The sequence below is a fragment of the Haliotis asinina genome, chromosome 9, assembly GCF_037392515.1.
Source record: "Haliotis asinina isolate JCU_RB_2024 chromosome 9, JCU_Hal_asi_v2, whole genome shotgun sequence".
NCBI lineage: Eukaryota > Metazoa > Mollusca > Gastropoda > Lepetellida > Haliotidae > Haliotis > Haliotis asinina.
In genome coordinates, this window is record NC_090288.1 from 35,296,527 (window position 1) to 35,368,615 (window position 72,089).

General features: G+C 40.2%; 1 protein-coding gene across 1 annotated transcript; it reads left to right on the top strand.

Moving 5' to 3' along the window:
• The first annotated feature begins 14,778 nt into the window (after positions 1-14,778).
• On the top strand, positions 14,779-37,182 carry LOC137295967 (amidase-like). The gene is made up of 11 exons (XM_067827579.1): positions 14,779-14,820; positions 21,001-21,111; positions 22,459-22,585; positions 23,258-23,430; positions 24,353-24,492; positions 25,191-25,391; positions 26,307-26,381; positions 27,264-27,423; positions 30,595-30,657; positions 33,010-33,297; positions 34,016-37,182. The coding sequence occupies exons 1-11, from the start codon at positions 14,805-14,807 to the stop codon at positions 34,207-34,209; spliced, it is 1,548 nt and encodes a 515-aa protein (XP_067683680.1). The 5' UTR covers positions 14,779-14,804; the 3' UTR covers positions 34,210-37,182.
• The last annotated feature ends 34,907 nt before the right edge of the window (positions 37,183-72,089 follow it).

A 72,089-nucleotide genomic window follows, 5' to 3' on the forward strand; every position in this document is an offset into this window, starting at 1 on the left:
CCCTCAGTAGGGATACTCTGTCAAGATTTATGCATGAAAGCAGTCAGGGCTGAGATATTCTCACCTGCAGCCTTAAACAAGGATACAAAATTTCACATATAACTTTCACACATTAGTTATGCCTTATCCTATGACTGAGGGCGAATATGCTATTTTGTGATATTCCTGGCAGTTGTATGCATCAGTTCAATGAAATTGTGATGAAATATTTAATTCATTGTGTAACTTTTTATCATTGTTGATGATTGAGTTGACTGATATTGTCTTGGCATATACATAGTTTTGTTAAGTTTTAACTCTCTCTTATCAACTAACACACTTTTTAAGTTATAAAGAAACATTATATATCCAAAATAAACCTAAACTTATTTGTGATTTTGAAAGACATGGCTCAGTATCACTCTGCTTTTATGATTTTTGTCACCTGCTGCCTGTAGAAACAGAAAACTGCATTACAATGTTATAGACACCTAATATTTACCATTTTTGTAAATTTTGTGTGATGTTTTTCTAATCTTTTTTATTGTTCTGCTCAAAGCTCGCTACTGCTGGATGTTGTAATTCAGAATTCTTTCTTGGATTTCTGTTACTGGGGTCAATTAACTGTTCAGAATTGTCCCCCTTACCTATACCAGGATGTGATGGTCATGTGTTTGATGCTGATGAACCTGGTTTGTGATCCCAGTTTGAAATATCTCAGTCAGTTATCAGTTTACTACAACCACCTGTAACATGCATCACATTTTTGAAGTGAGGTATCTCCTTTGTTAAGTATATTCTTCTTAGGCTGGACCAATTTTATACCTTGCTTTATGGATTTTGTCCTCAGGAAACCTAAAGGCAAGAGGGAAAAAAATGATAAAATCAATCAAAGCAATATTTTTCCTAGATACTTAAAGTATTTTACATTTGGCAATTTCTGAAGTATGGGGCAATAAACAATCTAAAATATTTTCTTGTAAGTTTGCATTTTTGGAAGTAAGAACAAGGATATTATTTTTGGATCAGGGAAAGTTATTATTTTTGTTTCTTATTCTTGAGAAAATATTACAAGCGGATCCATAAAAGAAGAAACAAATTGGTCAGGCCTTGCCTAAATTTTCTTGTTGGACTTTTCTCAGTGTAACATTTAGTTATACTCAAGCCTAATACTTATAAAATTATTGTTATCTATTTTTTCTTCAACCATGTTCTGTAAATATTTCATGTCCATATGATTTTCATTTCAATTGTTTTCAGTCTGAGTAAACTTAGGCTCAGTATTAAGCTGTGTAATGAATATTACTGAGCCTAAGTTCACTTAGACTGATGTTTTTTTTCTGGCTGCCGCTGTGATATCAGTGATATCCAAGACTTATATTTTTTCCAGAACATGGGCAGTTAAAGCAAAAATCTAAAATTAGGCTTTTAGAGGCATTGTTTTTCAAGTTCACTCTCACTGAATTGCTCAAAGCACTGATTTCTAACACATTGTTAGAAAATTCAGTTTAAAGTCTCAGAGGTTAGGTACTGGTGTTTTTGTGTCCAAGAAACTACCTTATATATTCACAGTTTCATTCCTGTGTATCATTACATTAGGATTATATTTTTCGAGTGGGAAATTGTATTTTACTTTTTTTTCTTATTCTCGAAAGAATATGGTCGGCAGATCGGTAAAACACGAAATAAAATTCGTCTGGCCTGACCTTAGTTTGAAACTTGACTGAAAGACTTTTTTTGCCAGTATTTAATTGTACCTTAAGAATTGAGGACAGGTGCAGTAAATGTTTTTGTTCGTACAGATAACAGACATATTTTCTTGAGTTATCCCAAGTTATATATTCTCATAACAAACTGTTTGTGCGGCAGCGCATGGACTATCCTCCTAAGACAGGGAATAACTATAGGTCCCATTTCCACCTTTACTGAAAGAGGCATAATTTTGTAGTTATAAGTTGGCTGGACTCACGAGTACATGTTGAAGCAGTGGGGTAGCAGAGTGGTCTAAGTGTTTTGCTCACGCTGAAGACCCAGGTTTGATTCCCCACATGGGTACAATGTGTGAAGCCCATATCTGGTGTCCACAGCTGGAATATTGCAAAAGGCGATGTAAAACCATACTCACTGTACATGCTACAATCAATCAACATCTGGTTCATGATCTGCAGTGCAAATGTTGGTTCATTGTAGGATTTGCAAAGGATCTGTACTGCCAGCTGAGAAATGGCAACCATTTTTCCCAGTATTTTTATGCTTTTGATAAAGATGCTAAAGTAATGTGCTGCTGTTCACAAAGTAAAATGCCTGTTACTATAATTTACACATAGATTATCAATCAGTTTTTCTTAATTGAGCACCATTATTTTGTTTTAAGCAAATACAAATAATATGATGGCTGAAATCTGACTGGCCAATAGGAAGGGAGATAACTCATATCTGACACCTGGTGCCATTATTATTAAGCTGCAAATTTCAGCCTCGTTTGGCATGGGTAGAAACAGGTGTTTGTAGTCAGTTACCTCCCTTGCCCAGTGAGCCCATGCACGAAAGGATCTCTATTTATATAAAGAGTATTTTTAATCATAGCCCATATTTTTGCTGTCGTTGTGTATGGATCAGTGTCTTGAACTGTATTGTACATAGTACTGTTTATCAAATATTGCTAATCAACAAAGCTGCCTTATACTTTGCTGGATGCCTTAAGGCTCTTTGCCTCGAGTCCAATTCATTTCATGAAAATTGTTTGTAAATCTTCTTAAGCCTACAATAGCTTGATAAAAAAATAATTTAAATGTTAAGAAAACATTATGTGGATCCTCAAGACCAAAATAATAATAATAATAATCTTCTAAGTGATATACGTGTATAGCAAAATTCATTGTGTTGTTCAATTGGATCAACTCAGATTGAAAACATTTAAGAAAAAGAATGTTGTATGTTCCCTGAAAAACTAAGCCGATTAGATAATGTGAAACAAAAGTAGATATTCAGTTAAAATATACTACCCAACAAAAGTTAAGCATCACTTTGCTCATTCGTGCCACAGTAGTCAATCTGTCATAACTAGTTACGAGAGAAAGTTAAGTGCTTTGTAATCTGTTGTATGACAGATGAATTATAATATACTGCTCAAAGTAGTTGTGGATCTCCTAATGCTCACATATTTATGTTTATGTTTATCACCCATGCTATAACATAGTACACATTAATAAGAAGTTAGTTATATATGCTTGCATACCATTCATTCACCTGATGCAGCAGTAAGGATATACTCCAAAATGCTGTGTTCCTCATAATAAAGTAGAAATAAAGACTCTCTTCCCTATCAAATCAGTTGTATCCCTCACTTCTTTTGAGTAGTGTATAAGGCCATTATTTAGTGGTTCAAACATTTAAGGCGAATGAATTCTGAATATTTTGTGAATAACTTTGACGTTTAAGAATATGCGCACTGTGCTGTGAACAGGCGTGTGAAATACTGTAGTGTACGTTGTTGGTTGTCATCAGCCTTTGGTGCATGTCTAAAGCTATACAGTGTACAAGTGTGTGTCTACAACTGATTGAAATTTTCCTTGTGTAACAGATGTAACAATAATTTTGAAACGAACCCATTGTTCAAGTTTCAGAATACCTGCATGTTTCTGCATGTAAAACAGTGAAACAGATGTAAGAATCATTATGAAACAAACCTTTGTTCTGGTTTCAAAATACCTGACTGTTTCTGTATATAGAGTAATGTTATTTGTGCTGTAACTGTGTGTAACTAGTAGAAGCAGATAGCTACAAGTACACTTGTATCTGCAATACCCACATACAAGAATACCTCTCAGTGTCCATTTCATTCATCGCTGTCCGTGTTCGTGTTTGTCGCACATCCGGATCAGAGCACACAGCACTGTGTCGTGCATCACTGCTTCAGGATGTGAATCTGTGGTGTAACCTTGTACCAAATGTACAGAGCTTATCATGAGCTTTGACTAGGCACTGTTCTTATGTACTCCATGAACTTCAACCAGTACTTAAATGTGGTCATCGATAATCCGTTCTGTGGTCATACACTCTGTCATTGTGAATGGGGTAGCCTTGTGGTTAAAGTGTTCACTCATCACGCCTAGACCTGGGTTCGATTCCCTACATGGGTACAATGTGTGAAGCCCATTTCTGGTGTCTCCCCCACAGTGATATTGTTTGAAGATTGCTAAAAGCAGCGTAAAACTAAACTCATTGTGTCTCGGTTGATGCATGTCTTTGTATTGTTATGGTGTAGATCTGTGCTCATGATGGCAGTTAGTGGATTGTCTGGTCCTTCATCAGTTAATTAGAGACCACAGTCATATATCTGGATTTTAATTAAGTTCAGTGTTAAATGACAAATGTATGAAAACAATTTCCACCTTGCTGAGGAGATCTGGTGTACCTATCCTATTTCTCAGCAGTTTGGCATTCCCACATGGGTACAATGTGTGAAGCCCTTTTTCTGGTGTGCCCAGCTATGATATTGCTGGAGTATTGCTCTGAGTGGCCTGAAACTCACTCACTCAAAGTTGGACAGTCTCATAATGGAGCAGAGATCAAAGATCATAAATCATTCTGGAGAAATTGTATGGATCTCCATCGATGAATGTTGAGAAGCTAGATACATCAGACAAAGTTTGATGTATACCTGTCTCAAAAGTGGAACCTACACGAACAAATTCAAATTTGGTAGTGTAAGTTTATATGATGAAGTCTGTAAGGAGTACCGTGACCATTGCTGAACTGAAATTATGAGAAACCTTTTACAAAGTTTTCACTAGTGGAACCTATGGGAACAAATGCAAACTTAGTAGAAGCTTATGTAAGTCTCATGAATGATTGTCGTAAGTTTGATGCCAAAGGTTGTGGGTTGTCCATTTGTTTGGGGTAGATAATTCATAATTAGTGGTTGCTCATTGGTTGATCTCAAGAGGGATATGTTTGCTTGTAACATCAAAAGTTGATATGGTATATGTTTATATTAATGGTTTTAGAAACCATTTTAGCTTTCTTTTCGCCTATAGTGATGAGTGATTTTATAGCTTCTGGTATGTTGATATATTTACCATTTTTACAGGAATTATTTTGCATTTATGATTTAGAATATAGATGACATCAGTGATCTTGCTGCTATGATTTGCTTTCTTCTAAATACGCTAGAATATTTTGCAGAAAGACATGTTTTCCAGTATCCATTTGATTTTGTTTATTCACTGTTTAGCATTTTGGGCTAAATGGAATCTGGTTTGGCTGGCACTTGATGCTGGCTAATCTCAGTTATTAACATTTATGTTAAATTGAAATGCAAAGAAAATTTAATTAGGAGATAAACATTATGTGTTGGCCAATTTCCTGGTGTTATTGAGTATTTGAAGCACAGGAATGCATTTGGAACCGACAGTGTCTGCACGCGTGATGCTGATTAGTCACATTAATGTTTTATGTGTATTAGAATATGCATAGAAAATCAGTTATTTAGTTTAGTTTATGAATGTTTCTATTGTGAATTAATATGTGAATTGCATTTTTTGAAGCTGACAGATTTAGGGGTTGTCAATGATTCTGCCACAATCAAACAATTGGTTCATTGTGTGAAACGCTTCAAATGGCATTTTATTTATTGTAAACTGATTTGCATTGAACAAACAAACATGAATGTTGTAGAGTGAGATCAAGACAACCACAGGTAATCTTACATTGTCATTGTGTACTTCTCAAACACCTGGTGTCATCACCTTACCTGCTGTTGTGCTTTTTATGCCCATTGGAATTTGTTTGAGGTGTAGTACATTCTGAATATTCTCTGCGTTTGATGTATAATGTAGCATAAAGCAGCACTTTTAACTGGTTACCTTGATCAAAAATGAGACATGTTCCAATCTTTAATTAGGATTAAGACTGTCTCTGTGTTTCCACAGAAGAAAGTTTCTCAGAATCCAGTGTATATGTCCAAATTTGAAATTAGTGGTGAATTGTTGGTTGCAATGACCAGAGACCATGTAATAGAGTAACCTAGAATGCAAGACCGTAAACTTTGTGTTTTGCAGACCTTATTTCAAATGCTTGTCTCTTTTTTCATGCCTCACCTCTTGTTTAAATCCTAGAATCCCAGACTTGGCAGCATCAAGATATATTTGTAAAAACCTGATACAAGATTCTGCTGCAGTTTGTGGAATTAGGTAAACTCATTGAACTCATAATTTTTGCATGAATACACATTAAATGTTTTGACTAAAATATAACATTAAATAATTTCTGCACCCTCCTACCCTGTCAGTGATATTTGTCAGGTATTTATGTCACTCTCCCAGTATTCAAGGTTTGTTCTTAGCCTTCTCAATGCATCACCTGCAAATTTATATTCAAAACATATTCACAGATTTTTATCTAGTGTGCAGGTGTTGAGTAAGAAGTACATATTGATGATACAGGTGAAGCCTTGGGCAGTGATGTATTGTGTCAACATGTCCTGTCACTATGTTAATGTATGTTGTTACCTGTGTAACCATGGCAACTGCTGATTGATATGTGAAGGCGAGATCACTGTCACAACCATTATGTTTGCAATAAACCAAGTACTTCTTTCAACTTCTTATCTTGCTTGTTCTGTGAATGTGAACCAAACAGGCGACTCTGAATTTTGGTCGTTCATTTTGCATAAAAGAGATCTGTTTTATGAAGTTACATGTTGCTCATCACTGACATGCTAATTGTTACTGCAGTCAAAGAAAGTCTGCAGTTGGGTGGCTGAGTGGTCAAGGCTTTTCCCTGTCTTGCTCTTGTCTGGGTGTATTTCCCTCAGGGAGCCACATGGTTCCACTCAATGGTGGCAAAATACCAGTTTACACTTGGTCAAGTTCAAGCAAATACTAGTGACAACCTAATCTTTGTTACGAAGTAAACCAGATATTCATTTAAGGTTTCTAGGAGGCTTCCAAAATCTGCCCCCTTCTGGTGTCACCTGATGTGATATTTGGTGAATACTGAGAAAAATGGCAAGTCTCACTTTCACTCCAGGGCTCTAGTAGATCATATCGACTGCAAGTTGTGTTTACTGATAGTGCTAACATGCAAGATTGAACTCCTTCGCTGCCTTAATGGCTAAATGTGTTTCTTTTTTGGGTTTTACTTTTGTTAAATTATTATTGATTTTGACTGTTGGTTTAAGTACTTGCTTGTTTCATTGTTTACAATCTGAAATAATCATGTAACATATCTATATTGTGTGATATTCTGTTCTTTTTAAGCACCCTAATACAATCACCGCTCGAGAAGGACATGGTGACTGTTTTCTTTGGTCGTTTTGATGTAATATTTGTTTTCTATAATTTCTTCCAACAATATAATCCAGCTGTTGCCTTGTTGGTATTTCATGCTTGCTTGTCAGATTAACAAATTATGTCATGCTCGAAATACCCAATGAGCATATTTGCATGTTAGTTGCACGGTACTTTGTTTAAAGTTGTGCACACAAATTTGGAGATGCAGTCTGAATTAAGTGTACACACTCCCACTGCTTATGTGGAGGGTGAAGATCCAGGGCCTGGATTTTCATGGCTCTCATAGCACCAAGAAAGTCCAGTGTTCATGTTATTGTATGACATTTATGACTATCTTAGTGCTAAGAGAGCTTTGAAAATCTAGGTCCAGGTCATCAGTAACCTATGCTTGTCATAAGAGGTGACTAATGGGAGTTCTTCAGTAACTTATGCTTGTCATAAGAGGCGACTAATGGGAGGTATTCAGTAGCCGATGCTTGTCATAAGAGGCGACTAATGGGAGGTTTTCAGTAGCCTATGCTTGTCATAAGAGGCAACTAATGGGAGGTCTTCAGTAACCTATGCTTGTCTTAAGAGGTGACTAACGGGAGGTATTCAGTAACCTATGCTTGTCATAAAAGGCAACTAACGGGAGGTCTACAGTAGCCTATGCTTTTCATAAGAGGCTACTAATGGGAGGTCTTCAGTAACCTATGCTTGTCATAAGAGGCGACTAATGGGAGGCATTCAGTAACCTATGCTTGTCATAAGAGGCGACTAACGGGAGGTCTACAGTAGCCTATGTTTTTCATAAGAGGCGACTAATGGGAGGTCTTCAGTAGCCTATGCTTGTGATAAGAGGCGACTAATGGGAGGTATTCAGTAGCCTATGCTTGTCATAAGAGGCGACTAACGGGAGGTCTACAGTAGCCTATGCTTTTCATAAGAGGCGACTAATGGGAGGTCTTCAGTAACCTATGCTTGTCATAAGAGGTGACTAATGGGAGGTCTTCAGTAACCTATGCTTGTCATAAGAGGTGACTAATGGGAGGTATTCAGTAACCTATGCTTGTCATAAGAGGCGACTAACGGGAGGTCTACAGTAGGCTATGCTTTTCATAAGAGGCAACTAATGGGAGGTCTTCAGTAGCCGATGCTTGTCATAAGAGGCAGCTAATGGGAGGTCTTCAGTAGCCTATGCTTATGATAAGAGGCGACTAACGGGAGGTCTACAGTAGCCTATGCTTTTCATAAGAGGCAACTAATGGGAGATCTTCAGTAACCTCTGCTTGTCATAAGAGGCAACTAATGGGAGGTCTTCAGTAGCCTATGCTTGTCATAAGAGGCGACTAACGGGAGGTCTTCAGTAGCCTATGCTTGTCTTAAGAGGTGACTAATGGGAGGTATTCAGTAACCTCTGCTTGTCATAAAATGCAACTAATGGGAGGTCTTCAGTAACCTCTGCTTGTCATAAGAGGCGACTAATGGGAGGTCTTCAGTAGCCTATGCTTGTCATAAGAGGCAACTAACGGGAGGTCTTCAGTAACCTATGCTTGTCTTAAGAGGCAACTAATGGGAGGTCTTCAGTAGCCAATGCTTGTCATATGAGGCAACTAACGGGAGGTCTTCAGTAACCTATGCTTGTCATAAGAGGCGACTAACGGGAGGTATTCAGTAACCTATGCTTGTCATAAGAGGCGACTAACGGGAGGTCTACAGTAGCCTATGCTTTTCATAAGAGGCTACTAATGGGAGTTCTTCAGTAACTTATGCTTGTCATAAGAGGCGACTAATGGGAGGTATTCAGTAACCTATGCTTGTCATAAGAGGCGACTAACGGGAGGTTTTCAGTAGCCTATGCTTGTCATAAGAGGCAACTAATGGGAGGTCTTCAGTAGCCTATGCTTGTCTTAAGAGGTGACTAATGGGAGGTATTCAGTAACCTATGCTTGTCATAAGAGGCAACTAACGGGAGGTCTTCAGTAACCTATGCTTGTCTTAAGAGGCAACTAATGGGAGGTCTTCAGTAGCCAATGCTTGTCATATGAGGCAACTAACGGGAGGTCTTCAGTAACCTATGCTTGTCATAAGAGGCGACTAACGGGAGGTATTCAGTAACCTATGCTTGTCATAAGAGGCGACTAACGGGAGGTCTACAGTAGCCTATGCTTTTCATAAGAGGCTACTAATGGGAGTTCTTCAGTAACTTATGCTTGTCATAAGAGGCGACTAATGGGAGGTATTCAGTAACCTATGCTTGTCATAAGAGGCGACTAACGGGAGGTTTTCAGTAGCCTATGCTTGTCATAAGAGGCAACTAATGGGAGGTCTTCAGTAGCCTATGCTTGTCTTAAGAGGTGACTAATGGGAGGTATTCAGTAACCTATGCTTGTCATAAGAGGCAACTCATAAAGGCCTTCAGTAGCCTATGCTTTTCATAAGGAGCAACTAACGGGAGGTCTACAGTAGTCTATGCTTGTCATAAGAGGCAACTAATGGGAGGTCTTCAGTAGCCAATGCTTGTCATAAGAGGCAACTAACGGGAGGTCTTCAGTAACCTATGCTTATGATAAGAGGCGACTAACGGGAGGTCTACAGTAGCCTATGCTTGTCATAAGAGGTGACTAATGGGAGGTATTCAGTAGCCTATGCTTGTCATAAGAGGCTACTAATGGGAGGTTTTCAGTAACATATGCTTGTCATAAGAGGCGACCAACGGGAGGTCTTCAGTAACCTATGCTTGTGATAAGAGGCGACTAACGGGAGGTCTTCGGTTACTTATTATTGTCACAAGAGCCGACTAACGGGAGGTTATCAGTAACCTCTTCTTGTCATAAGAGGCGACTAACGGGAGGTCTTCGGTAACCTGTGCTTGTCTTAAAAGGCGACTAACGGGATCGGGTGGTCAGACTCGCTCACTGTGATGTTATAGTATCCAAATTACTCAGAACGAGACTCATGATGTTAATTGATCACTGAATTGTCTGGCGCAGACATGTTTACAGCTAGCCTCCTAGCTGGAATATTGTTGAGTGGCAACTTAAACAACAACAGCAGCAGCAGCAAAACTCCAAACAAATAACTAATATGCAAACTGAAATTTTATGAAAATTATTTTTGACCAACCATGTTAGATTTTAATAATAATCCTCAGTACTGCGTTAAACAAACAAGCAAACAAACATGGAAGTAGAATACATGTGTAGTAGTGCCTGGGGGGGGGGGGGGGCATTTTCTGGAGCATGATATATCATTGAGCAAGTTCACATACAAACAAGAGTTAAGTATTGTGCAAAAATGAACCCTTTGTCAGCAAACTAAGTCCAGGGAAAGCAAAACAACCACTATAAATTCATATTGATTGTTCAGTGAATTGTGGTCCCGCCCTTTATGAGTCAGATATCACTGGCATAATGAAATGCCACCATCGAGACCCATTCTGTCAAGAATTTCAAATGTTAAAGCTCCGATATATGTACCATCCCAGTAGTTTCAGAAAACGCCATAGCAAGGACAGATGTTCTGTAGCGCTATTCCCGCTATATGGTGGCGGTCTGTAAGTCATTGAGTCTGGACCAGACAATCCAGTGATCAACAGCGTAAGCATCTCTCTGCGCAAATGGGAACTGATGACGTGTCAACCAAGTCAGCGAGTCTGACCACCCGATCCCGTTAGTCGCCTCTTACGGCAAGCACTGTTGCCTTTTATGGCATGCATGGGTTACTGAACATCTATTCTACCCTGGACCTTCACAGGTCGATGTTCAATAGAATGTGTTGACTACAATTCTAGCTCGGTACTCCTCAGTGGGGATTGTCTTAATACTTATAGTAATAAGGCAGTCTAAGTAAACTTATCCTCAGTACTTTTCGTTACACTCCACCACTGGTGGGGTGTAACGAGAAGTACTGAGGATAAGTTTATTTAGACTTAGTAATAAAGCCTTAGTAATATTTTACCCGGGGGAAAAAAGGCCTATAATCAAGGTGACAGCGATGGACTGCTCACTTTGTGGTCGGGATATTCCTCTCTGCAATGCTACAGCCTTAAATGGAGCAAGTCTAGATTTCCTCAGGTTCAGAATCTCTAGTCTCCCTGGGTCTCTTTTCATTTTAAATGGGTTAGTTTGCTACTATCAAAATTAGTCTATGGTAGGGACTGTCGCTCCCGAATTGGCCTTTCCAGCCACTCCAAGGGATGTTCAAAAACCGCTATTCAGAACGCCACATCATTGTCTTGCGAGATTGAAGAATATTCTGTCAGTGTGATGGACACGAGAAATGGGTCTCGCACCTATTACCCATTGGGGGAATAGAACCCGGGTCTTTGGAGTGACGAGCGATCGTACCGAGCTGAATACGAATGTACCGGCGGTCGTTAATGTGTGAACGTGGAAATCGAAGTCGAACGCTGGTCGCCGAATGGTTTAAACGTTCGCATGTAACGACGAAGACCCACGTTCGGTTCTCTACATAGGTACAATGTCGGTTATCAGTTGCGCAGATCAATGCTTACGCTGTTGATCACTGGACTGTCTGGTCCAGGCTTGATTATTTACAGACCGCCGTCATATAGCTGGAATATTGGTGAGTGCGGTGTAAAACTAAACTCAATCACTCACTACAATGTGTGATGCCCCTTTCTGGCGTTCCCCGGCCATGATATTCCTGGATTGTTCCTAAAAGTAGCGTAAAACCATAATCACACATTTTTAGACACTTTTTGTGTGATAATACATCCTGCTTCCCGATACACTTAGCTTACCATGCAGGGAGAAAACATCAGTAATGCAGACTGAGGGACATTATCAAAAGCAAAAAAGTGGAGAATCTTTCTGCACCTGTTCGTTAACCATTCTGTGTTATCTAATCCCATTTACTTGTATTTGAAACCAAAATTGGATGCATCAGTGTCATAAATGATGCCCAGTGCTAGTCCCTTTTTCAACTTATTTTTCTGTTTTGACCTATTCTGACTTGGCATATGTTGACAGGTTCCGTCGGTGGGGCAATACACCCTCGACGTTCCCAGAACACCTGGCATAGTCACCTTGTGATACTGATCCATGAGCACATGCTCAGAGTGTGTCATCATATCATATATCAAGACTCGATCGTGTGGTACAATCGACTCTGCACTTAGCAGACATTTCTCATGAATGTGGAAAGGGTTGGGTTTTTTTCAATTGTAGTTTCTTTCAATACACTTTTAATGGAGGTCATATTAAGGCTTTATATCATAACTTCCATAAATGGAACTGTTATGAAGGTACAACGGTCAACAGATAACGCCCGTAGAATAACCAGGGTTTATATCTTACAGGGGAAGTGTACACGAAAAAATCATTGTTTTCTTTTGTGAACCGACATGGAATTTTTTAATTACTTAATATCAATGTTTGAAAATATACTCATTTTTCTTACAATGAATGGATAACCCGCTCTATAAGTGCGAAAATGTTACGCCATTATGAGGCCTGTTAGCTGAGCTAAACAGGGCACAGTTACCGCCCTTCGATTATGACGTAATTGGTGCCAGCTGATTTAGACATGAGAGCAATCCGGGTCATATTGCGTACATGGAATAGTTTCACCCTGGTCGAAACCTCGCACGTATTAATATGTTTCTTCAGGGAGACTATACACAGTTGTAGATTATCCCTGGTTTGTTCCATCCCCTGAATGGACGAAGATCAGCTGTAAAAAAGAAGTTCATATTGACCTCAAGATATCCACAATAACACACCCACACACGCACGCACGCACACATATGTGCTTGGATGAGATGTCATAGAGTCAGTGAATTATGTGTATAAGTACTACTAAGTCACACTACTATTTTGTTTTATGAACGAGTAGTATGTACTATCGGTATATTATTACCCCAGATCCAATCAACCCGTCTGCAGGTTTCTGTCATGGTTAAATGCTAGAATCGTTTATCTGTACTTACTTTCACTACCCACATGCTTGTACCTTTGTAAAGCACAAACTTTAGCAATTTTAGTGCGTGAAATTTCTGCCGACAACAATCTGAAATACGAGTGACCAATTTGCAACGTTCTGATTTTTCCGGGGGCGGTGGGGTAGCCTATGGTTAAAGCGTTCGCTCGTCACGCCGAAGACCCGGGTTCGATTCCCCATATGGGCACAATGTGTGAGGCCCATTTTCTGGTGTCCCCCGCCGTGATATCGCTGAAATATTGCGAAAAGCGGCGTAAAACCAAACTCACTCACTCACTCTGATTTTTCCGACATCTCCAAACCAAGGAGAAAATGACGATGACTGTGATGATGATGATGATGATGATGACAGCATCAATCAAATTTATTAAAGCGAGAGAACTCCTTATAAGTCAGCTTCAGTAAATTATTGTTATTATATGATATTTGAATAGCACACATATCCACGCGACTAGCTATAGTGCTTGCTCAAGGCGCTGGTATTTCTTTTTTCTTTTAAAAATATGGTGAATATGGCATTAGGGAATATTTGCCTATACGGTGCCTTTCAGTCAAAGAAATAAGGGAATTTGTTTAGGTATTTAGAAGTGAACATGAGTCAAACATTTGAACTTTATCCTTCACCCTTCTTCTCCTGAAGTAAGAAAAACATTCTTAATTTGACTCCAACAGAGTGATGATCAGCGAAAAAAAAGTATCTGAATAAATTAGTGAGTGAATATTGTTTAACAGCGCTTTTAGCAATATTCCAGCAATATCACGACGGGGGACACCAGAAATGGGCTTCACACATTGTCCCCAGGTAAACTCACCCCAGGTAATAAAAGTGACAGGTGAAACAATCCAATTGTAAGACGCATGAAGACATGGTACGAGTGAGAACGAAACTATCAACTTAATTTATAGAGACTACTACACGAGGTTTCATTACATACGAATCGAAACGAATGTCCGTCCTATGGTATCTGACCGAGCGAAAGTAATCTAAAGTCGACATGTGATATCAAAAGACCCTGTTTAATGTGAATGATAAGTACAACAGTAACACAACACGGGAGGCATAACATAGAAAACATATTAACACGTGCGAGATTCGACTCATATATAATATCTACAGAATTCAGTTTACCAAAACGTACATGGGGAAAGTGTAAACCTGAAAAAAAACATTCCCGATACGCTCTAACTGGACTGTTCTGTAAGAAATATCCTTTACCGGTAAAAGGTATCATTTAGGTTTTAATATGCCAAGGTGCCATGAGGACTACATTGGACAGACTGGACAGACTAACAATTTCTGAAACGAACATATTTTTTTACAGAAAATAGGGTTCCTATGACTAATATACATAAACTGTTATATATATATATAAACTGGGAGGGAGAGAGAGAGAGAGAGTGTGTGTGTGTGTGTGTGTTAAGTATTAGCAATAAGCCCTTTATCAGGATGGGAATGGGGTGAGGGAGCGGACTATCAGTTTTCAGGGCGTTTTGTACACGATAATATTCGTATACAGACTGACCAGCAGTCTATTGCTACGGCAGGCTATCTAGCGGCCTTGACACTAGGCATAACAATTTGCAGCCATGGCTGACGCGAAAGGTAGGTGTTTCGCTGTTGCTGATGAATAGGTTTTGAAACGTCAGTAAGTGACAGTGCGCGTTCGAGATTGCTAAGAATGGACAGATTTTGTATGCACTGTGCTGTAAAAGAAAGCTTCCACTCAGTGAGTTTATTAACTGGACCCCAACGAGGAATGGAATCTATTTCCACATCGATGTTACATTACATTTACAAAAAGAAAACCCCCACTCGTTGATGCCTCAGGCACTGTCTGTTGGTCAGTTAAAGGCCCAGTGAAATAAGCCCATTACTTTATTCATTCAATGCCTTTGTGATGAAAAAAAACATTATAAGTTACTCAGACAGTAGGCAATGGTTTCGTTTACAGCGACACATTCGAATGTCGCTGTCTCCCTATACTGCTGTTGCTGTCTCTTTATACCGTTCCTGGTGAAACAGAGGTCAGTCTAGACTTGCTTTCCAATACTGACAGTTCGGGGAGGATGGGAAAATCATAGAGATTTTGACTTTGAGTCAGACTGTGCCCCAGCTTGGATTCTCGATGTGCTCATCTCAGTAGTAGAGTCTGTACTCTAGAAATGTAGATCCAAATATAACATAGGAAACATTTCGCCATTTTTCATATGTCACTGTGCATTTCACCTTTCTATTGTAGGGGTGGGCATGGCTTAAATATCAACCATATCTGTTTACGGCACAGCTATAATATGGCATACAGGGTTTCAATCCTTTTCGGTTGGTTCGGTTAATTCCATTTAACATGTCACCGTTATGCATTGTGCATTCAGCTGGCTGCTTGACTGGGAGGGCATGAGGTATTATACGAGGATGAATAATTCTTTTGGGGGGCTTTATTCCACAAAACGGTAACAAAGTAATAGGGAGCCTTCCTCATAGAAATGGGCTTCACACATCGTACCCATGTAGGGAATCGAACCCGGGTCTCGGTGTGATGAGTGAACACTTTAACCACTAGGTTACCCCATTCACAATGACAGAGTGTATGACCACAGAACGGATTATCGATGACCACATTTAAGTACTGGTTGAAGTTCATGGAGTACATAAGAACAGTGCCTAGTCAAAGCTCATGATAAGCTCTGTACATTTGGTACAAGGTTACACCACAGATTCACATCCTGAAACAGTGATGCACAACACAGCGCTGTGTGCTCTGATCCGGATGTGCAACAGATATTTAGGCACGAGTGTCGTAAACATAGTATGGTATTGGCACAAATATAATATTCTGTTTATTACTGAAGTCATCAAATTGAGGAAAATAAACCCAAATCTACTCTCAAACATGGGCTGCCTACCCACTGTAGTTGCATATAGAACGGAAAGTCACAGAAGAACCGTGACGTCATGAACAATGTCACCATGACAAAGTGATATTTTGCCCAAGGGCATAGCATGAAAAATGTGACCCCTAATACGTTTTCCTCATAGGTAATAATATAATAGGTCGTGAATGTAAGGATTCTGTTGGTATATCATGTACATTATATACTCAGGTCCAAAAGAAATACCCTTCATGTAAAACTGTAACACAGTGGTGAACGAAGAGATCAATGTTGTTCACAAACATCCAGTGAAAACAACAGGAGTCTTGAAAGTGCACATCAGTTATATAATCCTGCCTGCAAGGGATGTTCAGAAATTTGTATGTATTCAACAGTTCATGTTACGTGAAATGAGATATCTTTGATGCCAGTTTGGAATTTTTTCCCAAAATTTGGTGCAGAATATTTGGTCCCTGGACTTCAGTATGCCAGCCTTTTCTTTAGTTCTAAAAAATATTATGCCTTTTTTAAAGTCCTTTACCAGCTAAACCAGGTGATTATGGTATTTAAGAACTGACTTTTATTTTGTGAGAGCTAACTGGAATATGAAATGTGAGGTCCACACTATATGAACATCAGATCTTGCATGCATGAAATGTTTGGCCATTCTTTCAGCACTTTCTACTATGCTTCAGGCGCTAATGAAGCAAGTCTAGATATCCTCAGGTTCTCAGTCTCCCACCTCCTTGGGTCTCCTTGTCAATTTAAAGGAATTATTTGTTTCCATGAAAATTATATATATTCAGAGACTAAGCGTCATTCTTCTCAGTTGGTGTCTTGAGAATCTGACCCGTGAAGGTCCGGAGTAGAACAGGCCTTCAGCAACCCATGCTTGCCATAAAATTAGACTGCTTGTCGTAAGAGGCGACCAAAGGGATCGGATGGTCAGTCTCGCTGACTTGGTTGACACATGTTATCGGTTCCCAATTGCGCAGATCAATGCTTATGCTGTTGATCACTGGATTGTCTGGTCCCAACTCGATTATTTACAGACCGTTGCCATAAAGCGGGAATATTGCTCACTCCCTCCCTCACTCACTCTTGAGAATCTTGTCTTGATTTTTGCCATTTTGAAAACCAAAATTGACCATTTACATTCACAAGTGGGTCAAATTTATGCTGGTGTGTTTTGACTGGAATCTGACCTATTTTTCACACAAGTTTCTTAAGCATGATCAACTGGTCTCTAAGCACACATGAGGTAGGCCAATATGATGTTGCACTCTGATCAGGTATTCTTTCAGGGAACATAAGTGTGTTCAGTCTAGGGCACATCACTGGAATTCACCTGACTTAACAGTGGTAGTAAATGCCATGACAGCCATAATGGGTACTGTTAACTGATTAAGTGCTAGAGCACAATAGGTCAAAGATGAAAGGTCAAGTCTTCAGTGATATTGGTGTGTACAATTATGGTTATATTTAACCCTGTGAATCAACTCTGTGCTATCACAATACTGACCTTCTAATATCCTAGTCCCCATGAAGATCTGGGTTAGAATTGATCTTCAGTAACCCATGCTTGTTGTTAGAGGATCGGGTGGTCAGACTCACTGACTTTGTTGACATATGTCATCGCTTCTCCAGTTGCATAGATTGATGTTCATGCTCCTGATCAGTGGATTGTCTGGTCCAGATTCGATTATTTACATACTGTTACCATATTGCTGGAATATTGCTGAGTGCAGCGCAGCGTAAAACTAAACTGACCTGATAAAGGGATCTGAAATGACCCCGAAATGTTGTGTTGTAAAGAATTAAGAAAAAGAAGATTAGTCAATGGTCATGATGTTGATCACTGGATTGTCTGGTCCAGACTCAATTCTTTCCAGACAGTTGCCATATAGCTGGAATATTGCTGAGTGCAGCAGAAAACTAAACTCACTCATTCACTCACTCATATCCCAGTTCTGTAACCCAGGACAATGCTCATAATGTTGATCACTGGATAGTCTGGTCCAGGCGCAGTTATTTTCAGACTGTCGTCACATAGCTGGAATATTGCTGTGTGCAGCAAAAACTAAACTCACTCAGTCACTACATTGATGTTTTGACTCAGTGGGGGTTCTCTTGGGCATCTCCTGATGGGAATTTTGAACTTTTGTCTTTTTAAATGTTTGACTCACTCACTCACTCACTCATTTTGAAGCTGTAAGGATTCATAACCGCTTCTTTCATTTTGTAACAATGTTTTTCCCTCTTGTAACGCACACTGAAAGTCACTTCTAGTGACTTTGTAAAACTGTATTCTACACCCTGAGGAACGCCTAGCACATTTTCAAGTAGTACGTGTGACTTGTGTTTACATGTTCATCCAAGCAACAACCAGCTATAATGCACGATAACACAGTTATTCAAGATTAAATGAGGGCGTGTATGCTGAACTTACTCCACAGGAACGTTTGCCGTTGACTTAAAGAACTGAAGTAAAGTATCAGATACAGTGAGTGAATGTTAATTAAAGGCGCATCTGCAATTTTGCAGGTGTTTGAGGCTAGAGTCAAATACATATAATACCACGGACAGATTAAATAGTATCTTACACAGTCCCCCACTGTAAGTTTGTACTGTCACATGCATTTCATTTTCAAACGATGTGTAGTGCATAGTTTTTCTCCAAAGCCATATAATGGGTATTAAAAGTATATAATGATTCTATTGTTAATGTTCCTATGGTTTTAGTACACAGATTTTCATTCACATTGAAATTTCCCATTATGATTAAGTGGCAAAATAACATATGTTACTTACAATAAGTTTATTAAACAAAGATATACCTCAAAATCAAATGTAATTTGAGATTTCTGTGAGCACTACCATGACTTTATTGTTTTTGGGCTATAGTATTTTCAATGCCAGCTGTTCACCTTGTTTGAATTTCCAATTTTAGGCAGGTTGAAAGGCACAATAAGTCTTTTATTGCAACAATACGAAGCTGAAGTGAGTGCATATGCCACAAATATATAAAATACAGGCAAAACTATTGTTGAAAAATGTGTGATGTTGTGCCTTTATATACACTGATCAAGTGGAGAATGTGGATATGCATTTCCTCAGATCTTGACAACAATGGCCAAACGATGAAACATCAAAATTTAATTTTAATTTAATTGAATTTAAACGTTAGTTCAAGATTAAAGTGAGTGAGTGAGTTACGATTTATTGTCACATCGGCAATATTTCAGCCATATCGTGATTCAAGATTAAAGGGTCTAAATGTTCAGATTTCATATGTGCTTGTTCTTGCTTGGGAACTTGAAGGGGTTTCCCCATGAAAGGAATCCGTTATGTTATATCTTGTGAAAACGTGTTAATGTCGAAATGTGTTTGTTTATACACTTCTGAACATGAGACTCATGGTCATGTGACTGGCCTCTGGTCCAATGGAAAAGCCATTTATGGTGTAAATTTAATTTGTCATGTTAAAATTATATTTGGGTGAGTGATTGAAAATTTAGCATTGCATCAGCAATATTTTAGCCACATGTTTATATATTAAAGATGAAAACATTTCAAACATCAAAATGTTTCTATGATGGACAGGAAAACTAATTTGGTCTGTCAAATTTTACAAAGATCCACCCTAAACTCACTTCATGGAAATAATTATGCTACACTGAAATAACATGTAAGTCTATGGAAATTACGTCAAGTGTCCGAATACTTTTTGCATGGGGCTGTACATCTGAAAATTAAGAATGGATCTGAATAGTTTGAAGAGTAAAGTCAAGACCTGCCACTTCTGAATTTAACGAGTTCCATTGGCAGCTCGACAATTTTGATAATTTCGATTCAGACATCCATGAGTGCTATATGGTATCCCCATTGGCTTATAGTAAGTTATACTATGCAAAAAGTATGATTCCATACAAGCGGCCACACCCATGTGTGTGCATGATGTTCATGCATGAATTTTGGATGACATGTTATTATGTTTAAATAAATGAGTGAGTGAGTCAGTGTGGTTTTACTCCTCTTCTAGCAATATTCCAGCAATATCATGGTGGGGGACACCCAAAATGGACTTCACACATTGTGCCTTGTGTGTGAAATAGTTTCCTTTGCTAGCCAGTGGGGCGAACAATGCCTGAAAGTTTAAATGTAGAAACTAAACCAAAGATTAGAAAAATAGATGAGAATATGACATGGCTGTTCATATGATGAATACTTTTATTTTAAAAGTTTATTGTAACTTTGCAAGTTGTAGTGAGTGATGTATTTAGAAAATGACCCTATGAAAATTCACTACCCAGTCGGGCCACTGACTGTAGAGACTTACTGGCCACACTGGATTTTTATTTTATCGGCCGCGGGCCAGCAGGCCAGTGGGTTCTGCAGTATGACAGCAGCTCAACCACTAGACAACCCCACAACCCCATTTGATACTCAGTTGAACCTCAGCAATCTCTCATCACCCGAGCAGCTGTTGCGATCCAGCAACATTCTCTCCCATCAAGGTGTTGTTGTGGCCTGAAAGTGACAGCTGTAAATGTGACAAGGCCCTGTCCAGCAGAGGACACCCTAAGGAGGTCAGGCAAACAGTGTAAAGAGCTAAGGTAGTCACTTAGATATTATATGCTGTATACCTATTCTATATATAGACAACAGGTACTTTTTATTTAAGAAACTGTGTGTGTGTGTCTCTCTCTCTCTCGATATATAACCTCCCTGGGTTTGATTCCCCACATGAATACAATGTGTAAAGTTGTTATTTGGTGTCTCCTAGTTGTGTTATTGTAGGATTATTGCTAAAAGAGCTGTAAAACCATACTCACTCGCTCACTCAATGACCCCACATACCTGTAAACACTCAATGTTTTTTTTCATAATTATAATTTCTTCTTTTGATCAGATCAACTCTACGATGCTCCAGTGATTTCATGTCCGTCTGTGGAGGAGCTGACCAAGATATCTGCGGAACTGAGACTAAATTGCTCAGCAGAGGAACTTGAAATCATCCATGGTAAGTCATATCACTGTCAGGGAAAGGCTTGTTTTTACAGGAATATTATTCTCGGCAGTTTTGAACATGTTGTATTCAAATACTATATAAGGCCAGGCCAATTTTATTTCTTGTTTTACAGATCTGCCTGCTGAAGTTGTTTCAAGGAAAGAAAAAGAAATAAAAGGGAATTTTTTCCGCTGAAAGAATAAAATCCTATTGTTGTTATTGGCCAAAAATTTAAACTAAAAAGGAAATCATTTTGGGGATTGTTTTTTGCCCCATATACACTTCATAAATTGCCAGAAGTCAAATACTTTGAGTAATTTTAAATAGAATATTACTTTGATTGTTGATTTTAGTTGTATTTTATTTCCCACCTGCCTTTGGGTTTTCTCAGGACAAGTGAAACAAGAAATAAATGACAATATGTACCCAGTGTTCGAAATACCTGCCTGCCTGATGCTGGGGTCGGGTTAGTTTCAACACAGACTTCCAGACTCTCAAATTCACCTGCCTGACTGTCGGGTGAACATTAATACGGAGATATGTTATTGGTAGAAAAGCTTTTTGGAAGTTTTATACCCAACCAACCCTATGGTCAGGCTGAAAGTTTTGGGAGTTTTATACCTAACCAACCCTATGGTCTGGCTAAAAGTTTTGGGAGTTATATACCCAACCAACCCTATGGTCAGGCTGAAAGTTTTGGGAGTTTTATACCTAACCAACCCTACGGTCTGGCTGAAAGTTTTGGGAGTTTTATACCTAACCAACCCTATGGTCTGGCTGAAAGTTTTTCTAATGTACTTAGTAGGCAGAAGCCTCCCCAGGTGTATTCTTTGCCTGGTCTATATTCTGTTATTTATTAGATTTTGAAGTTACACCTCTGGAGCAGCATTAAAGAATATAGATACATAATATCTAGAGTGTTTATGTGGTGGATAGACTCCTCTTCTAGTTTATTAGGGTAGTGTAGTGGTTTAACTGTTCACTCATCATGGGTACAATGGGTTCTATTCCCCACATGGGTACAATGTGTCTGTTTCTGGAATGTTGCTGAAAGTGACATAAAAAAATAAACTCACTTCAGGAATGTTTATTGTCATGTGTGTATCTGTTTATCAGCATTGAGTGGTCAGGCTCAGGAATAGTAGTCTTTTATGTCATCGTATCCCAAATGGTGCATATGCTTTTGATCACTGGATTGTCTGGTCCAGACATGATTGTTTACAAACTACCACAATATAGCTGGAATATTGCTGAATATAATCTTAAACAACAAACTAAATAAACTAGTTAATTGTTCAATTAAATGTTTCAATTCTCTTAAAAGCTCCCTTGTTTGAGTCTTGCATCTGCATTTTCCAGGAGAGTTCCAGTCCACAGCAGCTGCCTTCCAGCGTATGTCCCATCTTCAGCAGCCATCACTTCCTGTCAAGTACCCTCGCACCCCAGGGTATAGACCTGCGAAGGATGACAACCCTTTCAATGCCTGGTAAAACCATTGTATCTGTTTGCGTTCTGTTCCTCTCAAATTGATATGACACTGGTAGGGTACGTTATGTATAAGGATAATTTATTTCTCATGTACAGTAGCCATGATACTTAAGTACTCATGTACACGCAGGATTGTATGTTCATTTCTTCTATTGTTGTAGCTCACCTATCTAAAAGTCAAGTTTATGCTATGGTGTGTTCTCAGTCTGTCCATCATTAGCTTTTGCATTTTTTATATCTGTGACATCTACAAGCTACTGGCAAACAAGGATAAGCTGAGCACCCACCGGACAATTGACCTGTATTAGCATGTATGAGTGCTGCCCACTATCACTTACAATGAGAACAAAGAGGACTCAGATTGTCTGCAATCAAGAGAAGTGTATCACTAACTTGCTACTCCGACCACCTGGAAGTCTTATGAGCAAGGAGTGTGCAGCTGCACGCGGAGTCAGTTTCATCATCATACACTGCATGTGCACTAGCCAGCCTCTGCACTTCCTTTCACAAACCGAATGGGTTTGCTCATTGCCTTGCACTGCGTACGTCTCATAAATGAGTTCTCTGCTTTCTCAACTTATCCTTGTTTGCCAGTAAAACTGCACAAATAGCAATGATCCCAATGATAAGTAGTGATGTTGGTTGACTCGATGTACTTATATGACACCAGGTATTATAAATGTGACATCAAGGGCGCCAAGAATGGTAAACTGGCCGGGAAAAAGGTTGGAATCAAGGATAACATTGCTGTGGCTGGTGTTCCCATGATGAATGGAAGCAGGATTCTGGAAGGATACACACCTGAATTTGATGCCACTGTCATCACCAGGATACTGGATGCAGGTAACGAAAAATGACAAAAGCCATATTTAAAGTCCAAAGGAATTTTTCCCTAAAACCAGAGTGCACTGAACAATTTTGACTTCAAAAGAGGAAACTAATATGCTTGAGTAGTCAAGATTGCTTGACACATCGTATCCCAATTACGTAGTTAGATGCTTTTGCTGTTGATCACTAGATTGTCTGGTCCAGACTCAATTATATACAGACTGCTGTCATATCACTTGATTATTACTTGGTGCAATGATAAACGACAACAAGCCAGAAATTCAGTGCTTGACATCATGAGCAGTTTTTTGCACAACTTGGACATGAGTGAATGAGTTTAGTTTAATGCTGCTCGCAGCAATATTCCAGCTATGTGGTGACCAGCAACCAGTGATCGACGTTATGGGCATCACATTCATAAACACAGGCCTACAAGGGAAGGGGAGTTTTACTGATTCTTTGCCATTTCTGCCAACCTTGGGTAAATGATGCTGGTTGGTTGTTGTTTAATGCTCTATTCAGCAAAATTCTATCTGTATGGTGGCAGTCTGTAAATAATTGAGTCTGGAGCAGACAGTCCAGTGACCAGCAGCATGAGCATCGACTCTATGCATTTGGGACACGTGCGAACCATGTCAGCAAGCGTGACTGTCCGATCTCAGTCGTCGCCTCTTTATACGACGAGCATGAGTTGATGAAGAGGGATTCTTACCTGGATCTTCACATGTGCAATGGACAAACATAACCTTTTGAATTTAAGTCTTTGATGTTTGTGTGTTGCCTTTTAACATCAATTGATAGGCTATAAACCCACAATGGTGTTCTAGTTCATGTGAGGATTGTCAATTCAGAATTGAGAATAATACATGAAATTTCTGATAGTTATGGATATTTTCACATCACTGTAGTTCATCCCTTTTCGCATGACTGTTTGCAGGTGGGCATATTCTGGGAAAGACAAACTGCGAGCACCTGTGTTTGAGTGGAGGAAGTTTTACCTGTGATAATGGTCCTGTGACAAACCCCCATGATGAGACAAGGAATACTGGTGGATCCAGCTCTGGCAGTGGAGCCCTGGTGAGTATAGTGGATCTTAGCATAGTGGAACAATTCAGTGGATCCAGATGAGCACAGGTGAGTGGTTCCAGGGGAGAATAATTGAGAACAGGTGAATACAGTGGATCCAGGTGAGAATAGTTAAGAACAGTTGAGTGCAATTGAGAACAGGTGAGGACAGTGGATTGAGGTGCGTGCAATGAAGACTGGGTGAGTACAATAGATCCTTCATGTTTGGTGTGTACATTTGAGCATACTTTTCTATAAAACTTTCAAGGAGTGTTAAAAGACTGCTGCTTAAAGCTTACACTATCAAGGTTACTACATTAAAGGCCTCAGTAAAGCTATCAAAATATTTTATGTTAGACATGTGTAGGAAATTTCCAGCTATCAATGCATCAGTGACCAGTAGGAAGTCTGATGCAGTTCCTTGTTTCTTTTTGTACCGTATGTTCATGCTTTTGAGATTAATAATTGACTTGGTTTGCTTTTCTGTAGGGTGTAACAAATGGGAGAAGAGAGTTTTACATTTCCATGAACACCTGGCATCGTTCGAGTTGCATTATGATCCATAAACACATGTTCATGATATTATTTTGAATCATACTTTGGACTCTGTTTCTCTGATTTCTTCATAAGTATGCCATGTATTTGAATTGGATTTGCTATGACTTTTGATTTAACTTCTCACTGACTTTGACTGATGTATGTATTTCCAGGTTGCTTCAGGTGACCTTGACATGGCTCTTGGGGGTGACCAGGGAGGGTCCATTCGGATTCCCGCTTGCTGGTGTGGCATTGTGGGATTGAAGCCGACACATGGACTGGTTCCTTACACTGGAGCAATGCCCATCGAAATCACTCTGGACCATCTTGGCCCCATGACGAAAACTGTGTTTGACTGTGCCCTGATGCTAGAGGTGAGTTTTTATCTCAAACTCAAACACCATCTGAGCGTGCTGTGGTGCCAGTGTAAGTAAACTTAGTCTCAGTTTTATTCATTACACTCCACCACTGAGTCTAACAAACCCTAGTAGAAGTCCGCACCAGGTAACCTTTGAGTGACCTATGATTGTCCAATCAAACATGAGATGGCTAAATAGCTTTAACAATCAGGCAACGGCTACTACTTTGGGATCGTAAGGACTCACAAAATATGCAGGTCACAGACACAGATCTCTCGACAGTTATAACACCTGCAGTATATATGCTTGGGGGTTTCTGTTGTCATGGTTACCATTAGCTAATGTTTCTGTAAGATGATATTATAGATAAAAACACTATTTTCAGTGACTGTTTAGTCACCGTTGTCATGGTTGTAACATGCACCTAGTGTATCATCTGGAAGGGATACTACGCTAAATAGCTTTCGGAATCGTTTGGGTAAGAACCTTTTCGAAATAAAAAGTACAAAAGGTATGTGCGAATGTACACTTTCATGGTAAGCTGTTTTCTGATTGGCCAATCTCAAAAGTTACCTGACGCGACCTCCCATAAGGTTTTGTTAGATGCAGTAGTGGATTGTAACGAAAAGTACTGAGGATAGCTTTACTTAGACTGGCTGTGGTGCAGGATGTGAGTCTTATTTTCATGCTAAAGAAGTGTCTTTTCTGTGATACCATATGTCTTTTTCTCATTCAAAAACTGTTTTTGACTGTGCCCTGATGGTAGATATGAGCCTTTGTCTCAAACCAAAATAGTGTATGATATATTGTTCTTTACACTAGACACTAGTTCTCATATCTCCATCAGCCATCTGTATACCAGCAATTATTTTAAGATATAGTTTGAATTTTGCTCAAATCAATCTTCTAGTTCCCTATCATGTATTGCAGGTACTTGGTGGGTATGATGAGGGCCGTGATCCAAGACAGCTACCTCACATCACCATTCCAGAGTACACAAAGGAGGTGAGTTCACAGTACTAGGGCTGTGTATCAATCAATATCATAACCATGGAAAATCATTGACCAAATGTTGACTGATTATCAACAATTATCAAAGAAGTTACCTGAGACAGACCTGACTTAGAGGATCTTGGTTAGAATTAACCTTCAGTAACCCATGCTTGTCGTCAGGCTTGCTGACTTGGTTTACATCATCATATCCCAGTGGCACTGATTGATGCTGAAAGTGTTGATCTATGGATTATCTGGTCCATGCTTGATTATTTACAGACTGACTGTGGTTAGTCTGCCATTCAGATGGAATGTTGCATTAAACAACAAACAAACCAGACAAGTTCCTAAGAAGAGTGTCAGTTGTTAACAGGGCACTGGCCATAATGTGACAATTTTTGTCTGCTTTAGGTGTCACTTGCCTGCACTGAATTTTCATTATCACATAAAAAGGTACCATAAATCACATAGCTAAGATATTACTGATTGTTGCATTAAACAACAAACTAACTAAACAGTCATACCTGGGTGTTCATTTACATTGATGTTTTATGTTTACTAACAAAACCAGAGGTCCAAACATTATTTAGAAGTCGGCAATAATTAAAAATGGCTCAACTTTGTGTAGTGTGTGTTAAAAATGTATGAAAGTTATAATTATTGACGACATAATTTTCCTATTGGAAATCGTGAATGATGATATTTCTGATTAATGATTCCGATTGTTAATGATGCTATATCTGATTAATGATCCTTTTAGCTATCCCTCAATGGCACAGGCAGTTGCCACAATAATATCTGAAGAATCTGGTAAAGCCGGTACTACTCACCTAGAGAGAAATTTTGGCAATTATGTTTTGAGTTCCAATAGAAATGTGTATGTCATTCTTTTAGCTTGAATCTGGCATCTCTGGCAAGAAGATTGGGGTGCTCAAGGAAGGGTTTGATGTGTGTACGGAGAAAGACGTGGCGGAGATAGTAAGAAGAGAAGTGGACAGACTGAAGGATGCAGGGGCGTTGGTGGAGGAAGTATCACTGCCTATGCACTTGGATGGTAGGAGGAAACTTTCCTACGTTTCAAAGGGAGTTTGTTGAGTTGAGTGAGTGGGTTTATTTTTATGCGGCTTAGCAATATTCCAGCAATATCACTACGGGGGACACCTAAGGTCCCGGGGTAGAATAGGCCTTCAGCAACCCATGCTTGCCATAAAAGGTGACTATGCTTGTCCTAAGAGGCAACCAACGGGATCGGGTGGTCAGGCTTGCTGACTTGGTTGACACATGTCATCGAATAACAGTTGCGCAGATCGATGCTGATGTTGTTGGTCACTGGATTGTCTGGTCTTGATTATTTTCAGATCGCCGCCATATGGCTGGAATATTGCTGAATACAGCATAAAGTTAAACTCACTCACTCACTCACTCACTCACTCACTCACTCACTCACAAACTCACTCACTCACTCACTCACTCACAGGAACACCAGAAATGGGCTTCATATTGTACTCGTTTGGTTCTGAACATGGTTGTCAGTGTGCTGGTAGTCTAGACCTGTGAAAATTGTCATGGCTTTAAGTTGTAACAATATCTGATGGTCACAATGTTAAACATGTTGCTGAAGTTTAGTTCTGATACAATTTGTATCCCTGTGCAGTACTTACATTTCAGAAGTTCATGTTTTTCTTTCCTAAGTTGGCTTAAAGTGTTAAATTGCTTGTTTAGAAACTTCAGAGAATGTAGAATATTATTTTAGCGTAGCCACAGTACAGTCTACACTGTGACTATCTGCAGAAGCTGGTTGTTGAAAAGTTCTGTTCAGCATGTTAAGCCATGGAATTCATGGAGTGACTGAAATATGAGACACTATTTGCATAGTGACATAATTTGATAATTCAGGTCACTTGGAATGGATTTCTGATGTGGTACCTGGCATATTTAATACACTTTTATTTGGATTTTACTGAATGTAAACTATGCTTTCATTGACGTGAGAAACATAACAGTATATAACATACAGTATATAATATTTTTTTTTTTTCTTTGAACCAGTTAAAAGTTGACCTCAGTGTACATGCACTCGTTAATTTAAAATATCTATTCATGTCTGTTACTCAATGAAGTTGAAATTCTGACCATAATTTCATTTGATCACTGGATTGTCTGGATCAGACTTGATTATTTCAAATTGCTGATCACAACGCTAATCAAACAAAGAAATAAACTGATAGAGAAATAACCAAACAATCACATCCTATTTTCAATGTTGCCTCTAAATGATCAATAGTATAGTATATCTAAGTATATCTAAAGCCATTGTTTAGTCATTTCCATCAAATATGAAATGAAACTTTCTACAAGTGTTTTTAATATGATCTGCTTAGTCCCATTTTGAATTTGCATTTTTTTTAAATTATGTAATTTGTTATCAGTAGATAGGCCAATCATATATTCCTGGATTATTTGTCAATTTAAAATTTTGACCATTGCATTTAAATTCACTCAAAATCAGTATTTGACTAATTACGAAATTACCACGCAGATGGTGCTGAGCTTTCTATAACTGCTCTCATATTGTATTCTTTTGATTTTGTGTTGGTATGTGTCCCGAGTGTCACATGACTTTGTTGAAATGTTGAAATGTTGAAATTTGAATTGTTCACAAAAGGTCAAGGTGAGCTACAGTGGCACTGTTTGTCCATAATCCACAGGGGTTAAAAAATCCCATCACCCGACACATGAGAAAAGTTAGTTGTCATTTTGGCAATCAGATAATGGTATCTTACTTGTCTGCTACTAGATAATTTCCACTTATGGTTTCAAACAGCAAATAAGCTTGGATTTCATTTCATATCTGCTCAAAATGTGGTGATTAAATTTCACAATGATAATTAAGTAGAGTTATCTTTCTTTGCTATTTATCACTTCTCAATAAACAGTACAGTAAACATCAACATCAAATACCATTTTGATGTTTTTCTTTCATAATGTCATCATCATGATTATGTCATAAACGTCAGGGCAAGTGGAAAACTAGTCAGGACAGGTCACTTTCTTAAAGGCACTTGCTATGTGGCAAGTGACTTTCGAAAAAATGTTTGAACCCCTGATTCACCAGAATAATCAATTATGAACTCTACGTACGAAATGATGTGGTATCCCTGTTAAAAGTCATATGATATATACTAGTCAATGGATATCATGAAAAATCTAAGTGCTTTTTTAAAATAATTTTTTGTTTCTTTTTAAGTTTTTTATTATAATAATAAGTAATACAATATTCATACATACATATTTTGAAGATGTGGAATAAATGGGAGATGACATAGGTTTAATGACTGTATGGATAAAGTAAAAGGAAGAAAGAAATAGGGATTAAGGAAAGTAAGAAAATTGAGAGGAGAGAGAAAGATACGATCAAACATTGGTTTGTGTTCATCTATATGAAAAAGAGAGGCCATGAGAGGAGAGAGAAATATACGATCAAACATTGGTTTGTGTTCATCTATGTTAAAAAGAGGGGCCATGAGAGGAGAGAGAAAGATATGATCAAACATTGGTTTGTGTTCATCTATATTAAAAAGAGGGACCATGAGAGGAGAGAGAAAGATACGATCAAACATTGGTGTGTTCATCTATGTTAAAAAGAGGGGCCATGAGAGGAGAGAGAAAGACACGATCAAACATTGGTTTGTGTTCATCTATATTAAAAAGAGGGACCATGAGAGGAGAGAGAAAGATACGATCAAACATTGGATTGTGTTCATCTATATTAGAAAATGGGACCATGAGAGGAGAGAGAAAGATACGATCAAACACTGGATTGTGTTCATCTATATTAGAAAAAGGGACCATTTTTCTGTAAATCTGGTCTTGTCTCCAGAAATGAATTTATGAAAAATACAAGTTTTCATGTTGAGTACCAGATTCTGAGGTGATGTTTTTCAAAGGGATATGGAACTGATGATAATCAGAATTGGTCTTCAGCAACCCATGCTCGTCATAAGTGGCAACTGACCTGATCGGGTTGTCATGCTTGCTGACTTGGTTCACATTTGTCATCAGAACCCTAGATTGATGCTCATGTTGTTGATCACTGGATTGTCTAGTGACACTTACAGACAGGTGCCATATAGCTGGAATACTACAGAGAGCAGCAGTAATCAACAATCATAACAAACATGGAAACATGAGAACAGTCCACGGTGCAGACTATTTATGCTTTCAGGTCCTGCTATCTGGAATGCTGTCGTCCTTCAAGGTGCCTACAACTGTATGATCAAAGGAAATGGTGAGTTGAAGGAAACAATGGTCCACTCAGTGTTGATCACATGACTTGAACATTCCACCAATAGTCACTATAACCAGACAAATGGATTGTTTTATTTCAGAGATTGATCATCTTGTTGTTCATGAATTACTATCACAACTAGTCATTCCTTGCATTGCCCACACATTATTGTTAGGAGATTGTATAAGTTATCTCTCTTTATAACAACAACTAAGAGGATCAGTTTTCGTTAATGCATGTGATCATGTTGGATTGGTGTTCATGACGTCAATCACTGGTTTGGCTTATCCAGACTCCATTGTTAGCAGACCACTATCTAACTGATCAAATTGTTTTTGAGTACAGTGTTTCATAACACAGTTTAAACTGCTTTCATAACATATCTGGATCAAGATATTGTGTTTGAAAGGGTGCCTCAATATACATGAAATGTTTTTGAATATAGCATTAAACAACAAGCAAGAAAACAGAAGACAAAAATACTTTTACAGTCACTGGATTATCTGGTCTAGACTCGATCTGCTCACAGACCTGCTTCAAAGTTAAAATGTAGTTCAGTGGACCACAAACAAATAATAGTTATATGGACAAGCTTTATTGATGAGCAACGTCTTTATTCAGATGATGCAACATTTCGAAACAGGTTCTTGTATCAGTGTCAAGCTAGGTTGAGTAAGGTAGAAAACAGGGTAATATATATACAATACATACTTAGCTAAAGCAAAAAGGACATTAATTGGGATGTGCAATGTAATGACAAGGGATTTCATGTAGAAGCCAGTATGAAGGCAGTGACATGGAATTATGTGTAGAAGCTAGTGTGAAGGCTGTGAGATGGGATTATGTATAGAAGCCAATATGAAGGCTGTGACAAGGGATTATGTATGGAAGCCAATATGAAAGCTGTGACATGGGATTATGTATAGAAGCCAGTATGAAGGCTGTGACATGTGATTATTTATAGAAGCCAGTATGAAGGCTGTGAGATGGGATTATATGTGGAAGCCAATATGAAGGCTGTGACATGTGATCATTTATAGAAGCCAGTATGAAGGCTGTGACATGTGATTATTTATAGAAGCCAGTATGAAGGCTGTGACATGGGATTACATGTAGCAGCTAGTGTGAAGGGTGTGAGATGGGATTATGTGTAGAAGCCAGCATGAAGGCTGTGACATGGGATTATGTGTAGAAGCCAGTATGAAGGCTGTGAGATGGGATTATGTATAGAAGCCAATATGAAGGCTGTGACATGGGATTATGTATAGAAGCCAATATGAAAGCTGTGAGATGGGATTATGTATAGAAGCCAGTATGAAGGCTGTGACAAGGGATTATGTATGGAAGCCAATATGAAAGCTGTGACATGGGATTATGTATAGAAGCCAGTATGAAGGCTGTGACATGTGATTATTTATAGAAGCCAGTATGAAGGCTGTGAGATGGGATTATATGTGGAAGCCAATATGAAGGCTGTGACATGTGATCATTTATAGAAGCCAGTATGAAGGCTGTGACATGTGATTATTTATAGAAGCCAGTATGAAGGCTGTGACATGGGATTACATGTAGCAGCTAGTGTGAAGGCTGTGAGATGGGATTATGTGTAGAAGCCAGCATGAAGGCTGTGACATGGGATTATGTGTAGAAGCCAGTATGAAGGCTGTGAGATGGGATTATGTATAGAAGCCAATATGAAGGCTGTGACATGGGATTATGTATAGAAGCCAATATGAAAGCTGTGAGATGGGATTATGTATAGAAGCCAGTATGAAGGCTGTGACAAGGGATTATGTATAGAAGCCAATATGAAAGCTGTGACATGGGATTATGTATAGAAGCCAGTATGAAGGCTGTGACATGTGATTATTTATAGAAGCCAGTATGAAGGCTGTGAGATGGGATTATATGTGGAAGCCAATATGAAGGCTGTGACATGTGATCATTTATAGAAGCCAGTATGAAGGCTGTGACATGTGATTATGTATAGAAGTCAGTATGAAGACTGTGACATGTGATTATGTATAGAAGTCAGTATGAAGGCTGTGACATGTGATTATGTATAGAAGCCAATATGAAGGCTGTGACATGGGATCATTTATAGAAGCCAGTATGAAGGCTGTGACATGGGATCATTTATAGAAGCCAGTATGAAGGCTGTGACATGTGATTATGTATAGAAGTCAGTATGAAGGCTGTGACATGGGATTATATGTAGAAGCCAGTATGATGGCAGTGACATGGGATTATGTGTAGAAGCCAGTATGAAGGCAGTGACATGGGATTATGTGTAGAAGCCAGTATGCTACTAAATACATAATGCCACTCAAACCCAACAAATCCATTTTTCAGGTAGTGGATTTTTCTATAAAGGTTTCTATGGTGTTTCTCTCCAAGAGGCTGTGTCGAGAGGCCTGTACACTAGACCTCGAGACATGTCCGGAATTCTCAAGTCCTTCTGCATAATGGCTGAATACATGGACCGAAACTACGAGAACAAGTTCTACGCTCAGGGACAGAACCTCACAATGACACTAACCAGAGCTTACAATAGTGTTCTGGCAAAGTATGATGTTCTGGTGATGCCAACGCTTCCACATAAGGCACCAAAGATTCCATCTGCTGATTCTACACTGAAGGGTTAGTCAGGTTTTAGCACTGGTGAAGCTTGAAAGTGTCTGTTAAATAGAGCATCTTTTTAAATATGAAATGTACTGAACACGGAAAAAAGCACAATTTTCGAAGAAACAAAATCACAGAAAATAAGTGTTCACGTTTATGTCTTCAATTTAAAAACTAGGCGAAAAACCAGAGTTGAGTTTCTTTTGCTGGTGAGTATATATCATCATGTTTGTATGTGTAATTCAATATGATTTTGTACAAATTATTACAAATTCAGTTATTTAAATTGTTTATTGCAAATTCAAACAATTAATTTGATGACGATTTTGAAAATATTAGAGCAATTTCAGCATGAAAATATAAAAATACTATTCCCAATTTTTGACTGGAATTTATTCTGACATCTCTTATAACTGTTCAAAAAGTTTACACTACTGACATATTCTACTTACTCGTCTTCATAAGAGTGCAGCATGTGAGGATGCAAGTAGGAACTGGTCTACAGCAAGCCACGCTTGTCATAACATGTGACTAAAAGGATCGGGTGGTCATGCTCACTGACTTGGTTGACACATGTCATCATATCCCTATTGTGTAGATCGATGTTCATGCAGTTGATCACTGGACTTTAACATCAAGCAAATAAACTACAACCATTACTGATCATTCTTTGGCCTTGATATTTTACTTTTACACTTTAACAAACAGCATTGACCACATATTTCTTGACTTCCAGATCAGCGACATGTCGGATTGGGAATGCTCGCCAACACTAGCCCCTTCAACAGCACCGGACACCCTGCTCTCACCATCAACGCTGGCTTCAGCGAGGGGCTTCCTGTTGGGATGATGATTGTTGGCCGGCACTATGACGAGACAAGCATCCTCCAGGTTGCCTATGCCTACGAGAAAATTCGGGATGCAAACTGAGGTCATGACCTTGAAAAATGAGAATAGACCATGGAAGGGCTGCTCTACGGGTATGTTAGTCAAAGCTCATTGGTCAAAGCTCATTGGTCAAAGTTCATCTGTTTTCTGAATGTCAGTAATTTTAACCAAAGTATTATATGTGGATAAGAGAACACTTTTCAGTGCAATTTTACCAGACCTACTGAAAATCTTACTTCATGGTCAGTGACTGTCGGGTAGTTTAGTTTGCTTGTCTTGCAGAGATCTGGTTTTGATTCCCCCGATGGTTACAATGTGCAAAACCCATTTCTGGTGTCACCTTCCTAAATATTGCTGGAATATGGCTAAAAGCAGCATCAAACTAAACCCCATGATCAGCTGAAAATAATGCCTTAAGGTAACTGAGCAAATGGCGTAAGTGTCGCTTGCAGATGTAGGCATTGTCTTGTTTCTCATGTTTTCATTTAATCACAGCTTACATCTGAACAAAGATCTTAGGATAAGCAATAACTAGTCATGACAGTATGACCTTGATCTGACCAAGACCTCTTCTATCAATGCAATATCAAGTTAGTTTCTCTTGTTCACTTTTTGAATTTGGAACAAAAAAATATTTGACAAAATAATTTTTGAAGGAAAATCAGCATTTGGAAGTCATATTTGTTGAAGTTGACAACTTCTCAGTCAATTCATTAGTAGTTCGAACAGATACAGTAGCCCAGTGGTTAAAGCATCACTCGTCACTCCGAAGACCATGTTTGATTCCCTTATGGGTACAATGTATGAAGCCCATTTCTAGAGTCCCTCAATGTAATTTTGCTTGAATATTGCCAAAAGCAGGGTCAAAACATAATCACTCATAATTAGTTTGTGAGAGTTCTTGAATGATTGTTGCGGCATGAACTGTAACGGATTGTCCTCAGATCTGTATGTAGTGGAATACAGCTGATTTATGGTTCCATTTTCCAAAACACCATCGCTGATAAGCACATTCGGGACAAGGCTTAAATTTGAATGTCAGTGTTAAAGATCACAGTTTCTCTGGAACAGGGGTGGTGGGGTAGCCTAGTGGTTAAAGTGTTCGCTCGTCACGCCGAAGACATGGGTTCGATTCCCCACATGGGTACAATGTGTGAAGCCCATTTCTGGTGTCCTTCCTAATATGAGTGGAATATTGCTGAAAGCAGTATAAAACCATTCTCACTCACTCTAGATGGATGGAGGTTTTTGGTCCGAACAAAGTCCTTCATACAATTATTCTGTTTTATTTCTGGACTTTCTGTCTTAATTAAGTAGCATATACTTTATTATTCATTTGTTATCAGCAGTTAGTGATTCATATATCTTATACATGTAGTCCAGTTTGAGATCTGTGATTTTGAAGGTGAACTTTTGTTTTCTTATAAAATTGTTGAGTTTATGTCTTACTACGTGTGAGTTTATGCACTTCTCTCTTACCTCTCTCTTGTGCACAAATGATGCATCAACTTTCGTATGTGTTGTTAATCTGAGGCTTACATTTATAAATTGATAAACATTATTGAAAAAAGTATTGTCGTCTTTGTTAAATTCCATTTAGTGTAAATGTATGTACATAGATGCATATTATAATTCATTCATTGTTCACTGTATTCCAAATGTTCACATGAATTAAAGATTACAGTTCAATGTATAGACTAAATGAGAATTCATTGTGATTTCATGTGATTGTGAAAAGTGTTGTCATCGTTTGTTGACACATGACAGATATACATTAATACAATGAGTGAGCTAATGTTTAAGGCCACATCGGCAGTACATGTATTTCCACCATATCTGGACTAAAGCAGGTAATAGATTACTAATACGTAAAGTTAAATTATAAACCTGTCAGTAAGACCACATTATGCAACATATAGACAAGACTAAAAGTAAAACAACTCAATATATTTCAGAAACAGATCACCAACACTAATACACATTCACAACATGAAAAATATACAATTTCCTCCATGACAGAAAGCATGAGTGTTCTTAGGCTATGTCTAGAGACTCTACAATGAAACGAAATTAAGGACACATGTCAGCACCTAACCATAAGTTGAATATTTCATTTTAGCAGACCTTTGCTCTGTATTTATCCCAGGAATTGTACATGTATTTCATTATTTAGACTTCATGATTAAACAGTTGAGAAAATACAAATTAAGTTTCTTTGGCCTTATATTTGTTTTGTTGCAGCCACAATGTGCCAAGGAATTCTATTGAAGCATTGCCAGATGCTATATGTATAAGCCATTCATCCTTTTAATCGAACTCGAACTGTTTTATAATCTCCCATAACTCCATAGACGAGTGGGGCTGTTTTTAAGCTTGTCTATACCTTTTAAGATAAGATGTAAAGGTAGGGAGACATAAATAAACTGTTTGTCTGTCCATATATACTGTATGTCTTTTATAACAGGACATTTTCTCTAACTGAAAGGGTGTTTGGTAGCTGGGAATACCTTCCAAATTTATCATTATTCAAACTCTTATTAACTGGACATTCTCTCAAACTGGACAGGCATTTTGTCCCCGCACAGTCCTTTATAATTTATCACATTTCAACTCAGTATCACTGGCCATTTGTTTGTCTGGACATTGATTTAGGACAGGTTTTTCTTCATAACTGGTCATTATTCAGCTCTTTATTAGTGGACATTGTTTAAATGGGCATTCTCTCTAAATGGAGAGTTCTTTGGTCACAGAAAAATCCTTTTTAGTCAGTCATCAATCACTAGCCCCTGCTTCCAATAACTGGAAATCGTTGGTTATCCAAGTGGAGTGTTACATATTATATTATTCATTTTAGTAGATACTTAGTGTCAAATTTACTCAGTAATCCAATCACTGATCTTACTAGCTTATAGACTTTCGTATCCACATTGAATCTGCAAAAATGATATAATAACCTTCATATATAATGTTTATGTATGTCTTACATGAATAAATTGATAAAACATAAAAAAGAAATATTGTTCACTTTGTTGATTCACCTAAGGTATACAAGAGGTTTGAAATACAATATGTCTGCAGAGTGATTGATATGTTGTATTTTAAGGCAGGCAGAAAGTTGTTTTATAAAGTATTTAACATCTTTAATACAACACATCTTGGCCCTAATTCTCGAAATGTTTGTGTTTCCAGGGAGCCTATATAGAGGATATAGAGCTTGTAGATATTCCTGGTATTTCTTGGAGAATTTTTAATTTGTTTTTAGATAATGTAGTAAGAATGGGCTTGAGAGGTTCATAGGACTACGAAGCTTTGAGAGTAGCTAGATAATATTATTAGACTTTGCATTAGTTCTAGCGTACATATTTGATATCCTTATCTATCTGTATTTCTAATGCCCTTGGTAGTGTGACCAAACGTTTTAGTCATAGAATAAAGCTGATCTCTGTGTTGTCGACAGTTACAACCGTTGTCATTTATTCGGTTGCTCCATAAAGACACGTTTGAGCATTGATCTTCAGCGCATGCCTCTCAGAAAAAGGGGCTTAATGGGTTAGGTGACAAGGTTGGCTTGGTATGGATAAGTCCTGCATGTTCTTTAAAGGGGCACTGATGCGGAGCGAATAATGTTTCTCGCCAACGGTCTAATTACGAAACCAAACCGCAATTTGGTCAGCGCCCGCTCCTTCGACCGTGACGGACAAAGGAACTGGGCTCCTGTCCATATTAGTAGAATTTCTTCACCTAAACAGTCAGGAGGCCGGATGCCCATCATATGCCATTTGTTTAAAAATATCCATGGTATTCCTTGTCCGATCGTAACCAAATATCGCAGCAGTGTAGTACTTTTCGGATGCTTGGATGGTATAGTTACTGATCCAATTTGATCCTATTTCTGCGTTTTTAACCTCGATATTTAATCATGTCACATGAAAATATGATGTCTACAGGCACGTAGCAAGCCATTTGTTTCAGTACGGAAGGTTGCAAAGCTTTATATTTAGGTAGTTTTGGGTGTTGGTTGAGCTGTGATAGCAAATATCACACGTAAATTTTGGTAGCTATGGTAGCTACAATGGTTTCTTATTTATGATAGTAAAAACACACAGTTGATTTATTTGAATTCGTAAACAAAAAACGATGACTTTGCCTTTGGTAGAAAAATCTGAAAATTTTCTTACGTAAAAAAACCCTTATTTCACCTATTTACCCAAGTACACAGCAAATGCTAGTGTGTATTCCTTTTGTAACGAAATTCCGTTGGTATCCTCAAAACAGTTTCGGCCCATAAGTGTTTTCAGGCTGCATGCGACACAGAGATTACATCTTCCTTGCTGTAACTCGCGCGTGATGGTGTAAACCTACACGTGTTATTTGTCATCATTCCCTGGATGGTCAATTAATGATGTTTTAACAGGTATAATTAGTAGTAACACCACTTCGGTTACTCAACAAAGGTTCCCATTTGGCATTTCTCCTGTCTGGAGTAAATACTCAACATTATAAATTAAGGTCTGTAATGGCAAATGTATTGTGTGTTATGTAATATGTGCATGTAAGTGATGCAAGAGGGTTTATCAGCTGAGTTCGATCAAAGGATTAACCGATAACACACTGATTGATTAATTACTTTTATCTTCTAGCGAATTTGTCGAAAGGCAGTGTGTGTAGATGACAACACCCTGTCGTAAAGTGCGAGTGCAAAAACAACATCCTCCCTTCAAAGAATTAACCACCCTTGCGTTGATTGATTGATTGTTCATTATTGGTTAACTAAATTGCTTAGAAGAGTGGACATCATACAATTAGTTGCCAGGTGTGCTATCTTGGGAGACCAATGAGAGGTTTATCTGGTTTTCACCAACGAAAGACCTGAAACGATGTGTTACTTTTTCGAAAAATGAGACAGTTGTAAGACACGCGACACAGAGCAGGATTATTTACCAGCTGCAGATGAATGGAATACGATTTCTTTTACGTGGATATTGATGGATACACTCCTGAACAAGGTATAGTAGCCTGACATTGTTGCTATAAAATTAGTCTGTTTTACATTCATTATTTGCATTTTGTTTTAATTTATTTGTTGTAGCATTCAGCAGAATCTGTATGACAGAAAACACACACTAGATCGTGTATGTGTGTGAAATAGGATCCACATTGGCAATCTATACACTGTATAAATGTTGCTGTTATGTTAGAAATTTACTATGAGTATAAGCAGATCGTGTGTTCTTTTATTAATTTTCAGAATCATACAAATATGACAATAAACTAATTAGGGTTATGAGGCAAAATATAGAGACGTACATTGGCTTCGTTATTTTTCCGTCCTAATAGTTTTTTACTATTTCTACCACTGGCAGATGATTAACCTTCAAAGTGTTTCATTTGTTTCCATAATACATTTGTAATGAAGTAAAAAATTACTTCACCTCAGTTGATCTGTCTATAATTAAACTATCAGCTGCGCCTACGGACTGCGCAGCAGAGGTCACGAACCAGTCACGAATTCTGGGATATCATCCGGGTACTCACGGGAGAAAAACAATAACAAAAGTTTACACCAGTCCACGGAAATTGCTCCGCATCAGTGCCCCTTTAAAATAACTGCTCCTGGACTGAATGGCCACTACACAGTTGTCAGTCGTTTGGTGAGAAAATGCAGGGAAACCAATAAGGTGAAGGATCTCCCACGTTCTACACAACTCAAGGTGACGTCAGGGCAGACTTGACATCTATTCACAAGACGATGCCCGCTGACTCTTGGGTACGTCATTGTTGTGGCAAATACCTGGTAAGGCCAAATGAAAAACACATCAGAGAGTGGGTGAGCGAGTTTATTTTACGCCGCTATTAGAAATGTTCCAGCCATATATAAACTAAGTGAGCTTTTCACTATACATGACGCCATCTCTTGTTTTCCCAGAATAACCTCATTTGAGGTTTCTGTTTTGGAGGGACCGGTTTTATTTTGCACTAGGAAGACCTCTTCCCAGGTTTTACTTTTCGTTAGTAAGACCGCTTCCCTGTTTTTACTTTTCGTTAGTAAGACCGCTTCCCAGGTTTTACTTTTCCTTAGTAAGACCGCTTCCAAGGTTTTACTTTTCCTTAGTAAGACCGCCTCCCAGGTTTTACTTTTCCTAACTTTATTATGTACATCAATATTCAAAAGATACATGAGTGTTTGAAATCAATTGAAAAATATCGTACAAATGTAAGCTCTCAATACAAAGGTTTTTTCCAAGCGGGATAAAAACCGAAAATCTCAGATTGGCAGGCAGGGCCGGCGAAGCTGGTAGGGGTTAAATTATCGTCTTATTTGATTTTACGCGCGCTTCACTTATTGTTATGTACCATCATTAAATGATCATCTACATTGTAATTACCAACATTGACGGTATGTGTGTTAAAGAAAACACTTCTCCTCGGTTTTGCTTGACACAATAAAACCATCGGGAGGTCGGGAAACGCAGGCACATGAAATGTCCGCATCTTGTCTTCCTAAAGCATTTTATACTGAATGTTGTACCATAGCAGTCAGAACTTCACTACATTAAACGGAGATCCCCAGTTCTTGCCATACCTTCAGTTGTTGGCGATCTATGGTGTCCAAATAGTGCTATTAGTTGTAACTTTACATACTTGCGTACTGTAGGAAATAGAAAATGACTAAACTGTTTTCCTCGTTTATATCTACAATTTAATTCACTTTCGTTAATACGTGAAGGTGTGAAATACCTGTTAAACTACATTTGGCCTATAATTAGTCTTAGTATCAGGGAGATAGGAAACGCAGAAAAAGGGACTTTACTGAGGCGAGATTAGTCCAGAAATGACCAATGCGTTTCTCTAAAGCGACTTATTTGAAACTGACCATGGCATTATTGCAAAGAACAATATTTTAATGCCCAGTTTTAAATTAAACTTAAACCTGAAATTAGCTTCATTAAAAAATGATAACTTTATTATTGAAACTATTCCGGATGTTGCTACATTGGAGTCTCACTGCAAAAAGAAACAGGTAGGAGGGGTCGTCTCAAAAGCGATGTTGCAGATTGGGGTCTGGCTGTTGGGGTCTGGCTGAGGGACTGGGATATCAGCTAAGTTCAGTTAATCCTTTATGGGAATTAAACATTTGAAGTAAACGGCATGTCATGACAGTTTACAAATAATATCCAGTCATGTCGATCTTCGGGTGGGCATGCCATCTATATATTTTGAAACATTTACTACGATGGTTGATTTAATCTTTTATGTTTTTCATACTTTTACATATTTCAAGACAAACTTCATGTAAGAAAGACACGCATGACGTTAGTCAATATATGAGACATATTCAACACACACGAAATGCACAAAACATATTTAAGATAACCCTTTGTGCCTGTAGGCAGCACTATGCACTTCATTCGAACTGTCATAGTCTAATGTTTTTTCGTCCTTTGAAGAAAGGTTTTATGTAACTTTAAAATCAATAAAGGCACACCTGTATTCTCATGTGATCTCCTATTTTTCCCTCAGCAAATTATAGATCAGTGTAACATGTGTGATATCTGGGGTTTCACTTTCTTAGTAAAGTACAAATTCTAGAACTTATTTTAGCTGAATTACGATCAGACATTCAAACCGACACTCTCAGTCAGGCACGTAATCGCCAGCACACAAAGTCAACCACCTAACCCGTTCAGCCACCGCGAGCTTCAACAAAATCAAAGTCAGACAACTGGTAACCTCGACTGCGGGCTTTGTGCCCCATCCACCATTACAGATCAATACAATCAGAAATTAAAAGTATGTTGTCAGAGAACATTATCCATGAAAAAACTCTCTACTGACATTTCTCTACTTGAACATTTGGAAAGGAGAGCGGACTGTCTTGATTTGGTCAGCCATGTGGATGAAGCTGACTGCCAGGCAGAGCAGCAAGGGAAATCAGCTGTTCCATCCAATTTATCAGGAAATCTAACTCTGCCTTGGTGTAACATCAGACATTGAAGGAATAACCTAAGGCCCTTTGGGAACAGTATCATAATATTATACAAGAACGGAGGCTTTAGACCAATCATCAAGATAATAACAGGGCAGGGCTTGCGTAACATCATCAAGGATTAAATGCGCCCAACCGTATACCACTTCGTCGTTTTAATGCTCTGAGTGGTGAGGATGTCATGTCCATGGTAGATAAAGGACCACCAAGCAATAAAAATGCCAGAATTGGGACTGCCCTGTAGAGGATCCAGATCGCCATAGCGAAGTGGTCACCGTTCTAAAAACAGTCACACGAAACTGGCTAAGGATCTGAAAAAGAAACAGTGTACTGTTATAATAAAGAACTTCGTTACGCTAATAAACCTGTCCCATTTCAACGAGCCGAGCCCAACTTTAAAGCGTGGGATGCTAGATGAACTGCCATGACAAGAACAAGGCTGATGTTGAAAAAGCGGAGTTTATTAAAATGTTCAGAGAAATCAGTATTGAGGTCGGACCATGCTCAGGCGAGAAACTTGGAGCGTGTTTAGCAAATATCTGGCAAGGAATATCAGCTCAGTGTATACTCCCAAGATGTGTACAACAAGCTTTTGTACAAGAGTGAGGTGGTAAACCGCTTCAAAGTCATTCATCTTCACCGCCACAATAGATGTAATTACATCCATGACAGGTTTCACCGGGCACAGCGAACATTGTGAAGATTGTGATGTGGGGTTTACCAACAAAGAAGACCACATCTGTCCCAGGGAATTTAGATGTCACCAATGTAGGCGCCCTGACTATGGTGGAAATGTTGAAGATGAAGGCATTCCATGCCTGGACTGCAAGAGGTGGTTTCCCACTTCTTATTGCTACCAGCAACACATAGAGATGTATGCCATTCCCTGCATCCTTGGATGGACTGCCATCAGGAGGACAATGCCCACAAACACACCTGTTCGGAACAACGTCTTTGTAAGAACTGTGACGAACCCCTTACCCCGTAACACTTGTAACATTATACGTCCATAATGGAGGACCAAGACATTACATCTACATCTAGGAGTAAATGAGAGGATGAGTTTTGTCCCTAGTTGACAAGAAAGCAAAAATAGAAGAGAAAGAAGCATGCTCCTAATTCCGCTATACAGGAAGACTAATGTCTATGGTGAAGATGGTGAGGAAAACAACGATGACGTGTTGTCACAGCCCATATTGTGGATATGATGGTCATCAGCTGCTACAATACTTCAACAAGCACTTAGTAGCTGCTCCACAAATTGTACCCAGGGACCAACAGATTCTGATGAAAGTCGGACGATTTACCTTCAAAGATTCTTTGAACTTCCTCAACATGCCACTGAAATAATTTCGTAAAATCCTTGATCCTTCTGAACTATCAAGAGGCTACTTCCCTCATTTTTTTCAGTACAAATATCAACTATAATTACGTGGGAGACTGCCCTTCCACTGACACCTATGGCCCCGACAGTATGTCCTCAGGTGAACGTGAAACTTGCATCGAGTGGTACTAGAGAAAATGTCTGCAAATGCCGTATTCACTAAGACTGAGGACATACTGTCCTACTGCCGAAGTGGTGGTCATAATATGAGGAGAGGATGTCCCGCTTTCCGTGATGCATTCATCTTCCAAAACAATATGGATCCATTTCAACAAGGAACAATACTTTTCAGAACAGAAACAATGTTTCGTTAGTGTAAAGAACAAGGAATAGAGACTCAAGATGTTTTATGGGGGATATCATGGTCATGGTAGGCAAAGGATCAGAAAGCAACGAGATGCCAAGATCGATGCTTCCGTGGACACTGAGTTCCTCTCTGTGGAGGATCCAGATCGCCTTAGTGTATTGTGAGGTCACCGTTCTCACCACAGTAAAAAGAAACAATGCACTGTTAGGATTAAGAACCCAGACTGCTTCATCCGAGCGGTGGTTATATGGCTTCATTACGCGAATAAACCTGCCCCATTACAACCATCGCTGTACCAGGACATTTTAGATTTCACCAATGTTGGCGTCCTGGCATTTGTGGTAAAGGTGGCGATGGGTGGGTTCCCACTTCTCATTGTTACCAACAGCATTGGGAGATTGTTGCCAGTCCCTTGCTCAAAACACACAGGGAAACCAAGGTGATGTCGGTTCCTGAATCGAAACAAGGAAGAGGAAGATGGTTTTCTTAGGAAAAGAGGCACCACATTAAGGTTATACCGCTGGTTGGAGCTTGTGTCAATCAAACGTAGGGTAGAAGAAGCAATGGAAAGATAGCCGAGAGTATTGAAGAGTCTTATCTGAGGAATGTGTATGCACACATGTGTATAGTGCACACTCTGGACTGGACATACGCAAATGGCACTGATGTTGAACCACATAAACGCCCAGGTATCAAGCGGAATGTTGTTCAGTTGAAACAGCTGTTTAAACCATCCACATGCCTGACTTCGTGGCTGAACTTTTGAACGTTGCAGCAGGATTCCATGAACCAATATGGCTACTGTATGTGTACAAACTGTAACTGTCTGTCCGTAAACTCTTCCTGGTTTCAACATCAAAACATCAAAGATTGGAGGAATAGTCTCAAGTGCTTCGAGAACAGTTTCATAATATCATACAAGAACCCAGACTTCGTGTCAGAAGTCAAGATACTCACAGGATAGGTCTTGCCTCACACTATCAAGGATTAAATGTGTCCAACTATAGACCATTTCGTTGTTTCTCATGGAGATAATACCATTGTGATGACAGACAAATTATATCGAAGCAATGGCAATGCCAGGATTTATTTTATGGACATTGAGCTCTCCATGTAGAAGTCCTCGGAACCTGTGTTTTAAAAAATGAAACAATGTACCGTGAGAATAAAGAACCAGAACGCTTCATGCTTCCCCCGAGCAGCAGCATATAGTCTTCATGACGCAAAGAAACGAGTTCCATTTCAACGGCTTGGTCCATATTGCAGATCACGGGACATACCAGCCATATCAAGTCGCCAAATGATTGTTCGTCTACTGATGGTGTGTCCTGATGCTTTCATCGTCAAACATTTGTTCAGGGGTCGATCAGTCGCATTTAGCAGTCTTCGGCCAATGTCGTGACTGTTGTTCTTCCCGAACATGGGCGTCTGGCCTGTTTATTACTACTGGTTTACCAATTTGTTGATGTGACCTGACAGCTGTTGAAGGTTCTTGCTAGTTGATGTTGTGAAGGCCCCCATGCTGACCATACTTGTCATCCTGACTCGTTGCACTTGTGTTTCTTAGTACGGTTTGGCATATTGTGGTTTTGTTTTGCTAACTGTAAGCTTGCGAGTGTGAGATTCGCCACAGTCGTACATTTTTTAGAAATACAGGATTCGAAGTTTCAGGATAGTTGCGTTGATATCCGGACCAGGTTACCGTTTGAATATTGTCTGCTTGAATTCAAACATATACCAACGGTTTTATATTTTTTACACTTACTTAACAAGTGATAACTTTCCTTACCTGGTAGTTTATTATGCTATTTTATATTGGATATAAAAGGAGCTGGTAAAAACAACATTTAATATAACGTACCTTTTAAAGTTGTAACGAGTTACGAGTAACAATGTTAACTTTGATTCATGATTAAGTGATAAACACTTGAAGTATATAATAAAGGTGGCCCCGTGAAGGTCCCGGGGTAGAATAGGCCTTCAGCAACCCATGCTTGTCGTAAGAGGCGACTAACGGGATCGGGTGGTCAGGCTCGCTGACTTGGTTGGCACATGTCATCGGTTCCCAATTGCGCAGATCGATGCTCATGTTGCTGATCACTGGATTGTCTGGTCCAGACTCGATTATTTACAGACCGCCGCCATATAGCTGGAATATTGCTGAGTGCGGCGTAAAGCTAAACTCACTCACTCACTATAAATAAAGGTGATCCTTGAGACACTATCTACCATTGTGAAACTGATAACAGGACAGCTGGAGTTGACAGCTACCCGTATACCGCCATGTATTAGCCATGTCCACACACGAAGGCTGCAACATGCAAACGTGATTAAAGATAAGGTACCAGCCACAACACGAAGAACCGGGACCATACAGTAGACGTTGAAGACGAGCTATTTTTTCTGTGATATTTATATAAGATTGAGCAGGAATGACGATATGTCTCCACTTAAATATCTGGAAGATGTCGAGGAGAACCTCGGATTGACCAGCCGCATTAATGATAAAGACCAACAGCTTGGGGAGAGGCTGTTTCACACTATTTTTAAGTTTGAAGTTTTTTTTTCAGTTTCACTCCGCTTTCAGGAACATCCCAACTGTATCATGACCAGTGACAGCAGATTTAACACATTGTACCCGTATAGGAAATCGAACCCTTTGGCATGACGAGTGATATATACTAAGCATAAAAAGAAACGTCAGTAGATATTCCAAATTTAACAGGCACTTTATTCAATTCATTACAGAATGTGATGCAATAAGTGTATGGGAAAACGGTCTTGTTTACAGTTTCTACACTTATTGATGAATAACTAACCAGCATTTCATTGGAATGCGTTAACGTTTAATGTCCAAACAGAGTCCTGACTTCAGTACCTCGTGTGACCACCACGGGAGGCAATGACCGCAGTACAACGTCGAGGCATGGAGTGCACAAGTCGATTGATGAATGCCATGGGCACCTGGTTCCACACTCTTAGGAAGGCTTGACGCAGTAAATCAGCTGTGTTTGGTCTTGGGATGACGTCATTCAACCGCCTTTGAATTTCGTCCCAAAGGTGTTCAATTGGATTTAAATCGGGACTTAGGGCTGGCCACTGCATTACATTGACACCATTCTGCTGTAGGAAGTCTCGTGTAGCCCTTGCAGTGTGGGCTCTGGCATTATCGTGCTGAAACACGTTGTTACGGTGACGAGCAAAATGTGGTATAACGTGGGGTCTGAGGGCTTGGTCAATGTAACGCGCTGCTGTGATGCCGCCTCCTCTTCCAGGACCAAGATTCTGGAATACCACAGGACCAACTCTCTGGTTTAGGCCAATCCCCCCCCCCCCCCAAACCATGATGCTGGCACCTCCCCATGCGTCCCTTTCCATCACACACTCGTCTGCGTAGCGCTGGCCGCGACGCCAAATTCTTGTTCTGCCATCTGCCGTAGAAATGCAGTACCGACTCTCATCTGTGAAGAGAACAGTTCTCCACTGTCTGTGTCTCCAGTTTTGACGGTACTGGGCAAACTGTAGACGTTCACGGCGATGACGTGGCGTGAGGATTGGTCCACGGTAGGGTCTGCGGCACTGAAGGTTACTGCTGCTAAGACGTCGGCGTACAGTGGAAGTGCTGAGCGGTCGCCCATATGTCCCAATTGTCTGACGTGCTGTCTCAGAGGCCTGTTGGAAAGGAGTCTGTTCGTGGCGTCGCACAATGTGGCGATCTTGACGTCTCGTGGTGACCCTTGGTCTGCCGGTGCGGGGACGGTCGTCTGTGGTGTTGGTGGTCCGGAAGCGTTCCTGAAGCCTGTAGATGGTCCGAACATTAACATGGAAGTGGTTAGCAACGGCTTGGGCAGTGTGACCAGCTTCTAGTCGTCCTATGGCTTGGTTCCTCTGAGCTGACGTAAGACATGGCATCCTGCTGACGTTTTGACGTTAATGTTTCAACCAAGTTTGGGGGTGCATTTTATAGGGCTGAATCAAAAGAAAAGCACGTGCAGCATTTGATGCATGCACTGCATGCAGAACACCGTACCCTCTTCATGTTCATGCTGCGTTTTGGTGGACCTTTCATGGGTTCGAATTTGTGTTTGGAGACAAATGGTTTTTGTCACGTAAAGCTTGATTTTCTGACCAAAAAATACAATCACAACATTTGCTAAGTTTTCAGTTTTATGGTCGCAGTAAGGAAACTACCAACCTGACGTTTCTTTTGATGCTTAGTATATGTTTATTTCAGGAAAACATATCTGGAGCCTTGAGCTATTACCATCACATGGATAGAGTCTGTGCAGACGATCCTCAATAAATGTCTTCATTGGTGGCTCAACACCAAGGTCTCCAAATAGGTCATGCACATAATGAAGGGAAAGATACGTTCCAGTGTTTGGATGGACCCCAGTACAGTATTGATGGCTACGACAGGGGAGCAGGAGTGTTCTTTAATTCACGGAGTGTTTCTAGTATGGCTGTACAAAGTGTTACAGGGTTGCGCCGTTTGAACCACATCCAACCTGGGGAACAATCATGAGAGAGATTTACGAAAAAAATCCTGTCTCGCTTTGCATTACTTCAGCCAAAAAGGACAAAGAGAAAATTGTCCAGATATGGGTACATTAATTCAAAATGAGGAAGGACCCGTGAAGGTCCCGGGGTAGAATAGGCCTTCAGCAACCCATGCTTGTCGTAAGAGGCGACTAACGGGATCGGATGGTCAAGAATTCGTCGCCAAACACATGCACCCGATTCAAACGGTTGAACAAAATCGCCCATGAACATCACATTTTGTTACATAATTTTACTGTTTGGAGCTCAAGAAATGAGCATTCTTATTTATATGACAGTAGGTTGTGCTCATTTTTTTGTTGTGCACTGATGCATATAGGACAGAGCATTAAGAAGAACTGCAATACCTTGAAACTCAGCGTGCGGAATAACAGGGAGAGCTGCCTTAGCGTCCTTATCCTGTCCTGTTTCCAAACTAAAAAAATACAATTCTAAATTTATTGTCAGCACAATGAAGATAAATTCATGTCGAGGTTATTGTAGAAACACCTGAAGTTTTACTTGTTGAATGGTTTAGTGCATTGAAACTCTTGCAGTTACTGTATTTAAATCACATTAAAGTATATTTTTACGTCTGTTGTGGATTTCGGGTCATTCCTTCTACAGACTCAGCATTCCGTAGAGCCTGCCTCACAGTTGTCTGTGAAAGTAAATTCATGGGGAAAATGCAATTAGCATTTTCAAAAACCTAACAAAATGACTAGCAGGTATTACAACTAAAGTCTTAAATAAAGTCGAATTACTGCTAATACAACATCGTATAAGAATATCTTGTCTGAAAACGTTACAAACATTTACAAAGGAATAAACCATCAATTTAGTTTTTAAAATATATTTGTGTTAAATTTGATTTTGAAATGCCTTAGCGATTTTGAAAAGGATATATCTATTAAAGTCACTATTCCATCACACTGTGACGTGTGATATGGGAACCCAAAATACGTATATACATGAATACTGGGATTAGTCTGTGTTGCTCCGTCATTGTTGTTTTTGATGAAACCTATCTCTTAAAACATAAAACAGAACATTTTATATCTGTAAGAATATGTCCAAAATCAGTCTTATACTGATTATACATTATGATTGAAATTACATGCAACAGATAATCCTTCAGCTCAACCACAAAAAAACAGCTGGTGTTACCTGGGAATATATTCCACCCCCATAGCCTGATAAAGTCCCAGGAAGGATATTTATGACATGTAATAAACCTTTGATCAGCCAGTTAGTCGGGCTGTTGTTCTCATATCGTGATTCAATATACTAAACACTTACTGAATGGCAGGGATACTCTACGACTCTGACAGTGTATATTGAGCTCCCTGCTAAATGATATGGTAGTCTTGATTGTAAGATTTCTCAACAACCATGCTGCTGAAGGAGCACATGGCATCATCAGGGTTGCCTTACTGATTTTACAAATAGTATACTTGCATCATCTGCAATATACTCACCTGAGCTGAATGTGCCCTCTGAAGAAATATCGCTGACAGACATTCTGAACGGCTTTGTAGATGTAAAGTCTCAAATTCACGATAGCAAAAATGTCCGTATGTTGGTGTGCAATGATCAACTGCATTTTCCCATCGGGTGTTCATATATGTATTTAGATCTCAAAAGGTCATCAAATTACTTTGAGTTACTCTTCCTCTCTGTAACTTCTCCAACCAAGAAATACAATGGACAGTGCACGTGTCTTGATGTTTGTGAAACATGTAAATAAAGGTATGTCACTTTAATGTGAATTTTACCAATTGACCATGTTGTTGAAATAGACTATTGTTCATCAAGACTAAGCGTTATCAAAACACTAACTCAAATCGGCCAAATAATCCCACTAGTGGTATCCTCTTTGGACTGAAGTTGAGAAGTAAGAGAATTATAAGGCATGCTCAACTGGGTTTGGTCGTTTAATTAATCCCACACAGCCATCACCAACAGAGGGAATGATTTACACATCTCATTTTTGTGCTTAATTATTGTGTTTGTTTTTTATTGATAACAAATGACATGGGATTGTAAATAGCTTTACAGTTTATATCGACACCGGTACCATACAACATACAATACAAAATTTAAATGCAGCATGTGTTGTCACATAGGTATATAAATTTGAATAACAAACATGGGTAAAGCTTGAAGACAATCTTATATGGAAATAGTGAATTATCGGATCTTAATAATCTGTCCATCTTAAGATCTGCCTACCTCTTCGTCACTGCTTCTTTTAGATTTGATACTATATATGATTGAAGAATTAACCTCGTGGTTTGTCATATGATAATCTTGTATTAGAACTTTGGTTTATTTACCTTTGTAAAGTGCATTCCACACATACAAACTAATTGTATCAATATAGAGCATTTACGAGAATGTTATTGGTAAGATAATTATTTTTGGTGTCTTGATGGTAAAATTGTGGATGCTTACCGAAGTACTTAAGACAAAAAACAACTTCAAGCAGAAAGGAAGACTATAACAGAGTATGGAAAAGTTTTTTCCCATCTTGTTGGGTCAGTTGTGTATGAAGTGAACTATCACTGTTGACACTGATGATGTATGATTGTGTAGCTTTTTAAGAATTTCTTATATTCACGAAAGTCACCAAATGCAAAGCAGATTGTACAGTTATGTAAGTTATGTTTTATGTATGAATAATAAATTAAAACTTTCTGTACGCCGAACATAAACAAACAAATGATAGACCGGCACGCACCATTTAAATATTCTGTAACATAATTCTTGTAAATGATTATATAAATCTCGTTACACAATGATTTTTATTAATTCATTTGACTACTTGCTCCAATCCACACGTACTGATATCACAACCAATTATCTATTGACATGTTTATGAGATTTCTTGAATACGCCAATTGCATAACACCGTTAATGAGCACCAACATAAAAGGTCTAATGACAGGTGTTATTTAGAGAATGCATAGTTCCCATGGAGTAGAGTGGTAAAATCATCGGAATGAGCTTGGGATGATGATTTCAAACAAAGGCAAGACATCTGTTTAAACAGGCACAAGTATTTGGTATATGGATCAATGCTGGCCGTACACATGAACTTTCATGTTTTCACGCACCAGACGCAGTTGCATTGATATGAAGCACAAATGGACTACACAAAATATTGCTTATTCCTTCAGTTTTCATGAGCACACCACAACATCCACCAATGCATGGCGCACCGCCACCGGCATACATGAGTACACAACAACATCCACCAATGCATGGCCCACCAGCACCCTCATACAAGAGACACCACCGTCACATCCACCAATGCATGGTGTACAGCCACGACATACATGAGTACACCACAACATCCATCAATGCATGGCGCACCGCCCCCGACATACAGGAGTACAGAACAACATCCACCAATGCATCGTGCACCGCCAGCAGCATACATGAGGACACTAGAACATCCACTAATGCATGGGGCAAAGCCACCGGCATACATCAGTACATCACAACATCGCCACCGACATACAGGAGTACACCACAACATCCACCAATGCATGGGGCACCAGCACCCTCATACATGAGACACCACCATCACATCCACCAATGCATGGTGTACAGCCACGACATACATGAGTACACCACAACATCCACCAATGCATGGCGCACCGCCACTGGTATACATGACACACCACCATCACATACACCAATGCATGGCGCATCGCCACTGGCATACAGGAGTACACAACAAAATCTTACCAATGCATGGTGCACCGCCAACGGCATACATGAGCACACCAAAACATCCATCAATGCATGGCGCACCGCCCCCGACATACAGGAGTACAGAACAACATCCACCAATGCATCGTGCACCGCCAGCAGCATACATGAGAACACCACAACATCCACCAATGCATGGAGCACCGCCAGCAGCATACATGAGGACACTAGAACATCCACTAATGCATGGGGCAAAGCCACCGGCATACATCAGTACACCACAACATCCACCAATACATCGTCCATCGCCACCAGCATACATGAGACACCACCATCACATCCACTAATTCATGGGGTACCACCACCCTTATACATGAGACAGCACCATCATATCCATCAATGCATGGCGCACCGCCACCGACACACATGACTACACCACAACATCCACCAATGCATGGGGCACCAGCACCCTCATACAGGAGACACCACCATCACATCCACCAATGCATCGCACACCGTCACCGACATACAGGAGTACACCACAACATCCACCAATGCATGGGGCACCAGCATCCTCATACATGAGACACCACCATCACATCTACCAATGCATGGCATACCACCACCGACATACATGAGTACACCACAACACCCACCAATGCATGGCAAACTGCCACCGGCATACATGAGTACACCGCAACATCCACCAATGCATGGCGCACCGCCACTGGCATACATGACACACCACCATCACATCCACCAATGTATCGCACACCATCACCGACATACAGGAGTACACCACAACATCCACCAATGCATGGGGCACCAGCATCCTCATACATGAGACACCACCATCACATCCACCAATGCATGGCATACCACCACCGACATACATGAGTACACCACAACATCCACCAATGCATGGCACATCGCCACTGGCATACAGGAGTACACTACAAAATCAACCAATGCATGGTGCACCGCCAACGGCATACATGAGCACACCAAAACATCCACCAATGCATGGTGCACCGCCAAAGGCATACATGAGTACACCAAAACATCCACCAATGCATGGTGCACCAGCACCCTCATACATGAGACACCACCATCACATCCACCAATGCATGTCGCACCACCACCGGCATACATGAGTACACCACAACATCCACCAATGCATGGTGCAGCGCCACTGGCATACATGAGTACACCACAACATCCATCAATTCATGATGCACCGCCAAAGGCATACATGAGCACACCACAACATCCACCAATGCATGGGGCACCGCCAAAGGCATACATGAGTACACCACCATCACATACACCAATGCATGGCGCATCGCCACAGGCATACAGGAGTACACTACAAAATCTTACCAATGCATGGTGCACCGCCAACGGCATACATGAGCACACCAAAACATCCACCAATGCAAGGCCCACCAGCACCCTCATACAGGAGACACCACCATCACATCCACCAATGCATCGCACACCGTCACCAACATACAGGAGTACACCACAACATCCACCAATGCATGGGGCACCAGCATCCTCATACATGAGACACCACCATCACATCTACCAATGCATGGCATACCACCACCGACATACATGAGTACACCACAACACCCACCAATGCATGGCAAACTGCCACCGGCATACATGAGTACACCGCAACATCCACCAATGCATGGCGCACCGCCACTGGCATACATGACACACCACCATCACATCCACCAATGCATCGCACACCGTCACCGACATACAGGAGTACACCACAACATCCACCAATGCATGGGGCACCAGCATCCTCATACATGAGACACCACCACAACATCCACCAATGCATGGCACATCGCCACTGGCATACAGGAGTACACTACAAAATCTACCAATGCATGGTGCACCGCCAACGGCATACATGAGCACACCAAAACATCCACCAATGCATGATGCACCTCCAAAGGCATACTTGAGTACACCAAAACATCCACCAATGCATGGGACACTACCACTGGCATACATGAGTACACCGCAGCATCCACCAATGCATGGCGCACCGCCACTGGCATACATGACACAAAACCATCACATCCACCAATGTATCGCACACCGTCACCGACATACGGGAGTACACCACAACATCCACCAATGCATGGGACACCAGCATCCTCATACATGAGACACCACCATCACATCCACCAATGCATGGCATACCACCACCGACATACATGAGTACACCACAACATCCACCAATGCATGGCACATCGCCACTGGCATACAGGAGTACACTACAAAATCTAACAATGCATAGTGCACCGCCAACGGCATACATGAGCACAACAAAACATCCACCAATGCATGGTGCACCGCCAAAGGCATACATGAGTACACCAAAACATCCACCAATGCATGGTGCACCAGCACCCTCATACATGAGACACCACCATCACATCCACCAATGCATGGCGCACCACCACCGGCATACATGAGTACACCACAACATCCACCAATGCATGGTGCAGCGCCACTGGCATACATGAGTACACCACAACATTAATCAATTCATGATGCACCGCCAAAGGCATACATGAGCACACCACAACATCCACCAATGCATGGGGCACCGCCAAAGGCATACATGAGTACACAACAACATCCACCAATGCATGTTCCACCACCACAGGCATACATGAGACACCACCATCACATCCACCAATGGATAGCACACCGCCAAAGGCATACATGAGTACACCAAAACATCCACCAATTCACAAGAATGACTGCATAGAAAATAAAAGTCACCGGAACCGTTATGTTGAAAGAAAACGTGTTTAAAGTCGGAATGAAATCACATCTGATCTGAACGCCCCGTGGTACAACTTGTCGTGTATTTGAAAGGCATTAAATCTATCGCTTCTCCAGTAACTCTTAATTTGCTTTCCAGAAACCGCTGACACAAATTGCATGGTATTATTTCCAAAACAACCCCCGTCAATTTCCCATACTTAGGTTCGGCTCGTGTTAAAGACGTCATTCATCCTGCCTTGTCTGTTCCAATCTGTGTTTTTTTCGTCATCGATTCCATTCCGTTAAACCAGTCTAACTTACTGAATGGTATAACAATGGTTCCTCCTTACACGTGTCTGAAATCACGTTTAGTATCAATCTTGTGATAATGCAAACACGACTCAGTGAAGAATGGCCACCCCTACCTATCGATGAACGTTTGGATGATTCAGGTGATGTATTATACCATTATATGAAGTGATGTATTATACCATTATATGAAGTGATGTATTACACCATTGTATGAGTGCCCATGTCAGATTGAGATTCATAATTTACCTTTACAGACAATCAGTGGTGCCTACAAAGACGAAAGTTGGCACAGGTGGATGACGAAACATTGATTATAATGTAGAATGTACAGAAAGTACCTTATTATTTAGCATCATTTCATTTCTGAGACAAGAAGCTTTATACAAATATTCACCTAAATTACACAACAGCTGCATTGTACTAATACGGTTCTATATGTTAGTAATATGGCATCTGTAGTAATATGGTTTTATGTACAGTTTTATGTACTCAACATGCTGTTTCTATAGTTGGATTACGAGAGTTACGTCGGAATTTAGATAAATATTTCCCGAATATGTGCGGGATAGCTTTACATAGGTAATACAGCAGAGTGCAAATATCAAAAATATTTATATAAATTACACATACTGATCAATTGGATAAATAACAACAATCTCTTGAGATGCTTGATCGAAACTTCGTATGTAAGAAGGTAGGAATGCAGGACATACTTCATCTCTATGTCATAATTCACTGATACCAGTGTCAGATTTAATATTGTTCCCCTGATACGCCCAGCTATTTACACGACGGTTCTTTACTTCTCACAAAAGACATTCATAATAATTTCGAAGGATAAGATCATTTGTGTGAAGCAACTTGCACCAATACTTTATCATGTTAAATTGTCTCTGATATATGCGAGGGGGACGACCCAATTCTGCATAAGCCATAGAATAACATGTATAGTTTTTTAACTTCAGTGGAGTAATTCAACAACGAATCTAACTGCTTTTGTGAACCATCAACTGATTCAGAAATTAGGACTCGTCGTCTACATACAGTAACAGAAAAATACTTAGGGATTTACATTTATAAGAAATTCAGTTATCTTCAAAAAAGGGGGTCTCAAAATCACTGAGATAAAATGAAATAGAATTGGAGACAAAACATCGCCTTGCATTAAATCCGAATTATTCTTAAAAGATTCACTGAAATAGCCGCCAACGCTAACAAACGATCTAACGTTCAGATACAAAGAATATATAACTGAGATTAATTTTCCATTTACATCTAACTTTGACAACTTACCACAACTTACACCTGTCTACAGACTGCAATACACCCTGAAAGTTGACGTAAGCACGATACAATACGCTTATTATTGTTAAGGCTGTTGCTAATTAATGTGGAACTATGTTTACGACACAAATTGGAATGTTGGTATTCCCCGAACGGAAGCGAGGGATATACAGATATTTAGGCACGAGTGTGCCTATCTATTACCAAACTCAACTTTCAAACATGGGCTGGTTACCCACAATGGCCTCATTTAGAACGCAACGTTATAGAGGCGACGTGGCGTCCTTGCATTGTTCACGACATCACCTCACCATGACACAGTAATATTTTCCCCTAGGTCATCGTATGAAAAATATAAAAATATACTCCGTGGTGGGTGGCTCGGATGATGAACCATATTACACTAACCATGGCTTACAGCTATGAAATTCCGCCCAAAAGCCCAAAATGTCCACTTGAAATTGACCCTATTGATACTGATCACAGACCTTCTGCATCGATTGAGTATTGGCCGCTTTTCCTTGTGATCGAGACTCCTGACAAGACACCGTAAAAGGTGAACCCCTTTGCTGTATCCAAGGGTATTGAAGTAGTACAGGAGGAGGCAGCTAAAAAATCTGATGTCGTAGCCTCCCCAGTACTGAGTTTGTTTGACACTATCTTCAGTTGGTATGTTGTCTTTGGCTCATGAAAAGGCCTTTAATACTCAGGTTTTCACAGGCCATTTTATGTGGGGGAGGTCTGTGAGCATTTTCATGACATTTGGCCGACAACATCTCAAAGTTAATCATGGATAGTTTTACTAATATCAATCTGATCACTGTCATTGTGACTTTTGTGTATTGCTAAAGGGTGTATATGTTTTTTGACATATATTTGCTTTTGAAAATGATGAAAATGACCGCCATTTTGAATTGTCTTCTCGGCAGTTACATTTACATACAAATTAAAAATCCATTTACGGCCAATGTTGATACTTTTTATGTTTTTTGACACTTGTATCTTCTAGAGTGGTGACTCGGGTACAAAACAGGTGATTTTGTATGGTCATGTCGTGATAATATAATGTTTTACAGCTTACTCTTTGAGACGAGATTTTGTTTCCTGTTTACTTTTAGAGTGACAACATGTTACATGGAATAACTTGATATTACTCAGAATTCAAAAATGGCTGCCAAGATGGTCATCATTGTGCCTATACACAGCAGAGAACTAAAAAACAATTCATTTGGTGTCACATGTTTAACACAGTTTAGAAAAAAAACAAACTTCAATGTTATGGTTAATAAAAGCTATACATTCCTAAACTATTTGATGAAATAGCAGTATCCAAAGTATTAGAAAACTATGCTTCACGATCGATAACTGCCTCTAAGCTCTCGTAGTAGCTATTCAAATGGTGTGTCAGATAACTGTTAATCACTTTTGATACATTCAGAAGCTTACAATTTGTTCAGTTTATCTGTTTTGATATAGATCTCTCTCTGATGGCATACTGACTTTATTGCATTTACTCTGTGTCAGTTCAACCAATCCACGGGGAGCAGCATCTCTCGACATCAGAACACCAGAATAGGGATAAGCTTACCATCACAAATGCTCCAACCATGGTCAACTGGTTAAGGAATATGATTGGCAAACATGCACTTGGTTGTTTACTTGCGCAATGTAATATTCTAGACTGTTGGATGTTGGTGGGAGCTTTTCATTTAATGTCTTGTCTCATCTACAGACACCACTGGATTGTTTAGTACATGCATTGAACTAAAGGTCTGTGCGATGTGATCTAGTAATGTTGATAGGCTTTTGCATTGTAAGTTCTGGTTTGTAGACATTAGAATACCCCCGTGTATTGATCTATTGTTTTAATGTTGGAATTGTTTCGTGATGTGTTTCTGTGTTGGCGGTGTTTAGCAGTGCATGGCAGTATATGGCTAAAAACAAGCACTCCTACAAGGCGATAAAGTCGTGCACATCCGATTTCCATGGACAAAAACAATTCTTCTCGAGTTCACAGGTTTCACAAACAAAACAGCAAAACAAACAAGTACAATTGGACCGGCTGTGCGGATTGTTTTATGAATGTCAACATTCCCAACATGGAACAGTACCAAATCCTCGAACAGAAACACCAACATTGTTGTCGCAGAATGTATGTCTAAATTGATCTTGATCAAATTTGAGATTTGAACAAGGTCAAAGGTAACTGAAGCCCGACACGTAAAACCAGAGATAAAAAACATTTTTGAGAAAAAAAACTCTGGAACCGTGTTCCCTCAACGTATGCAACGCTACCTATTCTACTGGAGGGTTTACAGTAGTAGACACGCAGAGTCAGAGTACATTGTCACAAAATGTCCGAACAGTAAAACATCCACATGCAGCTCCAGAAGAATCCTTGATCCACTTCTGTCCATCCACGCTCCTGATAATAAAGGTAAACATATTTTACATCATTTGTACTGTGTGCATAAATGCAAAATATATGATTCCACGAGAACATATCTCAAACACGAAAATCAAGTTGTGACTTGGCAGTAGACGTCATTGTACACAAGGAGGCATTTTATGTTTTCTTTAAAAGATTTCACGGGGAGAAACAACAAATATCGGATCCACACATCATTCAGATATGGAAAATCGAAATAGGTTTGTTTGGAGCGTCATGAGCGAACGCTTTAACCATTCGGTTATTCGACGATCCCCTTACATTTAAATACAAAGCAAATATATCGGGACGTGAAAAACAAAATTTCATCTAAGTTTTAAAGTGAAATAGTGAATGCTTTACCAGGAGGTAGGCCAGTACACTGACTTTCAAAGTGACCATCCGGGATTAGCTTTGTCTCGAACTACCTATTGAAGGACGGAATGGTGGGTTAACACTAAGTTATACTATCTATAGATAGCATCGTACAGGGCATGCACGAAGGGGGCCCTATCTACACTAACCCCTAATCTACCAGTCAAGTGCAGTCAGCATTGGGTCTACTGGGGGTGCTGAAAAGACTGGGGTCACCAGTGTGCCAACCCTAAACTAGCTGGGTTGCTATAGCAACCATCCTGACTGTACAGTCAGGCCCTAGCACCGAACCTACTCCATGTACGATCGGCAGGGGGCTACGCGGAGAGCAGACGCACAATGGAGCCACCATGAGACAAAAACTCATCCCATCGGACCCTTGGAAAGCCAGTGTACTAAAGTCCAGGTGGAAGGGTTTAGAGTGACACAACACCAAATCCAGAGTGTGCCAGGGTTCCTGCGTCTGAAAGAAATGAGTCATGCATAAGCATCAGTAATCACATTTCTCTCGGATGTAGATTGGATTAACAACAGCGAGTAAGTGTGGTTTTCTGCCGCTTTGGACAATTTTTCCAGCATTTAGTGGGCGTGGGGCATAGTATTTAAGTGAGGACTCGAACAATGGTACTGAACATGACGTGCCAACACTTGAACAACTAGGCTACACTACCACTCCGTTTACATGCAGAAACCAGTATCAACCTTTCCCATCTATACCTAAATGGCTGTGACTATGCTGGTCGTAAGAGGCGACTAACGGGATCGGGTGGTCAGACTCGCTGATTTCTTGGTTGAAACATGTCATCGGTTCCCATTTGCGCAGATCGATGCTCGTGTTGTTGATCACTGGATTGTCTTGTCCAGACTCGATTATTTACAGACCGTCACCTTATAACTGAATATTGCTGAGTGCGGCGTAAAAGTAAACTCACTCACTCCTGAATGGCTGTATACTATGAGAGAATTAGTGTGCACAATATATGAAACAAATATTTTCTTCCAAATAGAGTTGAAAACACCTGCCTGTCTGGTCCTCTGTCACCCTTCCGAAGAATCCTTGGTTCACGTCTATCCATGGAATATCTTCTTGGCAGTCGTCCTGCCTCTGGGGGACTTCAGGGTCCATGTCCGCCCCCAGGACGATGGTATCCACGTTCCTAATAGTAACGATAACGAATAGGTTAATGTTTCATATCACTGATACTTACTACATAGATAATAAATATTAAAAGCATATGCTTTTTGGTCAGGAAAACGCTGTAACCTGAAACACAAGTTGTAACTTGCTCATGACGTCATTGTCAACAAGAATATATTATATGTTGCCTTCAAGAGATAGTTTGGAGAACTTGCCTTCCTGGTATGTTATGGTTTATTCAAAAGATTGTTTGAAAGGAACAGTTGCATGCGTAAGCAACGGTTCTACTTAAAAAGGCAAAGAACACTTTACATAATTTATGCTTCACACACAGATTATGACTGCATGAATGTCCTTTTACACCGCTTTCAGCAATATACTAGCTATATCACGGTGAGAAACAACAAATATATGCTTCACACATTATTCAGATATGGGAAATCGAAATAAGTTGTTTGGATCGTCATGAGCGAACACTTTAACCATTCGGTTATTCGACGATCCCCTTACATTTAAATACAAAGCAAATATATCGGGACGTGAAAAACAAAATTTCATCTAAGTTTTAAAGTGAAATAGTGAATGCTTTACCAGGAGGTAGGCCAGTACACTGACTTTCAAAGTGACCATCCGGGATTAGCTTTGTCTCGAACTACCTATTGAAGGACGGAATGGTGGGTTAACACTAAGTTATACTATCTATAGATAGCATCGTACAGGGCATGCACGAAGGGGGCCCTATCTACACTAACCCCTAATCTACCAGTCAAGTGCAGTCAGCATTGGGTCTACTGGGGGTGCTGAAAAGACTGGGGTCACCAGTGTGCCAACCCTAAACTAGCTGGGTTGCTATAGCAACCATCCTGACTGTACAGTCAGGCCCTAGCACCGAACCTACTCCATGTACGATCGGCAGGGGGCTACGCGGAGAGCAGACGCACAATGGAGCCACCATGAGACAAAAACTCATCCCATCGGACCCTTGGAAAGCCAGTGTACTAAAGTCCAGGTGGAAGGGTTTAGAGTGACACAACACCAAATCCAGAGTGTGCCAGGGTTCCTGCGTCTGAAAGAAATGAGTCATGCATAAGCATCAGTAATCACATTTCTCTCGGATGTAGATTGGATTAACAACAGCGAGTAAGTGTGGTTTTCTGCCGCTTTGGACAATTTTTCCAGCATTTAGTGGGCGTGGGGCATAGTATTTAAGTGAGGACTCGAACAATGGTACTGAACATGACGTGCCAACACTTGAACAACTAGGCTACACTACCACTCCGTTTACATGCAGAAACCAGTATCAACCTTTCCCATCTATACCTAAATGGCTGTGACTATGCTGGTCGTAAGAGGCGACTAACGGGATCGGGTGGTCAGACTCGCTGACTTCTTGGTTGAAACATGTCATCGGTTCCCATTTGCGCAGATCGATGCTCGTGTTGTTGATCACTGGATTGTCTTGTCCAGACTCGATTATTTACAGACCGTCACCTTATAACTGAATATTGCTGAGTGCGGCGTAAAACTAAACTCACTCACTCCTATATGGCTGTATACTATGAGAGAATTAGTGTGCACAATATATGAAACAAATATTTTCTTCCAAATAGAGTTGAAAACACCTGCCTGTCTGGTCCTCTGTCACCCTTCCGAAGAATCCTTGGTTCACGTCCATCCATGGAATATCTTCTCTTCTTGGCAGTCGTCCTGCCTCTGGGGGACTTCAGTGTCCATTTCGCCCCCAGGAAGATGGCATCCCTGCTCATAACAGTACAGAGAATATAGTTTACATCGCTGGCACTTACTGTGTGCATAAATGCAACTTATATGCCTACACGTAAAATCTCAAACATGAAACTCAAGTTGTAATTTTGCAGTAGACGTCATGATAAACAAGGATGCATTGCATGTTATGGTTTATTCAAAAGATTGTTTGAAAGGAACAGTTGCATGCGTAAGCAACGGTTCTACTTAAAAAGGCAAAGAACACTATACATAATTTATGCTTCACACACAGATTATGACTGCATGAGTGTCCTTTTACACCGCTTTCAGCAATATACTAGCTATATCACGGTGAGAAACAACAAATATATGCTTCACACATCATTCAGATATGGGAAATCGAAATAGGTTGTTTGGATCGTCATGAGCGAACACTTTAACCATTCGGTTATTCGACGATCCCCTTACATTTAAATACAAAGCAAATATGTCGGGACGTGAAAAACAAAATTTAATTTAAGTTTTAAACTAAAATAGTGAATGCTTTACCAGCAGGTAGGCCAGTACACTGACTTTCAAAGTGACCATCCGGGACTTGCTTTGTCTCGAACTACCTATTGAAGGACGGAATGGTGGGTTAACACTAAGTTATACTATCTATAGATAGCATCGTACAGGGCATGCACGAAGGGGGCCCTATCTACACTAACCCCTAATCTACCAGTCAAGTGCAGTCAGCATTGGGTCTACTGGGGGTGCTGAAAAGACTGGGGTCACCAGTGTGCCAACCCTAAACTAGCTGGGTTGCTATAGCAACCATCCTGACTGTACAGTCAGGCCCTAGCACCGAACCTACTCCATGTACGATCGGCAGGGGGCTACGCGGAGAGCAGACGCACAATGGAGCCACCATGAGACAAAAACGCATCCCATCGGACCCTTGGAAAGCCAGTGTACTAAAGTCCAGGTGGAAGGGTTTAGAGTGACACAACACCAAATCCAGAGTGTGCCAGGGTTCCTGCGTCTGAAAGAAATGAGTCATGCATAGGCATCAGTAATCACATTTCTCGCGTTTGCAGATTGGATTAACAGCGAGTAAGTGTGGTTTTCTGCCGCTTTGGGCAATATTCCAACGACGGGCCTCATAAGTGGGCGTGGGACATAGTATTTAAGTGAGGACTCGAACACTGACACTGAACATGACGTGCCAACACTTGAACAACCAGGCTACACTACCACTCCGTTTACATGCAGAAACCAGTATCAACCTTTCCCATCTATACCTAAATGGCTGTGTACTATGAGAGAATGAGTGTGCACTGTATATTAAACAAATATCCATGAAGATGCATATTTTCTTCCAAATAGATATGGAAACACCTACCTGTCTGGTCCTCTGTCGCCCTTCCGAAGAATCCTTGAGGTCGTCCTACCTCTACAGGATTTCAAGACTTTCTGTCCCCACGACGAATATTTCACATCACTATAGGTGGGTGCTCAAACTCCAAGCGGGCTTCAGTCGCTCGCTTCAGGTCGCTCGCTTACGCAACCTAATCCCAGTCGCCGAACCCGAAACAAAGGATTAGAGCTATTGAAAGCACCTCAATCACAAGTGTTTGCACAAAGGCATGTTTTTCTTATTTAGCGTGAGCCATGTAAGACCTGGTAATATTCATTATTGAAACAAAACGAAACACAATTTTCTTTCATTAATTACAGATTTATTTATGTAAGACAATATAGCTAAAACATAATCAGCGGCTAATACAATACAGGTATAACCCATTGCAAATTTAAAATTACAAGTTAAACCCAAAGTGACATAGGCGTATGGAACATTCAATGTAAATGAATTAAAACAAACTGTCGTCCGTGGGTGGGGATGTTGTAAATTGTGATGTGCTTATCACTGCTCATCGCTTTCGTGACTCACTCGTGTTATTCTACGATTACAGTCCGTTTGCCGTGAAAGCGTACCGATGAATGTCTCTTTAAACAAAAACGTAAATCGAATAAAATGAAATTACGATGGCAAATTTCTTATAATTTTATACATTGCCAATTGAACATTTAATTCTCAAAATATTATTCAACTTAAGATGAAAGTTGTTAAACAAACGATCATAATTTCAAATCACTTTCTTTGTTTGTATTACAGGGGGTTTAGGGTGCACATTAGATAAAACGTCGAGAAGTTGCGTTGGTCTAAGTTAACGCTCATCACGTACCGCACGTGCTCTTGTTTCACTGTTCTAACTGCTGCGTTTACCTCCTTGCAATACAAACCAGTAATAACGATTTCAATCTATAATCGTTTGTTAAACAACTTTTATCCTAAGTTGAATAAAATTCTAAGACTTAAATTTTCAGTTGCAAGATAAAACGACGTGGATTCGAAATATTAATTTCACTATGTCTGGTTTACGTTTTGTTTAAAGTAACAAAATCATCTCAACATCGTACACCACAATACATGTAAATGAGACACCACCATCACATTCACCAATGCATGGCGCACCACCACCGGCATTACATAGGACACCAAAACATCCACCAATGCATGGGCCACCACCACAGGCATACATGAGACCTAACCATCACATCCGCCAATGGATGACACAACGACACCGACAGGGGGCACACCATGGCGCACTGCTACCGGCATACATGAGTGCACCAAAACTTCCAGCAATGCATGGGGCACCAACAACGGCATACATGAGTACACCACAACATCCACCAATGCATGGGGCACCACCGCCGGCATACATGAGTACACCACAACATCCACCATTGCATGGGGCACCACCACCCTCATACATGAGACACCACCATCACATACAACAATGCATGACACACCGCCACAGGCATACATGAGTACACCACAACATTCACCAATGCATGGGGCACCACCGCCGGCATACATGAGTACACCACAACATCCACCAATGCATGGGGCACCACCGCCGGCATACATGAGTACACCACAACATTCACCAATGCATGGGGCACCACCACAGGCATACATGAGTACACCACAACATCCACCAACGCATGGGGCACCACCGCCGGCATACATGAGTACACCACAACATCCACCATTGCATGGGGCACCACCACCCTCATACATGAGACACCACCATCACATACAACAATGCATGACACACCGCCACAGGCATACATGAGTACACCACAACATTCACCAATGGATGGGGCACCGTCACCAGCATACATGAGTACACCACAACATCCACCAATGCATGGGGAACCACCACAGGCATACATGAGCACACCACGATCATATCCAGCAATGCGTGGCGCAACGCCAACGGCATATATGAGTACACCACAACATCCACCAATGCATATGGCACCACCACCGGGATACATGAGTACATAACAACATCCACCAATGCATGGGGCACCACCATCCTCATAAATGAGACACCGCCATCACATCCACCAATACATGGCGCACAGCCACTGGCACACGTGAGCACACCACACCATCCACCTATGCAAGGCGCACTGCCACCGGCATACATTAGTACATAACAACATCCACCAATGCATTGGCCACCGCCACCGGCATACATGAGTACACCACAACATCCACCAATGCACTGTGCACAGCCACAGGCATACATGAGGACACCACAACAGCCACTAATGCATGGGGCACCACCACCCTCATACAAGAGACATTACCATCACATCCACCAATGTATGGCACACCGCCACTGACATACAAGAGTACACCAAAACTTCAACCAATGCATGGGGCACCACCACAGGCATACATGAGCACACCACAACATCCACCAATGCATGGCGCACCACTATCGGTATACATGAGCCACCACCATCTCATCCACCAATGCATGGCGCATCGCCACTGGCATACATGAGCACACCACAACATCCACCAATGCTTGGCGCACAGCCACCGGCATGCATGGGCACACCACAACATCCACCAATGCATTTGGCACTGCCACCGGCATACATGAGTACACTAAAACATCCACCAATGCATGGGGCACCACCAAGTGCATACATGAGCCACCACCATCACATCCACCGATGCATGGCACAACGCCACCGGCATACATGATTACACTAGAACATCCACCAATCCATAGCGCACCACCACCCTCATACATGAGACACCACCATCACATCCACCAATGCATGGTGCACATAACCGATTTTAAATCACGATGTTTTGCGTTTGCCATAAGGTGAATAAATTGTTAGCCTTGTACATCGAACTCAAGGACGAATCGGTTCCAAATGTCGCATCTGTTATATATTCCTCTGCTTCAACGCTAATCTTATAACTTCCATACCTTTCATATCTAGTGCTAGATGCTAATATTTGTCCATTCTTGGATGTACCTATCTCTTAATCTAATTTGGAAATGCTAATAGTAGCAATACATCTAACGTCTTGGCAAAACCAAAACCTGATTAAATATGATATGGCTGACTGACATTACTTGCTCAGTTCAGTCTATCTACTGAATAAGATTAACTACCATTTCGAAGCCTTACGCGCATGTCGATAAGGTGACATGTTAAGTATTGTTAACCAATATTTAATGCATCCAACCAAGCTATCTATAACAATGGGCATTGTTCACTTTTATCAACTTTTATCACCTGCATACATGAGTACACCACAACATCCACCAATGCATTGTGCACAGCCACCGGCATACATGACGACACCACAACATCCGCCAATGCATGGGGCACCACCACCCTCACACAAGAAACATAACCATCACATCCACCAGTGCATGGCACACCGCCACAAACATATTTGAGTACACCACAACATCCACCAATGCATGGCGCACTGCTACCGGCATACATGAGTGCACCAAAACTTCCAGCAATGCATGGGGCACCACCAACGGCATACATGAGTACATAACAACATCCACCAATGCATGGTGCACCACCACAGGCATACATGAGTACACCACAACATCCACCAATGCCACAGGCATACATGAGTACACCACAACATCCACCAATGCATGGGGCACCACCGCCGACATACATGAGTACACCACAACATCCACCAATGCATGGGGCACCACCACCCTCATACATGAGACACCACCATCACATACAACAATGCTTGACACACCGCCACAGGCATACATGAGTACACCACAACATTCACCAATGGATGGGGCACCGTCACCAGCATACATGAGTACACCACAACATCCACCAATGCATGGGGAACCACCACAGGCATACATAAGCACACCACGATCATATCCAGCAATGCGTGGCGCAACGCCAACGGCATATATGAGTACACCACAACATCCACCAATGCATATGGCACCACCACCGGGATACATGAGTACATAACAACATCCACCAATGCATATGGCACCACCACCGGGATACATGAGTACATAACAACATCCACCAATGCATATGGCACCACCACCGGGATACATGAGTACATAACAACATCCACCAATGCATATGGCACCACCACCGGGATACATGAGTACATAACAACATCCACCAATGCATATGGCACCACCACCGGGATACATGAGTACATAACAACATCCACCAATGCATATGGCACCACCACCGGGATACATGAGTACATAACAACATCCATGAATGCATGGGGCACCACCATCCTCATAAATGAGACACCACCATCACATCCACCAATACATGGCGCACAGCCACTGGCACACGTGAGCACACCACAACATCCACCTATGCAAGGCGCACTGCCACCGGCATACATTAGTACATAACAACATCCACCAATGCATGGGGCACCGCCACAGGCACACATAAGCCACCACCATTACATCCACCAATGTATGGGGTACCACCACCGGCATACAGGAGTACACAACAACATCCACCGATGCATCGTGCACCGCCACCGACATACATGAGACACCACCATCACATCCACCAATGCATTGGCCACCGCCACCGGCACACATGAGTACACCACAACATCCACCAATGCACTGTGCACAGCCACAGGCATACATGAGGACACCACAACAGCCACTAATGCATGGGGCACCACCACCCTCATACAAGAGACATTACCATCACATCCACCAATGTATGGCACACCGCCACTGACATACAAGAGTACACCAAAACTTCAACCAATGCATGGGGCACCACCACAGGCATACATGAGCACACCACAACATCCACCAATGCATGGCGCACCACTATCGGTATACATGAGCCACCACCATCTCATCCACCAATGCATGGCGCATCGCCACTGGCATACATGGGCACACCACAACATCCACCAATGCTTGGTGCACCGCCACCGGCATGCATGGGCACACCACAACATCCACCAATGCATTTGGCACTGCCACCGGCATACATGAGTACACTAAAACATCCACCAATGCATGGGGCACCACCAAGTGCATACATGAGCCACCACCATCAACTCTCTTCGCCTGGGCTTATGACGAATTTAAATTCAAATGTATTGAATAGAGCAATACACACGTAGTGCAAGAACACAATACTGGATCACTTTAGGATTGATCCATATCCATTTTTTGCTCTTGACGGCACATTTGAAGTATAACATAACCGATTTTAAATCACGATGTTTTGCGTTTGCCATAAGGTGAATAAATTGTTAGCCTTGTACATCGAACTCAAGGACGAATCGGTTCCAAATGTCGCATCTGTTATATATTCCTCTGCTTCAACGCTAATCTTATAACTTCCATACCTTTCATATCTAGTGCTAGATGCTAATATTTGTCCATTCTTGGATGTACCTATCTCTTAATCTAATTTGGAAATGCTAATAGTAGCTATACATCTAACGTCTTGGCAAAACCAAAACCTGATTAAATATGATATGGCTGACTGACATTACTTGCTCAGTTCAGTCTATCTACTGAATAAGATTAACTACCATTTCGAAGCCTTACGCGCATGTCGATAAGGTGACATGTTAAGTATTGTTAACCAATATTTAATGCATCCAACCAAGCTATCTATAACAATGGGCATTGTTCACTTTTATCAACAGCCATGACTTAAGGAGTGTTATTGCCAGTACCAAGACACGCGAGATTCTTTCTACCACCTTTTTATTTGATGTCCCTATATTTCGCATCCGTAAATAAGGATGGGTTTTAAATATTAATCAAATACTTCAAACATGCACAGTTACCTAGTGAAGTGAATACTTAAACCACATCTCGTTTCAAGACCAAATGTACAATGTATAATTATATATACAACTTGTTCTATACGAGACACAATGTGAATGCAGGGTCCTTATCTGTTGTCTTCCCGTGTATTATACATCAAATCAGATTACAACCACCAAAGAAACAGAAAATGAGTTTGGGCTTCGTTTTATTGCTATAATATTTACTTCCATGGAGATGGGTTTGGGGGCAAGAATATATGCCAAAGTGCAGAGGAAATGTGCCACAGGTACGTTTGTTCACAATGTTGCTGAGGTAAGTCATGACAAATGACAAGCTACGGGTCGTGTATCTGTATGTGAGATGTGTTCCATAAACAGGGGTTCGTGATTGTAGCATTCCTGGGCTATGTGCCAGTGTCTTGTTCAGTGCCGAGTTATAAGCAGTCTGCAAATGCTATTGGGAAGTTGTAGTAATGTTGGGTTAATCGGAAGCTGGAGACTATGATTTTAAAAGCCAGATCATTGAGACAAGAATGCAATATATTCAGACTAGCAGCCATGTCACCAAAATGTATATGATCTACATGTGTCGTTGGCTTAGGACCTGAAAAGCAATAAAGTTCTGATCTGTTCTGTTCTGTTCTGTTCTGTTCTAACATATGGCTGAACATGTAGCGTGTCGTTCAACAGATTTTACATTTGTCCTCTATCATATTCTGTTATAAAACCCCATAGTAATCAGAAAACAATAAATGATCTCTGGAACAACATACACTTTCAGAGAAAACCAGCATCCATCGACAAGAAAAGGCGATGAACATGTAGCGTTTTAAGAAAGTCATTATTCCAAGGTATTTCAAAAACGTTCAGACAACTTGGAAATACCACATGGTACCTTTCTTTTATTCAGGAGTATGTAGGCCATCGGCCCATAATACATAGCATTGTATAAGTTATTTTGCAGCCAACAGACGGCTTTTACGCAGTTCATTTGCATGAAAGACATACATTGCAAGATTTCTTAATCCCACTGGGATGTGTACATACATCAATGCATTGAATTTAAACAGAGTAGGAGGGTTATAATAATATTGAGGAATATACAGAGTGCGCAGATGATTATAAGCTGGACAAATTAAGAGAAAGTGGTATTCATTTTCAATATGGTTACCTGAGCACATATTACAATATCTGAGATATCTAGGTATATTATGATATCTACCATTTTCAATGGCTAACTGGTGAAAACTGCAACAAAAGCGAGCAAGAGCAATACGGAATTTCTTCACCTGTATACACCGTAAATAAAGTTCTTGTCTAAATACTTATTTATATAGTGAGTGAAAATAACTTTTAGAACTTGATGACAGAGATTCATACCAACCCTGGATGTACATATTCTGCGCCCTCATCACGAATTCTGATAAAAATGCATCAATATTATAAATGCATTGTCTTTCCCACACATACCAAAACCCCATCTTATATAACAACATTCTAAGTTTTGCAGCCCAGTTATTTTTACTATTGGATACATACAATAACATTAAATTATATTACATTTACTAGGAAAACGTGATGATATCATTTTCAACAACTTGTACCAAAATTTAATACAGCGCTTATACGCATAGATATATACAGGAAATCTTCCACATCCCCCCTCCCCCTAGCAAGCTGGTTAGAGGTGGTAGTTTTAACACCTAATACGTTTTTACAAGCCAAAGTATGGACAGTCTCGATGGGAGAACTAAGATCACAGTCTAGACCCCATACCTCAGCGCCATAAAGCAGAACAGGCATAACTTTAGAGTCATAGATTGTTAAAAAGAAGTGACTATTCGAAGATTGCAATTTGGAAATAGACCCGAGTATAATAAGCAAAGCCTTTTAGCTTGTAAAACTGAGTTATCAAAATGTTTATGCCAAGCTAATACTTGTAAGAAGATACACAATCAATGCGGATATCTCCAAGAAATCCTTTTTCTTTTCTTTTTTGAAAGCTTGCCAACGTGTCTAAATACTAAGATTTTTGATTTATCTAAATTTATAGTAAGGTCATAATCATTACAGTGCTGTTTCAAAACATTAATACGCTTTCAACACTTCATCAACTGAAATAGTGGAATCCAAATTAGATGTAGCATTATCGTCACAAATCTCAGATGCATAAAAAATCATTTATATCATTAGAATTGGAGGCCATGAAAATACCAGAAAAATAAGCATACCATTCCCGGAGTGGAATATTAGGGCTAATACGGGCCGGATTAGAAAACCTCTTCAAAACATTCCAAAATGCCTTGCTATTATTGAGGCTATCATTCAGAGCCTGAACGACTTTATCGTGGTAGGAGCGTTGTTTATTTCTCGTGACAGACGTAAACTTATTTTTCATATTTAAATAATCTCTAAGGGACTCATCATCTATACATCTTCTGAAGACACGTAAAGCCTTTCCCTCTCTGCGCGAAAATAGCTACATTCAGAATCATACCATGGTTTAGAAGTAGTAAAACCAGAAGAAACTTTACGTTCCATACATATACCAGCTTCACAAATCGCTGTAGTAAATAGTACAACAGCATCAAAAACATTATCAAACATGAGATCTAAACAATCAGTCATCTTTTTTACAATTTTTTCTGACAATAAACTTTCACGAAAGAGTTCAGCTTTGCTCTCATCCCAGACGTAACGATATTGATTAGCACGTGCTGTACCTG

What these genes read in the sequence shown, in the direction of transcription:
- LOC137295967 (XM_067827579.1), top strand. An exon ending in GACAACCCTTTCAATGCCTG is followed by an intron (nt 22,586 to 23,257) that starts GTAAAACCATTG and finishes ATATGACACCAG; the next exon opens with GTATTATAAATGTGACATCA. An exon ending in CTGTATGATCAAAGGAAATG is followed by an intron (nt 30,658 to 33,009) that starts GTGAGTTGAAGG and finishes TCCATTTTTCAG; the next exon opens with GTAGTGGATTTTTCTATAAA.